Here is a 72089-nt window from a genome sequence, read left to right as displayed (position 1 = left end):
ACTCATGTATGGTCAAAAGAGAGAGAGGTTATTGAAGCCCTCGCCCCGTGGCAAATATCCACATACTTACATAATTGTGATGAATTTTATCCTTTTTAAGTTATCATTTTGCATTGTAAGATTACAGTTAACATCTTTAAATATTACATAAATGTATAATGTATTTTTATTAAACTTAGTGAGTGAGTGTATAAATGAGAAGCAAAAAAGAATTCTTGAAAAAATCTGCACAGTAACTTTATAAAGTGTAAACATGTTAATAAAAACAAATTACTATTAGTATATAGTATATTTATATAGCCTACACTACACATAAATAATATACAATTAAATTATGCTTATTTTAAATGTATTGTGTAGGCTAGGTATAAAAAATATAGGCTTTTAATAATCTTTCAGTGCACAAAACGATAATATGATAATATGAAACGCTTCAAAACAGCGGGTGCAGAATGATGTGCTCAAAGCAAAATGGGATCACAGTGCGCATTTAGAAGTTCACGGCACAAAGTGAAGTAATGTCGAGCGCACAAATCCTAGTGTATATCCGTCCAACACTTTATTGATCATTTGTTTCTTCACAGTTTTAAATTCCAGTTGTTGTGCGTTTGATGCCGATTCATAGTCCTTGTGATGTGTGTGATCTAACTTAGCAGGCACATGGTAGTGAGTCGTTAAAACAGCAACAAATATGAAATACAAATACACACAATAAAGTCATTTTATGCAAATCCACAGCCTTTTATCTACAGATCAAGCATTATAATGTGAATATATAATGTTAGACAGAGTTTTACCGTGTATCCTGCTGTAACCGGACGAGGCGTGCGCGCTGTTTGAATACTGAATGAATGTTCGTAAAAATCAAACAGTGTAATGTTTTCAGCGGGGTGGCAACAGGGGTGGCAAGGACTTCGTCTGGCCCTTTGGCTCCGCTACTGCCGAGGAATCGAACCCCCCAAACTTGCACTTGCTAATGCAATGTTCTACCACTGAGCTACAGGAACACTTCAAGATTTTGTGAAAAATAAGTGAAAATTTCGCTTACTTACTTTTTTATTTTGGAAAAGTAATTTGGAAAAATTTTTACACTAATAAAAAACCTGGAACAGAGATTCTAGAAATTTCTAAATGCACAGTAGAAGCAGTTCTTGTAAAAATAAGCTAATGACTGTGTCATAACCTGCAACTCTCTGTCGCACAGTAGAGAAATTACCGTATGGACAGGAGGAGACGCTGGCAGGCAATTTTTACTGTCTATGAGGCATTCGGGGGGACGTGGAGGCATAAAGTCAGGGGAGAAGCCCATAGAGAGTCCATAAAAGCAATTGGGCAAAATTATTCAATAACGTCTTCAAGATTTGGTGGGTAATTCAGATTTCTCTTGGCACTGCGAGGAGAGAAGGCTTGCCCACATGATATTTACGTCATCAAGCTCAGTTTGAGTCTGCGCAGTACGCTCGACCCCCAGGAAGTGTGTGCTTCTTATCAACTTCACTTGTCTCAGTTTAATCCAGTGGGGTTGCTGTGTCTATTTCTTTTACTGTCAAAAACACACTTCAGAAGTCTACGGGTGACATCACGGACACTACTTTCATGTTTTTATACAATCTATGGTAGGTATTAATAAAATGGTTGATTGAACACTTCCAGTGGCTTCACTGTTTGTTGGCAGTTTAGAACGCGATGAGTGATCCAGTCATATATAGATCAGTGGTTCAAACCCACCATGGAACTTCATGTGGTGAAGAATCATGTCTGCAACCACTTATCTTTGGCAAAGATAAGGTAAGTTGGCTTTTTTTTTTATTATTGTTAATATTATTTTATTGACATTAATGGTTGCTCAGTAGCCTAATTTGTTTAATGGAAGCCTCATAGTATTGTAAGACTTGAACAATACAATAACGTATTGTTGACCTCTTTTAGCATGCATCTTTCATTAGACTAATTACCAAGTCCTACACAGAATTATCTTATCAGCAATTGTCATAATCCAAATTATGCATTAATTGTTAATTTATTTAATCAGTCCTATCCAGTCTATGGTTCTATCATGCCTGCATTACCACAATTTATGCCAATGTGAAATGTCATCCCTTTTTTACTGTAAAATTAAAATATATATTTTTGCAACTTGCAGTGTAGAGAAAGGCACATTTTCACTTTTGTTATTGCCCAAACACGGTTAAAAGGAAAGTCCATTCATGAGCGCTGACTGAATTTAGTATTAAAGTGCCTGAGCCATAAAAGTTGAGAACCTGATTTGCAAAACATTGCTGTCTTTCCAAAGTTTAAACTTTCTTCGTTTTATTTCTGACACCATTTACTGTGTTAAAGGGAAGCCTCAAGGGGGACCAAGTGAACTACATGAACAGTTGTCTCAAGGACCATGGAATTCTTGTGGTATACTGTCTGAGTCACTAGCAATTGTACATTTTAGAAATTTTAACTCTCAGCCAGTGTTGGGTTACTCTAAATTACTGTACAAGTTACTCTCTCCAGAAAGTATTTAATTTCTTATTATGAATTACTTTCTAAATCCTGTATCAACCTTGACAAGTTAATGATACAAGGATAGACATGAAATGTTTCTTTTTAATTCTTTCAAGTAACTACATAAATTATTCTGTTCACACTTTAGATTATCACGTGATCCTAATTACTGCTTAGTAATACTTAGTAAAGTAGTTGTTAAGTTTAAGAATTGGTTAGGATTAAATATTTAGAATAAGGTTTTGAAGAATAAGACATTAATATGTGCTATATATGTTAAATAATAATAAACAGGCAATATCCCAGCAATATTCATGCTAATACACAACTAGTTTATTGTGAGAATTGGACAAAGTATTTAAAGTGAGAAGGGTACATAAAAAGCATGCATTTTAAGGTTAGACTTTAAATGCAGATGTTAAATCAACTATGTATTTGTGTATACACGTTGTACAGTCTATACACAGTGTTAGTTCAATTATATATGAAATAACTGATATTAAATAACAGTAACTATTTACTTTTACTATTTATAACTAGTTTTAACCAGCACTGCTCTCAGCATACTGGTCTTTCCCACTACAAACATTAATACCCAAAACAAAGACAGATACATTCAAAAACTGGGCACTGGGCCAATATCTTCATATTTCTTCATTTGTTTGCTTACATTTGTCAGTATCTGTTCTGGAGGACATTTTTATCTATGTTGTTCTCCACGAGGGTGATGAGGCAATTCTGACACTGGCCCTTGTGTGCATTTGCTTCAGAGACCTTGTGACGAGGGAAGCCTTCAGAAGACGATCCCAAGTCTTCCCCAGTAGTTTTTGTATAACTTTTTACGTATTTGTAAAAAATCTTAAGAAATTCTTGTTATTTGCTTGAACAATCAGTTAATTAATTCCACCCTTGTTGATTTTTGAATGTGTGTACGTTTACATGTCTACAGGTGTCACAAATTGGAGTGCTTTCTCCTCATACTACAAGGCAGAGTTTTACTAAATGTACAGATTGGAAACGTATATGCAGTGTGGAGACCTATTCAAAAATTGTATTCCAGGTATGTTGTGTTAGTTGCTGCCATGTGGTGTTTTGCTTTTAATGATGAATTAAAACATTACAAAAATAATGAACATTGGAATAATATTTTTTTTTTCTATCTTTTCTAACCTGTAAGATATGTAGGTCGAGGAAGAAGAGAGGAACTCGACACCAACCCAGGCTTCTGCAGCGAGTTCGGCCAAATCTGTTTTGACCTTCTTTGAGTGTTGTGTGCATGTAGTGCCATAGATGCAAACTCATCACCTTTCAGTGATAACTCACTTTTTTGAGGTTGAAATGGGTCACCTATGAGGTTTGCATGGATCCAATGAGAGTGGATCTTACGAGGGTAAATAAAGAATTGGTTGTTTCAATAAATTGTGCATAGTATTTTCTTATATTCTGTACTTCAAAAAATGTCTAATAAGGTAATACTTTATGTATTTGAGGTCTGAGATGTGGGAACAGTGAAGAGGTAGGGCAAACATTTAGCTTTTTAGCTCCACATTGCCGTCCAATCAAATAATATTGTCTTACTGCAGTTTTCTATTAATGATCACGATCAGTGGATGAAAGCACACTTCTTTTCTACTTGATTAGAAAATATGTAGTAGACACTTGATTTAATACCAATATAATAAAAACAGATGTGCCCACTTATTAATTTGAAGTATAAAATGGACTACTGAGAGGGGTAAAGAATTAGCCAATCAAAGAAAACACTTGTTTTTATTCTTACTTATAACTGTAAATATAAAAATATTTGGTTGTTGCCCATAATTAATATGTGCACCCATTCCCACATTGTACAAACTACAGTGATTGTAACTAAGCATTTAAAGCATTATTTAACCCTCTGGGGTTCTTCATTTAGGAGTCACACTCAGGACCTTCGTGGTCAAAAGTGACCAGACTCCTGAAATCAAATATTTTTCCCCCCAGTAAAATCTATGTAATATATTTTTATTCAATAATATTTATTCTTTTTAATTTTATGGTAATAATATTTATGCAATAATTATGATCTGTTTTCCCCCATGAAATAATATATATATATATATATATATATATATATATATATATATATATATATATATATATATATATATATATATAACAATACCATTGTTAACCACTAGATTGATGTCCAGCTCTCTAAGCAAAGCTTGTGAATTCCCTAGTTGTTTTTGCACATATTTTCTCAATTTTTTAGGTTGTTGATTTGAATATATATACGTTTTCTGTTTGTTTGTTTGGTTTAAATGGTAATTTGAAATGCCAATTTGACTTTATAACACAGTCAAAGCTGAGCATTGTGTTAGAAAGAGAACAAATGGAAAGCATTTTGTTACCCATTGTTTTCATTCTAATTTAATAAAAATGCAATTCATTCATTATAACATTTTTTTTATAAACCTGTTAAAATAAACATTTTAATTAAATCGTTTTTTTGTACTGTTCAATGAACAGTGACTCATATTCAAAAGGCAACAGCAATTATGAACAAAAAAATAAAATAACAGCAAAAGTATAATAATTATAAAATGGTAAATATAAAATCTAAAAATAAAAATAAATAACTAAGTGTTTTAAATATAATCCTAACTATATTTACTTATTATCTGCATACTAACTGTATGCAGATAAATACTAACTGTAATTAGTGTTTCTTGAACGTCACAGATCATAACTGCGTGTCTCTTGCAAATTGGATGATTGCACTTTGTGCAAATGATGCTTGTTTTCACATCTTGTGTGTGTGTGTGAGAGAGAGAGAGAGAGAGAGAGAGAGAGTGTGTGTGTTTACATGTTTTCAAGAGAGAGACAGTGTGTGGCGTTTGCATTTTGGACCCAGTGTCTTCCCTTTATTTGATCCATTGATTTCATTTCACATATTCTCAATTTTCTCTGTTACAGTGTCACATTACTCTATGTGTGTGTATGCACACACATGCCTGTGTGTTCAAGAGAGAAACACAGTGTGAGACTTTTGCATTTTGGATCCAATGTCTGCCCATTTTTTTAATCATTGATTTTATTCCACATATTCTCAATTGTCCCTGTTACAGTCTCATATTTCTCTGTGTGTGTGTGCTTACATGCTTTCATTGCTGTGTGCATTACTCATTGCTTTGTGGTTAAATAATTTATTTTATTTCACACATTTTCCAAAATTAGCTTTTACAGTGAAACGCGATCATTTGTGTATGTTTATGTGTGTATAAGTGTGTGTGTGTGTGTTTGCGTTTTGCACTCATGATATTTTAGATATTCACCCCTTCTCTGTTGTGTACTTTGTTTTAGGCATTGTGGCTGATTTGTAGATTGTACGCACAAAAAAAATCTCTGCATTTTCGTATTTTTGTCAAAGTCCCATTCATTTCCTATGGCAGTCACTTCTGACCGCAAAAACCCTGAGTGTGACTATTTTTTTTTCAACCACTAAACCTTGTCAAATCCTGTCCCCAATTTATTTGTGTGTTCATATACCAAGTACCATAAAAGTCACAAAGTTTCGTGCCATTCCGATGAAGCTACTATTTAAAATTTGTTTTATTTTAAAACTTTTCGGTCAGAAGAGACTGAAGAACCCCAGTAGGTAAGAAAAAAATGTTTTTAGCAAGTTTGTTTTTCCATTACAAGAATAACTTTATATACAACTTTATTACAAAATATTATGTTAATCTGCCATATGTCCAATCAAAATGCAGTCGGACGAGATCCAACTCCACCCCCTGGATCTTGTGTTCTGCAGTGAGGGGCTACTGTAATTTATGTACTCAAAGCTTGGAGAAACAAACTACCAGAGATGCATAAAGTACTAGAGAACCATACTTGAGTAAAAGTACAAGTGCTCTATCAAAAAAGTGACTTGAGTAGAAGTAGAAGTGCTCTTTAAGCACCACACTTAAGTAGAAGTACTAAAGTATTCAACATTTTTTGTACTTAAGTATTGCAAGTAGTCTATTTTAAAATTTATTACTCAAGTACTGAAAGTAAAAGTAGAAGTATTGTGTTATGTAGCTATTAAAGAAAGTAGTCAAAAGTTTGAACATTGTTTTTACTATTTCAAATGATTAACCTAAAGGACAATCACAATTCCTTTGACTGTAACTTCTTGTAAACAAAAAAGGGTTACTAGGGTTAGTTAGCCCAATTTGCAAAATGATGTCATTAATAACTTACCCTCATGTTGTTTCAAACCCAAGACATCAGAGGGTCATTTAGAATTTTTTGAAGCATCGAAAATACATTTTGGTCCAAAAATAGCAAAAACTAGACTTTATTCAGCATTGTGTTCTCTTCCGTGTCTGTTGTAAGACAGTTAAAAACAAAGCAGTTTGTGATATCTGGTTCGCGAACGAATCATTCGATGTAACCGGATCTTTTTGAAACAGTCCACCAAATCGAACTGAATCGTTTTAAACAGTTCGCGTCTCCAATACGCATTAATCCACAGATGAATTAAGCTGTTAACTTGTTTAATGTGTCTGACACTCCCTCTGAGTTAAAACAAACCAATACCCCGGAGTAATTCATTGACTCAAACAGTACACTGACTGAACTGATGTGAAGAGAGAACTGAAGATGAACACCGAGCCGAGCCAGATAATGACTCGTTCACGAGTCAAGAACCGTTTCTGTCAGACGCGTCCGATTCGTGAACCGAGGAGCTGATGATACTGCGCATGTGTGATTTAGCGTGAAGCAAACCGACACACAAGCTGTGTCCAAATTCAGGGTCTACATCCTTCGGAGTACTCATCTGAAGGATGTTACGTCATAGTGCGGCGACGAAGGCTGTCCAAATTCGTAGGATCCTTCAAATGCGGCCAACAAATGCGTCCTCCTTTTCCCCGAGGGTAGGAAGGATCCTAAGGAGGATGCAGACCCTGAATTTGGACACAGCTACAGAGAGTCTGAACTGAACTGATTCTTTTGGTGATTGATTCTGAACTGATGTTATGTGCCCAGGTGCAGTCAACGCCAATGACGCCATTGCATCGAGCGCAAAAGAATCGGTGAACTGTTTTCTTCAACTGGTTTATTGAATCGAACTGTCAGAAAGAACTAACGTTACTGGTCATCCGAAAACCGATGCAACCGGTTCTTGACTCGTGAACGAGTCATTATCTGGCTCGGCTCGGTGTTCATTTCTCTCTTCACAGCAGTTCAGTCAGCACGCCAGTCTTCTTAATCGCTTGATTCGCTCAATGATGTGCCAGCTTCATCAAACCTGCCATCTACAGTTCTGGCAGTGGTTTGTAATGGAATGATTCGTAACATTATTATAATTGTAACGAGTAACGATGCAGCACATAAAAAAAAATATCGGAGTAAAAGTATTAAACTCAGCGAAAATATGTACCGAAGTAAAAGTGGAAGTAGGAGAAAAAAATAATACTCTAGTAAAGTACAGATACCGCCTTTTAGTACTTAAGTACAGTAGTGAAGTAGTTCTACTTCGTAACTATACATCTCTGCAAACTACATGGTAGTGTTATCAAAAATATGTTTATTTTACTGAAATATCTGACACGGTTTCATTACTCATTTTCCACAGCATCTACCGAATATACACCAATACAATCTGCGTCTCTCTTTCTCTCCGACAGTGAGTTTGACATGCATGCGTCTCCTGTTAATTATAGAGTCTGAATGTCCGTGCGGGAAATTGCAGGTATTCCACATTATTGCGCATCATATAATTCCTGTGCAAATGTGGCGAACGCTTTATTGTAATATAAGAACACTGTCATGTAATTGCAGAAAACTGGATGCAAGCTTTCAAATAGGCCTAATAAATAAACGGTCCCACTTTATATTAAGTGTCCCTAATACCTGTGTACTTATGGGGTGCCATTTGTAAAGCAGCTCATGCTGAAAAGTAACATTTTGTCACATTTAGCTTCAAACAATGTTTAAAAAACTGGTATGTTGATGGTCACTTTTTAGCACATTTACAACATTTGTCAACTTAAGGATATTTTAAATATTTAAATCTAAATATTAAATGTTAAATCTAAATGTTAAATCTAAATCTAAATGTTAAATGCTAAATCTAAATGTTAAATCTAAATATAAATGTTAAATATAAATGTTAAATATAAATATAAATGTTGAATCTAAATGTTTCGGTTGAAACTAAATATTTAACTAATATGCAAATTAAAAATGCAGATAACTGGAAGTGCCAAAATAAAAGTTTGATGAGGTAAGTGTATGTTCATCGTGTCAAATGAGTAGCGAATAAAAACCATCTCATCTGACGATATTGACTCTTGGACATGGATAATCATGATAATAACTATCTAAAATAATAAACACATTTGGAGAAACTGTATTTGAAGAGTAGGCTAGTGTCACTTTTATTAAAATGTTCGCATGCTTAAACGTCAGCAAGAGCCTATGCTCTTGTTGGAGATTTTGAACAAAAGTAACGTTAACAGTTACCATACCGGTCAGGGGCGATGTTCTGAAATATTCGGTTTCTGAGATTTTCGTTGACGCTGGGCGGAGCATACATGAATAATCATGAGTTTTTTGTTTTGCGTTGAAACTGAAACATAAACGATTTCCAAAAAGGTATATTTTAGCATAGAATGACATTATGCTTAGTTTATTGTTGTTTTTATTACTATTGTTAATATGCAAAATAATTTATATATTTTGTCATGGTTAGTGATTGTCGTAATGATTTACCTGAGGTAGGCTATGCTCCAGCCCAGCTCGGGGCCCCAAGACAACGACTGGTTAAGAATAGAATGCAACAACACTGTGTGAGCGCCCCTTTGATCGTCAATGTAGTAACGTGTAATGACACTGTTATCGGGATCCCCCTCAAGGGTCCCCTCTCAGTAGTCGCTGACAGCAGCCAGCCAACCTGATCTCTGCAGCCGGTAAAGTACAAAACCTCCTCGGCAGTCATGAAGCGGAATTATGCTTTAGGAAGCCAGAATAGAAAGAATAGAAAGGAAGAGGAGGATAAAAAAACAAGATAGTGGTAAGTGATAAATTACACTGGATAAAATAGCTCTATTTTTCAGTCTTGTGCAAATGGTGTAATTTTGCAGCAGGTAACTTAGGCTAGCAAAAATATGTTTATGTTAGCTACCTGCCTGATGGCAAATGCTGCTTGTAACGAACAGTTATTGCAACTTTTTTTTTCGAACGGAAGGAATATGGTTACTATAAACATGTTTTTTTTTTACTGGATAAAGAAGACGCAGAACAGAAATCGCATACTGCAAGGAGTCAGCAGTGTTTTGAGTTGAAAGATCGGGCAAATGTCGTGGCGTTTGTCCATTGCAAGATAAAGCTGGTAACAACTAGGGCCATATGATTTCCGCGATGCAAAAAAAAAAAAAAAAAAACACGGATGGAATCGCAGAATCCAGTCATAAAAACAGAATTTACAGTTTAACGCAGAATGACACGTTATTTGCCCATTTTTGAATTAATTAATTAAAAATAGGCCATTGCACTAACATCAAATCAGGATATGGACTAATATCTGTAAATATTAAGCCGGAACCGTCTATTTAAATATGAATCTTGCATGTTCTGCGTGTCTCTGTATGGGAGCACAAGCACGTCTTCCTTTATTACAGACACTGAAGCGCACGTGACGCTTGCGGTAATTTCAGCATCTGCGGTCTCACTAAATAAGACGAGAACACATGAACATCATCTCCAGAACTGCTCTGACAGTCACTTCATGAGCATTTGACCGATACACAGAGCTGTAAAAGTACGTCAACCCGTCAAAATAAAAGTCCTGTTTTAGACAAGTATTTGCCAGAGATGTATTAATATTGTTCTGCAGAATGTACATAACCTAGCCTACTAGCTACTAAAAAAACATTATTTTTTTAAGGTTTAATCACACAAAATGTATTCCATGTTTTATTTTTAATATTAAATCCCCTTTGTTTACCAAAAAGTTTGCTTAATTTTCAATAATTAAAAGATAAATTAATGTTTGGTGTTTAATGCTTAATGTGCATCTCAGAAAATGCTTTATTTAAAACCCCAACCGAATGGGACTTAAATGCACTTAATTCATCTGTCAGCTTTATTGTCATTGTTCACAGTACAAGTACAGACAGAGAAACAATGGGTAATAATTCAATGCTTATTTTTGATGTATCCATTGCATTCTATGCATTTAAAAATAAAAATATTTTTTTTCTAAAAAGGAAACTAGTTGCTCATTTTAAGAGACCCAGAAGTCTTATTTTCTCTTGCAGAATTAACATTGCACTTTAACTGAGCAAAAACACATTTTATCCAATTACTCGATTAATCGATGGAATTTTTTTGTAGAATACTCGATTACAAAAATATTCGATAGCTACAGCCCCAGATGAAAGTGGCTATTCCGCAATAAATTCTGTGCATCAAACATTAGTTTGGGATGTTTTTAAGCATTGGTAGTGAAAGCAGCTGCCTGCATCCCTTCCCTTCTAATATCAAAATATGGAAATGCTAACATATCTTTAAGTTTTCAGTAAACTTTATAAGTAAAAATACTGTTTGCTAACAGTTAAATGACAATTAACTAAATGTTAATGAACTATCAGTTTACCAACTATTAATGATTGTTATTATAAAGTGTCTACCATCTAACTTAGTTAGCAGCTATGGTTTTGGGAAACACACCCCTAAACTGTTAATAGTGACCTCTTTCAATATGCTAACAGTGAAATGGTAAAACGTACTTAACCAATCGAAAAGTTGTGAGTTCGAGCCTCGGGCCGACAGGAATTGTAGGTGGGGGGAGTGCATTTACAGTTCTCTCTCCACCTGCAATACAATGACTTAGGTGCCCTTGAGCAAGGCACTGAACCCCCAACTGCTCCCCGGGCGCCGCAGCATAAATGGCTGCCCACCGCTCCAGGTGTGTCACGTCACTTCTTCACTTCACTTTTAAACAACAATACACTTCCATTTCCATCGGAATATCAGATATTTCATTCCATAGCTAACACATTTGTGAATATGGGCCTAATCTAGGCTATCCAGGGTTGTTGTTGTTTTTTTGTTTTGTTTTTTTCATTGCATGTGTAAATGACTTTGTGCAGCTCATTCACATGCGCGCTCTGGCGCAGATCCGCCTCTCGCAATGCTCAGCTGTGAACCGTTCGATTTGAAGCACAACCTCAGACGGGTATTATTCACTCTTTTGTTGTTCTGTTTTCTTTCAGGATCAAAAATACAACAAATGAAAGTGTTTATCTGTATTTCCGACTGATAAGAACTATGCATATACATTCATAAATCAGTCAATTTTGTATTTTATTATGAGATATTTTATTCTAATGTGATCAGTGACTCAAGAACTGATGGACCAAAGAGCACGTATTTCGACATTTGCAGTAAAAACGTGAAATACAAATTCTCAGAAAATGCATTTAATACCAATATATTAAAACGTCTGTTTATATACTCCATTAATAAAGGATTCCAGACAATGGAAAAATATCAGTCCACATGCGTTTTATTTAATATGAGGGAAATAGACATGCATGCGTGACACAAAAAATATGTAACTTTTAGGTAGCAAAATATTTTTTTGTAAATTCTGTCAATTACACTTAGGTTATTACATTGCCTGCTATATATTTGCTTCTTATTTATTAAATACGGGCAATTGATTGATAAGACATTGATCAAAATTAAGATAAAATGTATAAAAAAAAACAAATATCTTTTAAAAAGAGTTTTCCATAAATAACTTCTGTATGATCTGGCAATAAAATACGAAAAAAGTGTGTCTAATGTGATTGGCTTAACTGATTTGATTTCCGGTGCGGGTCGGGTGTCGGTTCTATTTTAAGCGGGTCGGGTGTGGATTTTAATTAGTGCTGCTGTCGGAAAACGGGTCGGATGCGGTTTTAAGCACTGCGGGTACGGGCGGGTGCGGATTTACAAAATCGGACCCGTGCAGCTCTCTGCCGACAACTGCTGCTGTGTCTGCTAGCGTTGGAGTCATGTGCAATTGCGCATAGACACCTCGCGTGCATTGACAATTATAAATGATAAGTCATGTCACAAAAAGGATGTATCCCTCTGGTGCCGAAAAGAGAAAGAAGAAAAGGACATAAAGTTGGCTTGACGTTGGACGTTCGAGAGTCTCAAATTTATGGACCGTCTCTAAAGTTACATGTGATATTGTTATACACTTTTCTAACGTCAGTAGCATTTGAGGAGAATGACTTACAGTCATAAAAACAACTGTAATTGTTCATCTAGGTGTCAGCTATAATGCACAATTGAATAGAATGTTTAATATTTATTAAAATACACTGTAAATCAAATGTAAATTATGCTACTTTTTCACATGGGTTTAAAGGCAAATTTGAAGCTTTTAGCATTTGAGGAAAAAGACTTGCAGTCATAAAACAATTGTAATGTGTTCATTCAGGTGTCAGCTACAATGCACTCCTTATACATTTTTTATATATATTAAAATAAATTATAAATAATTTAGGTAAAAATGTAAAAAAATCACTTTCAGGCACATTCCTGTTAAAGTTTATTTTTTTCTATCTTTTTTTTTTTTTCAGGTTCCCTTACGAACATTACCCATGGTTTTATCAATAACACCACAAATCATTGTTCTTGTAGCCATGGCAACTGCAAATTAACCATGGTTTTGTTACTTCAAATAATAATTTACAAAGAAGTGTTAATATACTGTAATCTTTTTGTTGTTGTTGTTGTTGCTATAAAAACAGACCTAAGCCATCAATATCCTTTAAGGTGAGTAAACATCAGAATTCCATCAAGTTATCTTTATTTTTACTAAGATGTTGAAATCCAGAGAAAAGATAACTTAATTCTTATGAGACTGATGTGAATTATTTCTTTAGAAAATTAATGTTCTTTTTGTGTAACTTTTGCAAACACGAATACATTAAACATACGATTGCAACAATATATGGTTTTTCAAGTAATCTCCAGTGATAAATAAAGGATGACCAACTTAGTACCAATTGACATAGCTTTTATTACAGAATAGAAAACTATTATTCCTTATTATGTGATAAAAAAAAATTGTTTGTAGTATATAAAAAAAAATATTATTATTATTTGTTATTATTTGTTATTTGTTATTGTCCAGCAGTTATAGATTTCTAAGCCAATAAAAATCTAGAAACTAGAGAAAAAGTAAAGATGCCTATAGTATCCACTATCAAACAGTTTTTGAACAGTAAGCTTGTTAATATTTTTTAAATAAGTCTCTTCTGTTCACCAAGCCTGCATTTATTTGATCCAAAGTAAATCAAAATAGAAAAATTGTGAAATATTTTTACTAACCTATTTAAATTAACTGTTTTCTATTTGGATATATTTAAAAATGTATTTATTGAGATTTCAAAACTGAATTTTTTTGTATCATTACTCCAGTCACACGATCCTTCAGAAATAATTATGATATTCTGATTTGCTTCTCAAAAAAAAAAAAAAACACATTATGATAATGTTGAAACCAGCAGAGTAGATTTTTTATAAACAGCATTTATTTTGAAATAGAAATCTTTTGAAACATTTTTACTTTATCATCACTTTTGATCAATTCAAAGTGAAGTGACATTCAGCCAAGTATGGTGACCCATATTCAGAATTCATGCTCTGCATTTAACCCATCCAAAGTGCACACACAGCCGTGAACCCACAACCGGAGCAGTGGGCATCATTTATGCTGTGGTGCCCAGGGAGCAGTGGTGTTGCTGGCCTGGACTCGAACCCACAAAAGAGTCCTTGCTAAATATAAGTGTTCATTTCTTTAATTTATTTTCCAAAAAACAAAAATTATATTGACTCTAAGCTTTTGAATGATATAGTGTATTATGTTGCAAAAGCTTTTTATTTCACATAAATGCTGATCTTTGGATCCTTATATTCATCAAAGAATTCTGAAAAAAAAAAAAAAAAACTCATGTTTTAAATATTGATAATCAGCAAATCAGCATATTAGAATGATTTCTGAAGGATGTGACACAATAAATTACATTTTAAAATATATTCAAATAAGGAAAAAAAGTTATTTTAAATATAAAAATATTTCACAATATTATTGTTTTTGCTGTACTTTGGATCAAATAAATGCAGGCTTGGTAAGAGACTTCTTTAAAAACAAAATATCTTACAGTTCAAAAACTGTTGATTGGAAGGCTTTATAGATTACAGAAATGTTCATGTTTATGTGTATATATATAATTTCTGTCCGTCTCACTTCTGAAAAGATGGCTACGCCCCTGCTACATTACCCAGAATTCCATTTGATGGTATAAAATAGGAAACAGGCTGCACTTCCTCTTAAACCCTCATGCCCAAACCATGCTGCAGTCATGAGTTCAGAGGGAAAAAGGTAAGGAAATCAAACAAACTTTGAATAAATAACTACAAAAATAACCCTTTTTGGCGTCTCTTTCTTGACCTAATGTGCACCTTAGACCAGAAAAATAAAGCCAAAAAGACACATTCATATCACTAATATAAACCAAACAAAAACACAGGTCATAGCCAACAGATTAAAGATGACTTATGACATCGTCACACACATGCTCCCATTCTTTCACACACACGTCTGTTAAATGTTATAATATCATTGTTAATGTTGTGGTTTATTTGTGTACTGGCATGCTAGAATAGTTGGTAAAGAACCTACCTAATTGTACATTTATTGTGTAAGTGTTTTCGAATGTTTTATATAAAATTGAAAAAAGTCCAGTTTGATCTTAAGTTATATTAAACAAATGTTCAATGCTTTATGAACTCTGTAGCTGTTAATGCCATCCTTTTCTGCATTTCTTCTTACATTATACTTTTTTACTTTTCTCTTGTTTTTAATAAATATTTTCTTTTTGATAATTATTATTTGTGTGTAAAAGTGATATTTAAATGAACAATATTTGTAGGTTTAATGCCTGGCACAATTTGGGTTCATTTTAACGTAACATGCATTGTTTCCCACATCCTCACACTTAATTGGTGGCTGTACTCCGAGAGTTCATTTTCTTCTAGCAGGAAGCGCTAAGCAGGAGAGGTAGGTTTCAACGGTAACGGCTGCAAATCGGCGCTGAGCTCACCAACACTGCCTTATCAAGCACATGCGAAATGAAATCGAACATTTTCTAAATACAGTAGTTTTCCTTGAAAAACACACGCTCTGGTTTTTGAAACCCTGCAATGTAGTCATTTTAAAACATAAAAAAGCAACCCAGCAGGCTGGGATAAACATGATAACTCAACTGGTCAGGTTAAAATAACCCAGCGTTGGGTTCGTCCCTTTTTGACACAGTGCTGGGTTGCCAAATTGGGTTGTTTTCAACCCAGCAGTTTTTAGTACCCAGCAATTATCGATTATTACTTTTGCTTAAAATGCACATCCCTAGTATAAAGTTGGCTAAATCAAGATCAGTCTAGTGCACTATGTTTAATGTCCTCGTTCCATATTCTATGTCTTATGTGGTTTATAATAGTTTACAATTGTTGTGCTGCCGTTTATGTTTGCAGTAACTTGTTTATTTATTTATTGATTGATTGCTAACGCAGATTTTCGATTGGTTAATATTAGCTGTCAATACCTCAGTCACTTCTTTCTGCTAACTACTGCTAGAAAAAGAAAGGGCTGAAGAAGGAAAAAAAATAAAAGAACACTGACAGATTTCTTTTGTAAACAACCTAAAGTTACGCTCTTCTTTGGCGAATGTTAGAATGGTGCATGCGGTATTCCATTTTATGCAACTAGGGAGGTTTGATATTGGCAAAAAATTATATATCGATAGTTTCTGGGATTTTATTGATAACAATAATTTTAGTTTTGAGTTTTACTGTGCTGATATCTGGAGTGCTATAAATGTACATTTATTTTTGCCTTGTATGGTCATCTTTACCATAAAGCCATTTTTTTCTAAAAGTGTGCATTATCATATGAGTCAAATTCTTCTATTTAATCAGTCAATTATAATAAGATATTTCAAGCAAATGAAAGTATCAATCAATAAAAGTCATCTTTGCAAATGCAGAGGAAGCACAGAAGCTGCATCTGAAATGGCATTTAGATGCATTTACACACTGTGAAATGTAGGACATGAATGCATTTTACCTACAGTTACACATGCATGCATAAATATTTTAATATTGTTAACATTAAACATTGAATACTGATATATGAAATATTTGATACTTAAAATGTGAAATTAAAACCGACAGATGGTGGCAGCAAGTCACTGTTATTAAGTGAGTTATAACTGAATAATTTAACAAATGATTAATTCAGGAGCAGAATACCCTCATGTTGCTCAGAGATGCAAAACAGTGCTGTGACTATGTTTGGAATTGTGTTTGTTGGCTAAATTGAGCGAAAACAGGCAATATAGAGAGGAACGTAAAAAATTAAAAAAACTAAGTATCTTAATATTAACTTTTTGTTTATTGAACAGTTGTATAAAATCAGTTATATTATAGTCATTTTGATTTTTGGTGGAAAAAACAGCACTCTTGTGATATTGATTTACTATTTGAAATTTATAAAAAGACCCCATATATTGAATTTTGTGATGGATTTTAATGGACTGAATCTTTGCACGTCATATATGTGTGCACTCTCTGTAGGTGAGTTTTGTTTGGATTTTGCAATACTCAATAATGTCAAACTGCAAAACATAAAACAAAAATAACTAAACATGTAGAGTCGTTGACGAATGCTGTTACCTGCAAACTCCTTTCCAGTGAATGCAGTACATAGAAACATTTTCGAAGACTTTCAGCCACTCTCTCCAAAAACTGTACGCCTTCCATTCCGCTGGTCGATCAACATTTTGCTATAACCAGCACCATTATTTGAAACTTTAAAGGTCCCATGATGTGGATGTGTACTTATATTGTTAGTATGATTTTTACATTTAAAATTTAGAAATGAAATGCATTTTTATATCTTGATTTCAGGCTTGAATGCTCTGTTTGTAGTGCTGTGAGACTCTGTTGTGATTGGCTGACATCTTTGCGTTTAAAAATGTGTATTACATGTGGAACCCCTCTCAAATACTTTTATATATATATATATATATATATATATATATATATATATATATATATATATATATATATATTGTATTATAATTTATGTCCCCTTCACCTCTGAAAAGATGGCTACGCCCCTGGCTTTCACCACAACTAACAGCAAACACAATATTGACATGAACACAGTAAGAGCCTCACTGTGCAGCATAACAGCGTCATTCATTATTACGGCAGTTTGGGCAAGTGTGCACATATACTTGCAATGTGAAACATTATGAAGTTTCAATTACAATATACACTATACCATTCAAAAACTTGATGGAAATATTATAAATTTAACAAATAAATGTAAATGTATCAAATGAAACAAATGTATGAAAAAAAAAATTAAAATAATTCTTAGCTGTTTTCAACATTAACAATAATAATGATAATGATAATAATAACAACACAAGTTTATTTTTATTTATTTATTTAATTATTTATTGTAGAAAATCAGAATTTTAAAAGGATTTCTGAAGGATTGTGTGACTGGAGTAATGATGATAAAAAGTCAGCTTTGATTGTTTCTAATTAACTTTTTAACTGCACTTGCAATTGAATATTCAATTATTTTGTGGGATAGTTAAATATATTCTAAATAAACTACAAAAATAAAAATATAAACATTTATTTTGTCCTCACATTCTTTCTTGTAACTCTTCCCTCTCCATCACAAACCTTCCTGAAAAGCTCATTATGCGGGCGTTTGTCTTCTCAGGTGTAAATCCTCACAATATAATGCATGATAGTTCATACCTTCTCGCATAGACCCTTTCTACACAAAAAGTGTCTTAGAAAATGTATACCAATATATAGTTTTCTTTGTGAGTAAACAAGATGATTTTCACATAATTTAGATTCTAGGCTACAAGATCCAGTTCTTACAAGTCCAGTGCACCAGTATTCTGTATGTGTTTTAATGCCTTATTCAAGTGATTTAAATATTTAGTTTTTAACTAACCACGCATAAACATTGTTTTCTCAAAAACACAATCATATATACATATGCTGCTCACATATCTGTATAGCCCACTTTGTGCTGATTACAGTGATATTAGACTTTAGCCATTTAGATGTTCATTGGATAAGACAGAGATATCACTTATTGGACCGAAACAGTATACAGACTCTAGTAGACTACAGTTTGCAACTAGACTGATGTACTGTTACTTCCTCTACAGTCAAAAATCTGGGTGTTATATTAGACAGCAACTGGTCTTTTGAAAACCATATTTCCCATGTTACACAAAAATCATTCTTCCATCTTAGAAACATTGCCAAGCTACGAAACATGTTACCAGTTTCTGATGCAGAAAAGCTAGTTCATGCATTTATGACCTCTAGACTTGACTATTGACAAGACTATAAACAAACTACAGGTCGTCCAAAATGCAGCAGCTAGAGTCCTTACCAGCTCAAGACAGTCTCTGCACTGGCTACCTAAAAAGTTCCGTATCAGTTACAAATTATCATTACTCACCTACAGTATAAGGCCCTTAACCTTCAACTCTGCAGACCCAGTACCCGGTCCTAAAATAGCATGCAAAATGTTTGTGTTTCATTTGCATAGCCTTCCTTATATGGTATCAGGCCATATATGGGTTCATTTGAAAGCTTAGAGTGTTTTCTTTACAAAGAATACCATTAATTTGGGTTTTATGATACATAAAGTAGTCAAATTAAGCTAAGAAATATATCCCCCCCCCCCCCCCATAAATTTTCGTCTAACGATTGCAAATAATTTTTCAGAAGAATGTGTATTTAAAATATTTTTCACAAAACAGTCAAGTCATATATCACAAGAAAGCTCTCATTCTCAGGAATCTGATGATGTCGATCATTTTATTGTGTGACAATAACAGATCGAATGATCTTCAACAGAATCGCGATGCAACATTTCTCACCTCATTGCAAATTATTGTTTATCCATCTTAGCACCGCTACACAGCCACACATACCTATATGCTCGATATAATCTTTTAGATTAGAATCTCTTCTTTCAAACAAGACCATTTTTACGTTTCTGCGTGCTTCCATTGCTGAGATATAAAGCATTTTGTACAAGTGCGCAAAAGAGGTCCAACGCGCTGTGAGATTGACCAGATCTCCAACTCATATTGATGTGTCTAAAAGCCTTTCTTCTGCTATAGACATCTGATCTCTTTTGTGAAGCGCTATTAGTCCTTATAGCTGCCATTCACAAGCCGTCCCCTCCAGTTAGAGGTGTGAATTCAGCACCAGCAGGAGGGGAGGGAGTGGACAGCGACTGCCCAGTCCTTTCCGCCGGTGTGACGCAAACGAAGCGCTGGCCGATGGGATATTGAGTTTTTGGCTGCTTCTGAACAAAGACCACGCGAGGGGAAACTACAAGCGGGCGATTCGCCGGATTAACAATGAATAATATTCATAATACAAGTTATGGATGACCACCGTCGCCGTGGAGAGGTCAGGACGCGCATCTGGTAAGCGTATACGCGTGCTACTTGCTTTTATACATTTGATTCTTTATTCTGAGGCCTGGAAGCTCCGCTAGCAATAAGCTAATCTGTTTATTTTCAATATTGTACAGTATTTGACGGCATCTCAGTGAAGGTACAGTAAACAGTACAGTATTGGGTGGATGAACATAAATTAGTTTGTTGACGCTCCGAAGTTCGCGTACAATCTTCGGGGAGCGGGGTTAGCGCTGAATCTGAATCAAAACAAACAGACACGCTGATAAAACATCAAAATATTATAAATGAATGAGACAGGCGAGGTCTCCCAATCTTTACACGATGCAGAATAGACATAAATGAAATGATATGAAGCTGGAGATTGTGGATTCTATTTTAGATTTTGATAGACCAGATATTTTTTATAATTTTATGCATGTTGCTATTGTGCAATTTGACTTATTCTCTTTCAAAGACTGTTCAGAAAACACACACACAAAAAAAGCACATTGTATTGAGATGGTTCATCATATGTGAAACAAGATAAATAATACTATTTGTCACAAACAGCAGCTTTTTATGTAACTTCTGAGTGTTTTCTGTAAAATAATATGCAGAGATCACATTATTCCATACTGGAAGTTTGCAAAAGATGACTTCATACTTATTTAGACTAAAATTTTATACAAAAATGGTATTATTCCTTCCTTCAGTTGGAATAGAATAACTTTTGCATAGATTAGGATAGAAAGAATTTTTTTTTCCTCTATTAGCTGACATGTGCTGGAAGCTCATGACATTGGTCTGAAGTTGCTAGGCCTTTCATTGCCTGAGCTATACCATTTCAAACTTCAGTTTACACAAATAAAATAAAAAAAGCGCCTTGTTTTTTTCCCTATTTATTATAACACAGACATCATATATTGTCATTTTTATCAATTTCAACAGTGTTTTATGTAATTGCAAAGGGTTTCCTTTAAAATTATACCAAACTTTCTGAGCTTACACTTTAGCATTAGTATAGGGAAGCATTCAAAATTAGGTAGGAAAATGGAAAAACGTAAATCCCCAAAATAGCATTTGTGCTTAAGAGGTTTTAATGGTTTAGCTCCTGACTTAGACTTTAATGTCATCAGAGAGGCAATTTGTTATGCAGTACAGACATATTGACACATAATCCACAACACAAACATCATCCACATGCACAATATCATAAAAAAAAAATAAAAAAAAAACGACTTCACATATGTTCTCCAGTCATACCCCTCTCCATACCTTATATGATATGTTTATTGCCATGGAAATGAATGAGTTTTGTGCTTGGTTGGTTCTAACCTCATTCTTTAGCTTGGGTTAAACTAACTAATTTAACTTTGTTGGAACAGCAGCTACGCTAATTATGTCTCTATTTGTTGCTCTGTTTTGCCACAGGATTTACATCTCGTGGTCACTAGGATTTTACACAAGCTCCAGTTTGGATCCAGAACACCTGAGAAGAGATGATGCCCACCCCTCAGAGGACCTCCGATGATGCCAACCCTGAAACAGAAATAGAGAACTAACAAATATTGCTACTTACTATGCAATCATATAATAATTGCTGTTAATAACGTTCATCATCTGGTTGACTACGTTGTGTATTATTTCTTCTGAAAATTCATGTCATATGCACATAAACTGACAGTCACCACTTAAGCTACGACTAAATATTGTAGAAACTTAATTTAGACATTTTAGCATTATTACAGCTTGAAAAAAAATCTCATGTTGAGATTTGCTGATGATTACAGTTTTTGAAGTTTTTTTTTTTTTTTTTTTTTTTTTTTTACAGTTTCACAGCATGAAGATGGAGGAGATTAATAAAATCATCTTTAAGATTTATGAGATTTATGGTGGAGCATGTACAGAGGACAAAGTCTGCCATGATTGATGCTTATCTTCGTATATCCCATGATTCTTTCTTGTAAACACAAATATATTGTTGTTTGCATGTCTCCTGATCTCTCACAGACATTGAATATGTGGAGATATGCTCTGATGTGGATGAGAACAACTCTGCTGGCCTGAAAAGAAAGACCTTTAACTATAAATTGATAATGGCCCAAGGAGACACTGCGTTGGACATGTGTGGACATTGCAGTGCTGGACAAAAGGTCAAAAAGTTGCTACATGCATCATGGGTTTCTCTAGAAAAATGCATAGTATATTTGTGCACTCTTACCTCTACATTGAAACATTCTTTTTTAAGGTCACTCTAAGAATTGCCCCTGGGTCCCCATTAAATGTAATGTACATAAAATATTTAATGAAAACATTATCAATGCAGTACACACACATTATCTGTTCACAAGTCTGTCGTTAGATTTTGGAGATAAGAAGAGGATGCTGACACTTCTTTCAGTCAAACAGCACCTGGCTCGTGGTTTTATTGGTTGATAGATCAAACTGTTAGATCAGAGATCAGAGTGTGTAACTGAAAAATGAAAGCAAAGTTGTTTATTTTTATTAATTCCAATAACATGTTTATAATCTTTGGTTTACTGTGTGTTTATCTGCAGGTTCTTGCCTCTCTCATAATACAGTTGGCTCTGGCTGAGACCTTTTGCCTGAACTGTGGGATTCTGGCACTGGATGAGCCCACCACCAACCTAGACAGAGAGAATATAGAGTCTTTTGCACACACACTGGTGGAGTAAGTTTTTATTAAAAAAAAATGATAAAAATAATAAGAAGAAGAAAATACAGCCATACAGACTGCTTACCTCAATACTAATAATTTGTTAGACAAGTATCAGTTGGGTCTTAGTCAAGTCAAGTCAAGTCACCTTTATTTGTATAGCGCTTTAAACAAAATACATTGCGTCAAAGCAACTGAACAACATTCATTAGGAAAACAGTGTGTCGATGCAAAATGATAGTTAAAGGCAGTTCATCATTGAATTCAGGGATGTCATCTCTGTTCAGTTTAAATAGTGTCTGTGCATTTATTTGCAATCAAGTCAACGATATCGCTGTAGATGAAGTGACCCCAACTAAGCAAGCCAGAGGCGACAGTGGCAAGGAACCGAAACTCCATCGGTGACCGAATGGAGAAAAAAACCTTGGGAGAAACCAGGCTCAGTTGGGGGGCCAGTTCTCTTCTGACCAGACGAAACCAGCAGTTCAATTCCAGGCTGCAGCAGAGTCAGATTGTGCAGAAGAATCATCTGTTTCCTGTGGTCTTGTCCTGGTAGTCCTCTGAGACAAAGTCTTTACAGGGGATCTGTATCTGGGGCTCTAGTTGTCCTGGTCTCCGCTGTCTTTCAGAGCTGTAGAGGTCCATTCTAGGTGCTGATCCACCATCTGTTCGTACTGGATATGGTGGCTACGGTTACCTCGGAATAAGAGAGAAACAGACAAATATAAGTGTAGATGCCATTCTTCTAATGATGTACGTAGCAAGTACATAGGGTGTTATGGGAAGTGTTTCCGGTTCCGGTTTACCTAATTAATGCAGCCTAAAAATCCTTTAACGGATTTGGATATTAAAAGCATATTAGTATGTTATGTGTAAGCCAGGTTAAAGAGATGGGTCTTTAATCTAGATTTAAACTACAAGAGTGTGTCTGCCTCCCAAGCAATGTTAGATAGGTTATTCCAGAGTTTAGGCGCCAAATAGGAAAAGGATCTGCCGCCCGCAGTTGATTTTGATATTCTAGGTATTATCAAATTGCCTGAGTTTTGAGAACGTAGCGTACGTAGAGGATTATAATTTAAAAGGAGCTCATTCAAATACTGAGGTGCAAAACCATTCAGGGCTTTATAAGTAATAAGCAATATTTTAAAATCTATACGATGTTTGATAGGGAGCCAGTGCAGTGTTGACAGGACCGGGCTAGTATGGTCATACTTCCTGGTTCTAGTAAGAACTCTTTCTGCTGCATTTTGGACTAGCTGTAGTTTGTTTACTAAACTTGCAGAACAACCACCCAATAAAGCATTACAATAATCTAACCTTGAGGTCATAAATGCATGGATTAACATTTCTGCGTTTGACATTGAGAGCATAGGCCGTAATTTAGATATATTTTTGAGATGGAAAAATGCAGTTTTACAAATGCTAGAAACGTGGCTTTCTATGGAAAGATTGCGATCAAATAGCACACCTAGGTTCCTAACTGATGACGAAGATTTGACAGAGCAACCATCAAGTCTTAGACAGTGTTCTAGGTTATTACAAGCTTTACGAGTTTTTAGGCCCTATAATTAACACCTCTGTTTTTTTCTGAATTTAGCAGTAAGAAATTACTTGTCATCCATTTTTTTATATCGACTATGCATTCCATTAGTTTTTCAAATTGGTGTGTTTCACCGGGCTGCGAGGAAATATAGAGCTGAGGATCATCAGCATTACAGTGAAAGCTAACACCATGTTTCCTGATGATATCTACCAAGGGTAACATATAAAGCGTGAAGAGTAGCGGCCCTAGTACTGAGCCTTGAGGTACTCCATACTGCACTTGTGATCGATATGATACATCTTCATTCATTGCTACGAACTGATGGCGATCATATAAGTACGATTTAAACCATGCTAATGCACTTCCACTGATGCCAACAAAGTGTTCAAGTCTATGCAAAAGAATGCTGTGGTCAATTGTGTCAAACGCAGCACTAAGATCCAATAAAACTAATAGAGAGATACACCCACGATCAGAAGATAAGAGCAGATCATTTGTAACTCTAAGGAGAGCAGTCTCAGTACTATGATACGGTCTAAATCCTGACTGGAAATCCTCACATATACCATTTTTCTCTAAGAAGGAATATAATTTGTGAGGATACCACCTTTTCTAGTATCTTGGACAGAAAAGGGAGATTCGAGATTGGTCTATAATTAACAAGTTCTTTGGGGTCAAGTTGTGTTTTTTTTTATGAGAGGCTTAATAACAGCCAGTTTGAAGGTTTTGGGAACATATCCTAATGACAATGAGGAATTAATAATAGTCAGAAGAGGATCTTTTAGGAGCTTAGATGGTATAGGGTCTAACATACATGTTGTTGGTTTAGATTATTTAGCAAGTTTATACAATTCTTCCTCTCCTATAGTAGAGAATGAGTGGAACTGTTCCTCAGGGGGTCTATAGTGCACTGTCTGATGTGATACTGTAGCTGACGGCTGAATGGTTGCAATTTTATCTCTAATAGTATCGATTTTAGAAGTAAAGTAGTTCATAAAGTCATTACTGCTGTGGTGTTGGGAAATGTCAATACTTGTTGAGGCTTTATTTTTCGTTAATTTAGCCACTGTATTGAATAAATACCTGGGGTTATGTTTGTTTTCTTCTAAAAGAGAAGAAAAGTAATCGAATCTAGCAGTTTTTAATGCTTTTCTGTAGGATAGGTTACTTTCCCGCCAAGCAATACGAAATACCTCTAGTTTTGTTTTCCTCCAGCTGCCCCTCCATTTTTCGGGCTGCTCACTTTAGGGTGCGAGTATGCTCATTATACCATGGTGTCATACTGTTTTCCTTAATCTTCCTTAAGCGTAAAGGAGCAAGTTTATTTAAAGTGCTAGAAAAGAGAGTCCATAGTTTCTGTTATATCATCAAGTTGTTCTGGGGTTTTGGATATGCTAAGGAATTTGGATACATCAGGAAGATAACTTAAAAAGCAGTCTTTTGTGGTAGAAGTGATGGTTCTTCCATACATGCATACAAGAAGTAGAATTTACAATTTTGGCTATATGAAGTTTGCACAGAACTAAATAATGATCTGAGATATCATCAATTTGGCTGAATAATTTCAACACTATCGACATCAATTCCATGTGACAGTATTAAATCTAGAGTATGATTTCAACAATGAGTAGGTCCTGAAACGTGTTGTCTAATACCAATAGAGTTCAGAATGTCTATAAATGCTGATCCCAATGCATCTTTTTCATTATCGACATGGATATTAAAATCACCAACTATTAAAACTTTATCTGCAGCCAGAACTAACTCGGTTGTAAAATCACCAAACTCTTTAATAAAGTCTGTATGGTGCCATGGTGGCCTGTATACAGTAGCCAGTACAAACATACCAGGGGATTTATCATTAACATTTGTTTCTCTGTATAATGTTATATGTAGCACCATTACTTCATACGAGTTATACTTGTAGCCTGCCCTTTGAGAAATCCTGAAAACGTTGTTATAAATTGAAGCAACTCCTCCCCCTTTGTCTTTTAGATGCGGCTCATGTTTATAACAGTAATCTTGGGGGGTGGACTCATTTAAAACAAAGTAATCATCAGGTTTTAGCCAGATTTCTGTCAAACAGAGTACATCTATATTATGATCAGTGATCATATTATTTACAAAAAGTGTTTTCGTAGAAAGGGATCTGATATTCAGTAAGCCAAGCTTTCTTAGTTGTTTATCCATATTGCATCTGTTTTTTATATGTTGAACCTCAATTAAATTGTTAATCTTAACTTGGTTTGGACATTTTCTAGTTCGGGGAACAGACACAGTCTCTATAGTGTGATATCTAGGTGAAAGAGTCTATGTGCTGAGAATTAACTGACCTCTAGTCTTAGGAGACATCATAGTACGAAGTCAGCCTTGTTAAAACTGTTAAATGACCTTTTCCACTCTAGTCCTTTTAGACCAAAGTGCGGTGTTTGACACTATTAAACATGCAATCCTATTTGAAAGATAAAATAATTGTGTAGGTATTCAAGGACCTGCACTAGAGTGGTTTAAATCGTACCTATTTGACAGATCATTTTCCGTTATACTGTGGTGCGCCACTAGGTTCTATTTTAGGCCCGTTGTTGATCTCATTATACCTGCTTCTTTTGGGTCATATTTTTCTAAAGTAAAATATTCCATAAAATTTTTAAGCTGACAATACCCAGGTTTACTTTATGTTAAACTAAAAGGATAACTATAACATACTCTCTCTGCTTAACTGTCTTTCTGAGGTTAGATCCTGGCCGGCTGCTAATTTTAAAACTGAATGAATCCAAATCTGAGATCATAGTTTTTGGCCCACTGACCTCTATTAATCTGATCAACAATCAATTAAGCTTGCTATCTGATAATTTTATGGACATGTAAAAAACCTAGGAGGGATTGTTGATGACGAACTAAAGTTTGATAAGCAAATCAGCGCAGTTGAAAAAAAACAACAGTTTAGATCCATTGCGAATTTGAAAACCTTTTTAATGGCAAAGGACTTGAGAAAGAGACTGTGATTTATGCTTTTGTCACTGCTAGGATTGATAACTGTAACTTGTACCTTGGTGTGTCTAAATCTTTATCTTGTCTGCAACTGGTTCAGAATGCCACTGCAACAGGTTCCTTACCGGAACAAAATAGAGGGACCATATTTCACTGATTCTTGCTTTATTACACTGGCTGCCAGTTGAATTTCACATCAAATTTAAGGTGTATCTGTTTGTTTATAAAGGATGACATGGTCAAGTTCCTGAATATCTTACAGATCTCCTTTTACCTCGAAATTGCTCTAGATCGTTATGATGTTCCAATATTATGATGCTCTGTTCCTCGATCTCTTCTTAAATTAAAATGAGAGTTCTTTTTTCGATTGCTGCCCCTAGGTTGTGGAGTGATGTACCAGCATATATTAGGCTGGCTCCTGATACTGGAAGTTTTAAATCTCATTTTAAGACTTAACTTTTTTCTTTAGCTTTTTAATTTGCAGCTATTTTATGTTTTATCTTATTGGATTATTGTGGATGGTTTTATAAAAAAAAAAAAAAAATCACATTTTATGCTGTCTGTATCTGTTTTGTGAAGTTATGCTTTAACTATACAGCACTTGCTGTTTTAAATGTGCTTTTGAAATAAATGTGCCTTGCCTTGCCTGGAGGAACATGACAAAACAATTATTACTTTTGTTTTTTTTTGTAGGATAATTGAGAGTCGTTCTCGCAAATGCAACTTCCAGCTCCTTGTCATCACCCACAACAAGGATTTTGTGGAGCTCCTGGGACGATCCAACTATGTTGAGCATTTCTACAGGATCAGAAAGAACCAGGACCAGTGCTCAGAGATCACAAAGTGTAACATTAACACTCTTAACCCTCTGGCCCTCTTCTGTCATTTTTGACCAAAAACTTTTATATTTTGAAATTAAAAAAATCGTAGCATTAAAGGAATGAGATGACACTTGGTGACTTTTGTCACATTAGCATTATGAACACACAAAAAAATCATGGACATGATTTGGATATGTTAAAGAGTCCAAATAATAAATAAATAGTCACATTTACCTTCTTCGTGGTCAAAAGTGACCGACATAGGAAATGAATGGGAAATACGAAAAAATGTGAAAACTCAGTGAATCTTTTGGTGGTGGTACAAACTACAAATCAGCCACTGGTCAGGAGAAAAGTGTGCAGCAATCAAGGGGCGACTCTCCATAATATCAGGAGTGCAAAATAGACACCAATCAATAAATAGAAAAAATACAAAAGGGGCTCTCTCTCTCTCTCACACACACACACACAAACAGAAATGAACCGGTAAGACTGCAAGAGAGCACATTGTGGAAATATGTAAAATCAATAAAAAAAAAAAAAAAAAAAAAGGCTTGCTTTCTCTCTCTCTCTCTCTCTCTCTCTCTCTCTCTCTTTTTCTCTCTCTCTCTCTCTCTCTCTCTCTCTCACACACACAAACACACACACACACACACTGGTAAGACTGCATCAGAGTAAAATGTTTTTTTTTTTCAAGTTATTGAAATGAAATCAATAAATCCAAAAATCCAAAAGAGATTCTCATTCTCTCTCTGTATCTCTGACATTTAAGTACATTGAATAAAATATGAATTAATTACAAAATGTTTGTATAGTGTTTTGAATTAACACTTTTCATTCCTTATTTTGTTAGATTTTTTAATTATCAAATACTGAGTAACAAAAATGCTTTCTATTTGTTCCCTTTCTAACAAGATTTTAATGTTTGAAAGCAATCATAATGTAAAACCTGATACTTATCTAACCAAAAATATCTAAACCTTGACAAAAAATAATATTTTAGAATGTCTAGATATAGATCTAAATGCAAAACCTAAAAAAAATGAAGAGATGAGGTCTAAAAAACTATGGGAATCCAAACAAGAGGTTATGCAACATTACACAAGTTTAATGCCTCGATTGCCAAATTCTCACATCAAAAAATGTATTTTAAATGCTTTCACTTGAATTTAAAGTGAAATATTGCTTTAAAAATAACTAAATAAAGAGATTATATATATATATATATATATATATATATATATATATATATATATATATATATATATATATATATATATATATATATATATATATATATATATATATTAGTTCTAATGGAGGAAATAGCTCATTAAAATTGTATAAATATTGCATAGTATCATAAAATTCCCTAAAAATCATATATAATAATCCAAAAATATTATTGAACAAAAATATATTACATTGGTTTTCCTGAAGAAAAAAAAAAGTAACATTTCAAGGCTTCAGTCACTTTTGACCGCGAAGAAGGTAAGTTTGACTCCTAAACGAAGAGGGCCAGAGGGTTAACTCCTACCTGCACTGACGCATCAGATCAGATGAGGGAAGAAAGACTGTTGGTGACGGAATCAGTTTAGTTCTTGGACGGTCGTTGAGCTTGATTTAAACAAGGTTTATCAGCCTCCCTGCATCTACTAAAAGTGTATGTTGGCCTTCTTGAACATTTAGTTGACTTCTTTCAGAAATATACAGTGCCGCCCACAAATATTGGCACCCTTGGCAAATATGATCAAATAAGGCTGTAAAAATTCATCTGCATTGTTAATCCTTTTGATTTTTTATTTAAAAAATTCACAAGAATGTATCCTGTCATTGGATAATAAGAATTTAAAACGGAGGGGAAATATCATTATGAAATTAATGTTTTTCTCAAATACTCGTTGGACACAATTATTGGCACCCCTAGAAATTCTTATGAGTAAAATATCTCTGAAGTATATTCCCATTCAGAGATGTATAAATTACTAGAGACCCATACTTGAGTAAAAGTACAAGTGCTCTATCTAAAAAGTGACTTGAGTAGAAGTTGAAGTGCTCTTTAAGCACCACACTTAAGTAGAAGTACTAAAGTATTCAACATTTTTTGTACTTAAGTATTGCAAGTAGTCTATTTTAAAATTTACTACTCAAGTACTGAAAGTAAAAGTAGAAGTATTGTGTTATGTAGCTATTAAAGAAAGTAGTCAAAAGTTTGAACATATTGTTTTTACTATCAATTCAAATGATATTCAAATGATTAACCCAACGGACAATCACAATTCCTTTGACTGTAACTTCTTGTAAACAAAAAAGGGTTACTAGGGTTAGTTAGCCCAATTTGCAAAATGATGTCATTAATAACTTACCCTCATGTTGTTTCAAACCAGTAGGACATCAGAGGGTCATTTAGAATTTTTAGAAGCATCGAAAATACATTTTGGTCCAAAAATAGCAAAACTACAACTTTATTCAGCATTGTCTTCTCTTCCGTGTCTGTTGTACGACAGTTAAAAACAAAGCAGTTTGTGATATCTGGTTCACGAACGAATCATTCGATGTAACCGGATCTTTTTGAAACAGTCCACCAAATCGAATTGAATCGTTTTAAACAGTTCGCGTCTCCAATACGCATTAATCCACAGATGAATTAAGCTGTTAACTTGTTTAATGTGTCTGACACTCCCTCTGAGTTAAAACAAACCAATATCCCGGAGTAATTCATTGACTCAAACAGTACACTGACTGAACTGCTGTGAAGAGAGAACTGAAGATGAACACCGAGCCGAGCCAGATAATGACTCGTTCACGAGTCAAGAACCGTTTCTGTCAGACGCGTCCGATTCGTGAACTGAGGAGCTGATGATACTGCGCATGTGTGATTTAGCGTGAAGCAAACCGACACACAGAGCTTCTGAACCGAACTGATTCTTTTGGTGATTGATTCTGAACTGATTCTGTGTTAATGTTATGAGCCCAGGTGCAGTAAATGCCAATGACGCCATTGCATCGAGCGCAAAAGAATCGGTGAACTGTTTTCTTCAACTGGTTTATTGAATCGAACTGTCAGAAAGAACTAACGTTACTGGTCATCCGAAAACCGATGCAACCGGTTCTTGACTCGTGAACAAGTCATTATCTGGCTCGGCTCGGTGTTCATTTCTCTCTTCACAGCAGTTCAGTCAGCACGCGCAGTCTTCTTAATCGCTGATTCGCTCAATGATGTGCCAGCTTCATCAAATCTGCAATCTACAGTTCTGGCAGTGGTTTGTAATGGAATGATTCATAACATTATTATAATTGTAACGAATAACGATGCAGCACATAAAAAAATATCGGAGTAAAAGTATTAAACTCAGCGAAAATATGTACCGAAGTAAAAGTGGAAGTAGGAGAAAAAAATAATACTCCAGTAGAGTACAGATACCGCCTTTTAGTACTTAAGTACAGTAGTGAAGTAGTTCTACTTCGTTACTATACATCTCTGTTCCCATTCATATTCACAATTTTGAGCACTCCAGCCTGATTATAAACATGAAATTATCCAGCCATTGCTTCCTGTTTCACAGAAATATAAAGTGGAGGGAAAAAACAAAGCCCAAATGCCCTTAATCATCCATCACAATCAGAAAAACCAAAGAATATATTTCTGATGTGCAGCAAAAGATGATTGAACTTCACAAATTGGTGAAGTGGCTTTAAGAAAAGAGTTAGAGCAGTGACAATTCCCATTTCCACCATCAGGACAATAATTAAGAATTTCCAATCAACAGAAAATGTTAGAAAACTGCCTGGAAGAGGTTGTGTGTCTATATCGTTCTAATGCACGGTGAGGAGGTCAGTTTGAGTGGCTAAAGACTCTCCAAGGATCACAGCTGGAGAATTGCAGAAAATAGTTGAGTTTCTGGTTCAGAAAACCTTTTAAAAAATTGTCAAACAGAACCTACATCAACACATGTTGTTTGGGAGGGTTTCAAGAAAAATTCTCCTAGCTCATTCAAAAACAAACTAAAGCATATTCAGTTATCAGACACGACTGGAACTTCAAATGGGACTGGCTTCTACGGTCAGATGAAAATAAAAATGAGCTTTTTAGCAACACTCAAGATGGGTTTGGTGAAACAGGGATAAAAAGTACCCCATGTGTACAATGAAATATACAGCTGTATTTTTGATGTTGTGGGCCTATATTTCTGCTGGAGGTCCTGGACATCTTGTTTAGACACATGGCATCATGGATTCTATTAAATACCAACAGATAAAAAATCAAAAAGTGACTGACTCTGTTAGAAATCTTATAATGGGCCATGTTTGGATCATTCAACCATACAATAATCCAAACACAAACCTCAAAAACAACACAGAAATGGGTCACTGAGCTCAAAACCAAGCTTCTGCTATAGCCATTCCAGTCCTCTGACCTGAACCCTACAGAACATGAGAGGAGTGAACTGAAGAGGAGAAGCTCGGAATCTGAAGGGTCTGGAGTGATTCTGGATGAAGGAATGGTCTCTGATCTCTTGTCAGGTGTTCTCTAACCTCATCAGGCATTATAGGAGACAGTTTTGAACTGTTAAACTGGCAAATGGAGGTTAAAAAATAATTAAATAAAAGGGTGCCATAAATTGTGGCCAATGTGTTTTAGAGAAAAACATTTATTTCATAACGATATTTCCCCCCATTTTAAATTCTTATTATCCAATGAAAGGATACATTTTTGTGAATTTTTTCAAATAAAACATCAAAAAGATTAACAATGCAGATGAATTTTCACAGCCTTATTTGATCATATTTGCCAAGGGTGCCAATATTTGTGGGCGTCACTGTATAAAAAAAAAAAAAAAAGTCTGATTCTAATTTATTTTATTTCATGTTCCGTTATGTTAGGTAGTATTTGGACTAGTGCTGCTGATCGATTTTAAATAATAATTCATCATAATTAAACAAATTAATCACATTCCATTTTAAATTAATGTAAAACAATATTCACCAAAATCTGCTCAGCCCTGGCACCAAACACATTATACAAAAAAAATATAGAATTTGGGGGAAACACACTTTACTTTACACACAAGCTACTTTAGGATGTGCAAAAATAGTTGTTAACTATTTAATGCATCTTTTTAAACAACAAATATTAATTTCCCAACCCTAAATTGGATACTTTAAATATATTATCTTCACATCATAATATATCAAAAGATCAAACCAAGTTACATTTATTTGAACAAAATAAAAAAATGAAAAAAATGTTTTGCAGTAGGTTTTGAATGATACAAATATACATATAATGTGAGGAATTATTTAACATTTGTCTTTTTTAGTTAATGTTTAGTGTCAGATGTTCATGGAACATGTCCATAGCTAAAGAGGTTAAATACATCTGTGGTTATTCTGCTAGGACATGAAGGGGGGAAAGTAGTTTAGGTAATAAAAATGACTGTGAAAATATGTTATGTAGTTTGATCATTATGAAATGAAATCCACACATACATTAAGGGCCCTATTTAAACGATCTGAAACGCAAGTGTCAAAGCGCGAAGCGCAAGTAAGTTTGTGGGCGGGTCTCGGCGCTTTTGCTATTTTCCCGGCGGGATAAATGGCTCTTGCGCCCGGCGCAAATCTAAAATGGGTTGGTCTGAAGTAGCTTCATTATTCATAGGTGTGGTTTGGGCGTAACGTGAAATAAACCAATCAGAGCGTCATCCAACATTCCCTTTAAAAGCAGGTGCGCAAGTTCCATTATGGATTGCTATTATTATGGCGTATTTACCAGGCCCACGCCAGGAGCGGTTCACAGCCGAGGAGACTGATGTTCTTGTAAGAGCAGTGAAAGACAGAGAAGTTGTGTTGTATGGGGATGGGAGAAACCCACCCAAAATAGCGTCGGTTAAACAGGCGTGGGAGGAAATAGCCACAACTGTTTCATCGATTTTTTTTCCTGGTTCTTGACGGACAAACCAATTTGTCAGATGTCCTTATATACATATACACTCAAAAAAATGACTCTTTGGCTGAACATGATTCTATCATGGACAGTGGTTCCACATGTTTGTACCATGTTATTTGGACATGAATAAATCAAGTTATAAGGACTTGTCTACCTTTAGTTGAGTTTACTCAGTTTGCTTTAGTTCATCCTACATGAAATATCTGAGTAGAGATAATATGTTTACATCATGTAGAACCACTGTCCATGCAAGTTTAGCCAAAGTGCTATAAAAACATTAGCAAGTAAGATATAACTTTTCTTTACACATGATGTTAATTGTTTGCAGTTTAAGGATGTTACTATGTGCACATCATACACTAGCACTCTCATTAAAGTTGCTTTTTTTTAAATTAAGTATTTTAGACGTTCTTTCAACCAGGTCCTCAACCCAACCACAAGCTCCACACTTCACCACAATGGTAACTCGCACAAAATACACCAATATAAAGTCTTTTAAAATGCCCACATAATAGAGCATTATACATGAAAAAGTCTCCTTATTATCACATTTTATTAAAAACTGCATAAAATAACACTTTATTTCAACATTTTCTCTCCCCATATCCAGTCCTGTGCAAAGCATGATGGGAAGTGTAAAACTTATTTTGAGGGACTTGATTGAAACATGTTCTTTCAAAATGAAAACTTTATGTTAAACCAACGAGAGACAGGTTTAAGTCAGTTTAACATGACACAATCATGTTGAAATGAAAAATAGCCAAAATGGCATTAATTCAACATGAATTGTTCAGGTAAAGTGAACAAAACTAAAAATTCATTTTTTTGAGTGTATGTCTTGCCACTATTGGGCAAACAGGTCTGATCCTTAATTACTACAATTAGCCTGAATAATTTGTAAGCAAGATTTATGCCTATTTTTTCACATCTTCGTGGCACACCACAATGATTTCCGTCATCTCATGTGTTAATATTTTTTAAGTGTAACAATTTATGAATCTTAATAAAAATCTGTGTAGATTATATGAGCAAAGTGTATGCGCGTTGTGCACGCTATATACATTAAGGTCAAGCATGCGCCCTTAAAATAGCATAATGAACAGCGCGCAACGCGCCACTGACTTTAGACTAGGTTTTTTCAGGTCAGTGGCGCAATTGCTTAATGGAACAGCAAAATAGCACCAGGGATTGTTTGCGCCGGAACACGCCTCCTTTTTTGCGCTGATCCGCCCAGGGAGCGCAAGTGCATTCACTAGTTTAGCGACGTGCTTCTGTGGAGGGAAAAGCGCGCTTTGCGCGGGTGCAAAATAGGAATGACACATGCGTCGGTGTACAAAGTCAATTGCGCTGGGTGCAAGATAGGGCCCTAAGTGTGAATTTATGAAACTCATCAATGTGTCATTAGAGGGATTGCTTGCAACACATATGCTTCTAAAATTAGCTTTAACTTTTAAGTTCAATCAACCAACATCTTGAACCAACATCCTCAAACATTGTTAATAAATGGACATTTGCTGCCGTCATCTGTATGACTAATGCATCTCCAGTGTATCGACGCTACTGCAAGTACAAACACATGCAGATTTGCTGCAAAAGCTATCATGAAGATTTAGCCTTCAGCACCCCATATAGTGGTCTGATACCCAAAAATCATTATGATCTTTCTTGGCAGTTTGTCAGTGTCATTTCCAGGAAATCAGGACAATATGACAAATTATCAACCTCATCTCAATCAAGATATTTTGTGAGTGCGCCGTTACCAGCCAATGAACGAAGATTAGCTTACGATGCAAAAAGGAAGCTTGGTTGCCAAGTCTTGTCTTTCTGAGAGTATATATACAGCATTCAGCAGTGGAGGAATCAGGTCCCTCTAGATTCAGACAAACAAAGCCTTGAGATACCCAAGCAGACAGACAAAATGAAGACTATACTACTGCTCGCTTTCACTGTCTTGGTCTCCAGCGTTCCTATGGGGGGAAATGGCGATAAGAAAATATTGGGAGAGCTTATTGATGAGCTGGACATAGAAGTGAAAATATTGTCAGAGAATAATGAGGTAAGGTTAAACAAAGTGTAGTAACTATAGTAACTGTAGTAATCCAAAACACTCTATACTTTAATATACAAAGTAGAACGTGATTATAAAATTTAATTAACCTGTAATTTCTAGGAAAATGAAATCTACCTGACAGAACTGCAAATGCATAACTGTAAGGTGAGATGATACATACATTTTCATTGTCTCATTGTTTTTTAAGTGCTTTATTAGGTTTTTCACTTTGTTGCTCTCATATGTGGTAACATTTGAGGCTGAAGAACAGAATATTTTTTGTAAAGCATTTTTTTTTAAATGCTAGCAATCAGAATAAAAGAAAAATCTGAGGATTTAAAGCTGCAGTAGGTAACTTTTGTAAAAATATATTTTTTACATATTTGTTAAACCTGTCATTATGTCCTGACAGTAGAATATGAGACAGATAATCTGTGAAAAAAAATCAAGCTCCTCTGGCTCCTCCCAGTGGTCCTATTGCCATTTGCAGAAATACATCGCTTCCGTTAAGTTGTTTGTTGGCAAATCGAATGTAAAAAACAATTTTAAAACCATAGACATGACAAGTAACCCCTCTAATGACACATTGGTGAGTCTCATACAGTGGCTTGAAAAAATTGGACAGTCAAGTCCTATAAAAAATTGTGTTATTGAAATTCATTGCATAAATATGATCAAACCAAATTACATATTTTCTCGAAACTAATGTATGAGGCAGTTTAATATTACCTAAATACATTTTTAAAATGAATTTAAAATTAACCAAACAACTAGGTTTGATTTTTTTGATGTATTATCTAAAGCCATCATATGTTTTAATATTCACATTGAGCTGGAAAAATAATGTAAATATCTCTGATTAACATTTTTTGATTAATGCCCTAAAATAGATAAATAGTTTAATAAATAAATAAAACTAACACATCATCTGTTTTTCACTTCCTGAGGTTAAACAACTGTAAAGTTGTAATGGTTTAAGGAGATGTGTGTGGATACTGCAGTGCTGGACAAAAGGTCAAGAAGCTACATCTCCAGTCCTAATTAAACACACTACTGAACCAACTAATCAAGCTCTTGAGGATTACTAGAAACTTCCAGACAGGTGTTTTGGAGCTACACTCTGCAGGACAGAAGTTTGACGTACGCTACATGCATCATGGGGTTCTTTCTAAAAATGCATAGTATATTTGAACACACTCACCGCTTCATTGAAAAGTTATTTTCGGTCACTTCACAGAAATACTGCAAATGTGGGCTGTAAAACATCAGACCATATTTAAGATTGAAAACATATTTTTATGCAAATTTATTTCAGGTACAAAATTATAAACTGCTACAGACAATGTAAAAAAAAAAAAAAAAAAAGACAACAAAAATTTATTTGATCCTTCATAAATTAATTTTACTTTGGTTGTTTATATGCAATCCTAGCACATGTCAAGAGATTTTTCAAGAAATCAAGCAGAGTTATTTCTTGGTCTTTAAGAGCAGGTTCGCAGGTTTCCTGAAATAAAGTAAATGTTATGGTTATTATACTCAAATAAGACAGTGGTATCATATAGAGAAAACATCAAGTTCCTGAGTTCATCTTACCCCATGGTGCTGGTTATACTTGTGTAAATTCTTCATTAGTTTCTTGACAGTACGGAAACGGTCAAATCTGGCACCAGACCGTCCAGAAACCTCCTTTAACAGTTCTTGTTCAGCCTGGCAGAAAAACACACCCTGCAAAGATAATGAAATCACATGTAAGACCAGGGCTTAAAGCTGCAGTTGGTAACTTTTGACGCTCTAGCGGTTAATAAACAGAACTGCTTGCGTCTTGTGGAAGAACATCGTAGCCAGAACTATTTCTCTGTGTTTATGTCTATGAAGAATCACAAAGGTACTGGGTTACTTCGCCGAGATACTCCCCAAAGCAAAAAAAGCTAAAAACACGGTTTGGAAAATGTATTCATGGCGTACTCGCTTATTATATACATTTTTCTACATTTTGAACACAAACAAAGTTACGGACCGTAGCTCTGATTGGTTGTTTCTTAAAATTAGATTTCAAACATTATTTATCATCAGAAATTTGCTGCTGTCATCTGTTTGACTAATGTATCTTCAGTGTATTCACGCAACTGCTGGTACAAACACATGCAGATTTGCTGCAAAAGTTATCAATATTGATCGTTTGATTTATAAATAATGATACTTATTTGCAAAAGCAAACATAGTGAAGATGTGGCCTTCAACACCCCATCTAGAGGCCTGTTACCTAAAATCATTATGATCTATTTTATGATCAGTTTGTTAGTGTCGTTTCCAGGAAGTCAGGACAATATGATTTCAAAATTTATTAACCATTTAATTAAGATATTCAGTGAGTGCACTGTTTTAAATGATGTAAAAAGGAAGCTTGGTAGCCAAGTCTTATCTTTCTGAGAGTACGTATATATACCAGCCTTTAGCAGTGGAGGAATCAGGTCCCTCTGGATTTAGACAACCAAAGTCTTGAGAAACCCAAGCAGACAGACAAAAATATGAAGTTTGATGCTCACTTTCACTGTATTCACCCCCAGGATTCCTGAAAATATCAGTGAAACGACTTCACCGGCAGAGCTCGATGATAAGCTGAACATGACCTTGAAAAATGTCACGAAGGAGCCCAAGGTCAGATTTAACTAAAGTGTAGTGAGCTAAAACTGTCTATACTTTAATAAGCAGAGCAGAATATTATTGTAATGTTCATTTTACCTGTTATTTCTAGAAGAAAAAAATCTTACCAGAATATGTCAAATGCAATATCACTTTACCGAAAGAACTTGATGAGCTGGACATGTCCATGAAAAATGTCTCAAAGAAACAAGAGGTCAGATTTAACTAAAGTGTAGTAACTAGTATAGTAACTATAGTAAGCCTAAACTGCCTACTTCAATGTGCAGAATATGATTACAATGTTTATTTTACCTGTTATATCTCGGAGGAAAAAATCTTACCAAAAGGTGCGATAAGCAACAAGAATTTCCTGGGAGAGCTTGAGCTGGACAAAGTAATGAAAAATGTCTCAAAGGAGTCTGAGGTAAGATTAACTAAAGTTTAACTAGTGGGCTGTAGTACTATAGTAAGTCAAAATCATCCACTTTAATATGCAGTATATGATTGAAATATTCATTTAACCTGTTATTTTCAGGAAAAGAAAATCTTACTGAAGGATGTGGTATTCGATAAGATTCCTCTAAAAAAAAGCAATAAAAAATTATTGGGAGAGCTTATTGATGAGCTGAACAGTGAAGTGAAACGTTTGTCAGAGAATAGAGAGGTAAGCATTATAAGTGTAGTAACTAGTTTAGTAACTGTAGAAATCCAAAACGGTCTATTCCTTAAGTAGAATGTGATTGCAATATTTAATTTACCTGTTATTTCTAGACAAATGAAATCTACCTGACAGAAGTGAAAATGTATAACTGTAAGGTGAGATGATACACAGCTTTTTATTGACTCATTAGAATAATTAGATAATAATATTTGAGTGTCTTTTAAGTGCTTTATTGGTTTTATTCACTTTCTTTGCTCTCATATGTGGTAACATTTAAGGGCTGAAGCACAAAATATTTTTCCTGCTGTGAATTAAAAATTTCTGTCAGCTTTTGTAAAGCGTTTTTGTTTTTTGATGCTAATAATCGAATTCAGAGGATTCAAGTCCTGGTCTTACGTGTGATTTCATTATCTTTGCAGGGTGTGTTTTTCTGCCAGGCTGAACAAGAACTGTTAAAGAAGGTTTCTGGACGGTCTGGTGCTGAATTTGAACATTTCCGTACTGACAAGAAACTAATGAGGAATTTACACACGTATAACCAGCGCCATGGGGTAAGATGAACTCAGGAACTTGATGTTTTCTCTATATGATGCCACTGTCTTATTTGAGTAGAATAACCATAACATTTACTTTATTTCAGGAAACCTGCAAACCTGCTCATGAAGACGAACCAATGACTCTGCTTGATTTCTTGAAAAATCTCTTGACATGTGCTAGGCATGTATATGGCCAAAAGTAAAATTAATTTATGAATGATCAAAATTATACTTGTGTCTTTTTGAGAGTGTTTTTTTTTTTTTGTACATTGTCTGTAGCAGTATGCAATTCTGTACCTGAAATAAATTTGCATAAATAAGTTAATATTAGAGATATTAACATTATTTATTTCATATTTTTCCAATAGTCATTTTTCTTCTTTAGATAATCTATCAAAAGATCGAACCTAGTTGTATTTATTAGTTAATTAAAAAAATTCGTTAGAGCCAACCAATGCTTCTGAGTGTTTTTTCTGAATGTATTATTTCATTTACTTTAGCCGTTGCAGTATACAATTTTGTACCTGGCAGAATTTTGCATAAATATATTTATTTCATTCTTTAATTGATTTGATTGATTTTAATTTTAATTTAATGACCACACAGCCAAGCTGGTGGAATTTGTTTTCAGTACAGCTCTTTGGTACAGGTTCCAGCATTACATTAAACAAACAATAAACATATAAAATAAAATAACATACATATACATACATACAGATAATGTATAAGGAGTCATGCTTAATCCACAGTCCTCAGCGTTCAGAGTTAAAAATGTTTATTGCTATTGGGATGAAACTGTTTTTGAAGCGAGTTGTTCTGGAGGCGATTGGGGCGAGAGGCGCGTGCGACATTTCACCTCTGGGTCTCTCTCAAATGGAACGGACAGGGCGGGGGTGGACGGGGACGGGGGATCCACACTAGTAATATAATTAATAATAGGCTAAAGTCAGTCACACACCTCGACTTTCTTCCAAATAACGCACATTTCATTCATAATGTTATAATACAGGCCTATAGTTCCTGCAAATGAAACTAGGTAATACAAAACGATGATGCGGTCATCAAGGTGAATTGGTTTAGTCTTGACTTCTGGTCCTGAGTGACAGTTGGGGGGATGGGAAATCTGTTGATTGTCGAGTGCCAAATAAACAGAGATGGAGAAGAAAAGGTCAAAGCCAGGTGCCCAATTTCGAAAAAAAAAGAAAAGAAGAAGAGGAGAAACGAGCAAAAGATAAAGGTATGCAACTGTTGTCTCTGTATCATTACAGTGTCCATTTCATGAATGAAGGGCTAATGTTAATTGGTGGTGGGTATAACTCTTTGTTAGCCTTTTTGCTATGATGCTTGCTATGCTTATACAACAATAATTTGGTTTCAACTAAATCACGAGATCTAATTTATAATATTGTGCTTTGCAATAAAACTGTTAAAAGTTCAGTTATCATTTCCATCAGTTGGTTTAACGTTAGGCCCTGTAAATAACCAACGGCATTTTATTTGCTACACATTATGCTAAGTATAGTTTCCTAAGTATAGTTTTACAAGTCATAACTAAAAGTGTGTCATGCGTATAATTTGAGGCAAGAACCTAATGGCTAATGTTACCTCCAAGAAGGTTAGATACAAATTTTGGTTGAAAAATATCCTGAAACCCAAAAAGTTTTTTTGTTTTTGCCTATACATATAATTTAAAGTCATTTTATTTTTTTAAACAACTGAGTCCCAGTGACCATAGCATAACGTGAATAAAATATAAATTTTCAATGTATTTTTTTTACTATTTGTTTCTATGCTCTAAACAAAGTGATGACATGGGGGAAAAAATGAAATAAATAAATGTTTTTTTCCGGGTCTAGGAGGATATAGCGTGTAATGACAGACATTTAGTGTGTAAGAGCATGTTTATGTAACCCTTCTATTATGTTTTGAGTCAATTTGACCCTAGGCTGTTTTAGCTTTATAAAACATTATCCTATGGTCTTTTGATTTCACATGCAGTTCAATTGCAATTTCAGGGGCACTTCTAAAATATTTTGGAGCATCCTCTGCCACTGGTCAGGATGAGCCAACCACCTCCTCCGCTACACATATGTCTCCACAAATATCTGATATTGAGGATGAAGACCTCTTTGCCTCTACTTCTACCCAGCATGATCTTTCAGGTGTGCATATCGTGTGTGTGTGTGTGGGGGGGGGGGGGGGGTAGGGGGCTAAAAGACAACTGCAATTTAATGTAATTTTAATATTTCTGATAATTTATGAGTAGGACTGTGTTTTTTCACTGCTATGTGTTTTGAGTAATATGCCAATATGCTGTCTGATAGAAATGCCTGGAGCTGAACCCCCACTGAGCCCCACTGGCCCTCACATCTGACTGACAGGATTCAGACTGAGCTGGTTCACAGAGGACCAAGTAAAGTGCCACCTGGCTTTGTTTTCCCTAGGAATGAGAGTAATGGGAGAAGTTGCCACCACTAATATTTTAAGAAGACATTAGTAAGTGGTGAAAAGATGGCAAGAATTGATTTATTCAATTAAGAACAACAGCCTCTTTTGCTTCTGCTGCAAATTGTTTTCCAAGAGGAACATCAATTTAACAAGTGCAGGAATGGCAAATTGGAAACATGCATGCAATGATCTCACATCACATGAAAACAGTTGTTATAATAAAATATAGCTGTTTGTGCAGAACTTTGTTTGCTATTTTTTTTGTGTGTGTGTGTGGGGGGGGGGGGGTGCTCGAAAGGGGTCTCGCCCAGGGTGTATTTCAATGTAGAACCACCACTGACCACAGTTATACTATATTATTACATTATTATGATCTATCATGTGTTCTGTAGTCCACAAGGACCCAGTTCAAGCCACACTGATTAATAGTCATGCATGACGCTATTAATCCTTCATTTGTTTAAACAATTTATGATTTATGCTTGTTTAATATTTAATGATGTTTTCACTGTTAATAGAGAGTAGTTAATTTTTTTCTTGAATTAGTTATGTCTGTTTCAGAGGCCATATACATTGTGTTGAGTGGAACACAGAGGCTTTTGATAAGACTTGACCAAATTCTAATAATGACAATAATAATAGCAATTGGAGATTGAAAACAACAAATTGCTTTCTCAATCATACTTAATTTCCCTATAGGCTTCAGGCAGCTCCTGTTTCACTAATTCACAGTTCATTCAGCTTAAACATCGAAAAGGAACTCACATTTTCTTTAGAGAAAAAAATTACAAATCTAGTGCAAACTGTCTTTCTTCTTCTATTTAATACATGCCTCCTGCTTTCTCTTCTGCTTTTAGCAGTGACATGTAGGGCCCCATAGGGGGAGCTCATGAGAAGATGTGGAGTAACATAACCACATCTGCATTGGTGCATGTATTATTCAAAGGCAATTCAAGAGCCACTAGCAATTTGTAGCAATAGCTAATTATACATTGGTCAAATGAATATTTTTTCATGCCAAAAATCATTAGGATATTAAGTAAAGATTATGTTCAATAAATAAATTTTATAATTTCCCTAGCATAAACATATCAAAACTAATTGTTTTATTAGTAAATATTCATTGCCATTTTCTCAGGAATATATATTTTTTAAATTTTATTATATATATATATATATATATATATATATATATATATATATATATATATATATATATATATATATATATATATTAGGGGTGTAACGGTTCACAAAATTCACGGTTCGGTTCGATACGATACACTGATGTCACGGTTCGGTTCGGTTCGGTTCGATACGTTTTAGATACAGCAAAATGTAAAAACATCTCAACTTTTCAGAATGCCGCAAGCGCACCGCGGGTCATGTGACAAGAACCAACCAATCAGCTTCATCCTTTCCCGTAACAACGTTGAGAGCTCAGCCAAGATGAAGGAACAGCTGATCATAGTTGTATATGGATTGCAATTTTGAAATAAATTCAGTAGCAGAGCTACTGCAAGCGATTTTTAGAGCTGCAAATCCATTTATCCTTCGCTGAAATTTCCGCGTCTCATGGAGAGAGCACGTCATTGTTGCTTAGCAAAGACAGACGCCTCATGAGCGCTTCTGCCCGAGCGCTTTGGAAAGGAGGAGAAAGACGCGCTTAGCGTTTTCCATGCGTTTTTAGGCACGATATGTGAACGGCCCCTATGCGCTCGCTCACTCAGCACGCGCTGAAGGCTCGTTGCAAAATGTCTAATGCATTTAACAGACCAGAAATATAAGATCCTAAAATAACCAACAGGTCTGGTGTTTGGGTTGGATTCCCTGTAAGCTATAGTGTCTAAATGCTGCAGGGATAGTTTGCTGCGTGCATGTTTCTCCTTTTTTTCGTCTTTTCCCAGATAGTACTGACGCATATATCCCAGATATTCCCGCTGGGTTTTTTTTTTTTTTTTTTTGTAATCCCGCTGGTGTACCCTGTCATGTTGCAGATGCGACATACCGTTGTTTTTTTATCCACCACTCTCTTGCCATCACCATTATAGCTTAAAGGGAATCCAAAGTGCACCCAAACACCAGACCTGTTGGTTATTGGAGGATCTTCTCATTTCTAGTCTGTTAAACGCATTGGCTATTTTGCAACGAGCCTTCAGCGTGTACTGAGTGAGCGAGCGCCTGACTGAGTAGCCTAACATAAACATATAAGATGGTGTTTTTTTCTTCTTCGGGAGTGTCAGGGGCGTTGCCTGTTACGTTGTTTGGGTTATTGGGCTACCTTGTTGAACGCATATCATTATATTTCTTTCTCTCTCTTTTTTTTTAAATATAATTTTTTCAAATATAATTAATTACTCCAACGAACCGTTCGGTATACATAATGCGTACCACGTACCGAACCGAAAGCGTCGTACCGAACGGTTCAATACGAATACGCGTATCGTTACACCCCTAATATATATATATATATATATATATATATAATTTTTTTATTTTATTTTATTTTTTTTTTCACCCTCAGATTCCAGATTTTCAAGTAGTTGTATCTCGGCCAAATAGCCTACTGGCCGATCCTAAAAAACCATACATCAATGGAAAGCTTTTTTATTCACAAATTTACATTTTTAAAAAAGTAAATAAATTACACTTATTGTGTTGTGGAGCAAGAAATTGTCTTCTCAAAGTTGTAAAATAAAGCTCCAGATGTCAAAATATAACTTTATTGAAGCCTAGATGGCAGCCGCTTCATCTGAGTTCTCTGTCTGTCCACGCACTTGTTTTATACCCTTATCTCTTACCAAAATTGGTAGTTACAGTTTTTAATTGCAATGCCTGCCAGGTTTGCCACACTTTATCATTAGTCCTCCTAGTGCATTTTAATGGTGGAATTTGGCCAAATCATCCATTTTTGATAAAACTTACATTTTGCCTCCTCCTACTGGTTGGCTGTGGATCTCATGAGACATTCATCATATTTGTTAACCACTGCTGTCAGCCTCTGGAAATCACCCAAAATTAACAGGGTTACTTTAGTTCACAGGCAGGGCCGGCCCTGACCAATTTGCTGCCCTAGGCAAGATTTTACCTGGCGCCCCATGCATCACAGCCCATTTCACCCTGTCATTGTGTTCATGATTTAGCATATATATATATATATATATATATATATATATATATATATATATACACACACATTCCAGCAGAACTGTTTCCAACACTCATAATAAATCTTTAATTAATAATTTCTAAAGGATCATGTGAAGAATGGAGAAATGATGCTGAAAATTCAGCTTTGCATCACAGAAATAAATGATAATTTAAAGTATAATAAATTGAAAACAAATTGTAATAATATATCACAATATTACATTTTTTCTGTATTTTTGATCAAATAAATGCAGGCTTGATGAGCAGAAGAAACTTCTTTCAAAAACATTAAAAACAGTAATGTTTCCAAACTTTTGGCCTGTACTGTATCCCCCCAAAACTGCACAACTGTAGAGTAAAACATTAATAAAAAAGTGATAATAAAAAATGCGTCTTAAAACTGACATGATTGTACAAAATCACAGTCTGGGGACTCAGAACTCAGAACAACTGCTAACATTAAGTTTAAGGTAAAAATAACTGCCATGAAATTATAGTATCTTACTCCTATGCAATAAATTGTTTTTTCACTACATCTCTTTACCTCTGTCTTTATCCTCTTCTCTTCTTTGTGGCACTGTATCTATCGCAGACTATGCTCATTTATAATGTGTAGTGTAAATTCGGCCTTCCATCACAATCAGGAAACTTTCACCGTGTCTAGAACTGGCGCGAGCTGCCAGGCCCGTTTCTACGAGCTGTGTGTTAACAAAAGCAGTTCTGTCTACATTGGATGCGGTGTTGGGCACACTACACTACAAATTACCAACAACTGATCGTGTGCGCGCTCTGTTTCTGACGCACTTCAAGCACTCGATGGGCGGGGGAAGATTGAAGAGCCGGCCTTTTTTTTTTATTATTTTATTTTTTTTTGCTTTATTTGGTAGTATTTCGAATGAATGTTTTTTAAATAGTAGCCTATTATAAAAAAAATATGTAAAAACAAACAAAAAAAAAATTCACTCGTTCACTCATTCTGGCGCCCCTATGGATGAGTGGCGCCCTTAGCATTTGCCTATACCGCGCGCCGGCCCTGCGTGTGTGATTTTATGGCAATATTTTCCTTTTTTATATTACACATTTTTTGTCTCCTTTAGTGTTGTAATTTTATTTTAATTTTACAGTGTAAGCATGATTTATTACAAACAGATGTCATATCACATGTCGTAACAAAAGCTGCGATCATTTGAAGGTCAAAAGGTCAAAGCCATGCTATTGGGGAGGGGTAAAGGTCCACAGGTTAAAGTCATCAATCAAATTATGACGTTTGGTGCAGTAAACTACTCACTTCACTTCATCTTCTGTAGAGAGAAAAAAAAAATCTAGTGCAAACTGTCTTTCTTTCTTCTATTTAATACACGCCTCCTGCTTTCTCTTCTGCTTTTAGCAGTGACATGTAGGGCCCCATAGGGGGAGCTCATGAGAAGATGTGGAGTAACATAACCACACAGCATTGGTGCATGAATTATTCAAAGGCAATTCAAGAGCCAAGTGTGCATATGTCCCACAATCCTGCACACTTTTAAAAGGGTGCTAATGATCAGATACCCATGCCTATCAGCCACTCTGTTACATATTTTTTAATTTTCAAAAGTCATGTTTTTATTATTATTATTATTATTATTATTATTATTATTATATAATGTTTTTATTGTTTTATTGTGTTAGTATTATGTGTGTGTGTGTCCGTGCGTGAAACAAACCGGTTGGCTAAATCAAGATCAGTCTAGTGTTTAATGTCCTATTTCCATATTTTATGACTTATGTGGTTTATAATAGTTATAAATTGTTGTGCTGGCTTTTATGCTTACTACCATATGTAAACTGCAGCAACTTCTTTATTTATTTATTGACCCGCTTGTCTAACTGACAATGTGGCAAAAGCAGACCGTAAAACACGACACATTTGCCACCAATAGAGCTTACGACAAATTGTAAAATAGTTAGTTAGGCATTGTCATAAGACGGTGTAAGAAATTAAAATATTCTACAAAGAAATAATAACACAACAGAGTCTGTATAAGACATGCCCAAAATTCACCTTTGAAGGACAGCCTCAAGTTTCCGGTAACAGTATCCCCTCGTTTGCTTTTATTGCCACTGTATTATTTTGAAAACATATAGACATAGGATAAACTACTTATATATGGAAAAATAATAGATTTTATTTATTATTATTATTATTATTATTTTTATTTTATTTTTTTGCCAGACATGAGTGGTTCATATGATCAGCTTTGCATTTTGTTGTTGTATTGCTTTATATTGTATGTATTACATATGAACTGAAATTTAAATTATAATGATATGAATAAGATTTTAATAAATATATTACTATACATAAATTAACATCAAGTATTAATATACATAAATATTAGTATATAGGTACACCACATCAAGATTAATAAATCTTATAAATGTATCTTTTAGTTCATAATGCTAAATGCATTAGACTAATATCTCAATTATTTCAAAATACAATTTTGTCTAAATAATAATCATTCGTATTAATAAATATTAATTATCAGGGATCGAAATTAACATTTTTACTTGGTAACACTGGTGATCCCAACATAAAATTAGAAGCACCAGCAAAAATTTAGCAGCATTACAACTACAAATCATATATTAACAGATTTTATCCTTACATTCTTAAATTTAATGCAGATTTTAGATATTAGCTTGGTTAATATTAGCTGTCAATCACTCAGTCACTGTTTTCTGCTAACTTCTGCTGGAAAAATAAAGGGCTGAAGAAGAAGAAGAAAAAATAGAACACTGACAGATTTCTTTTGTAAACAATTTAAAGTTACGCTCTTCTTTGGCGAGGGTTAGGATGGTGCATGCGGTGTTAAATTTTAGGGAGCTAGGGATGTGTGATATTGCCAAAAAAAAATATATCGATAGTTTCTTAAATTTTATCGATAACAATCATTTAAGTTTTGAGGTTTACTGTGGTGATATCTTGAGGACTATACATTTATTGTGACGCTGACGCGTGTCCTGATGCCTCATCAGCGTCGCCCTGGAAACGCAGAGGAGCACCTGGAAACCTCATTACCGGCCGATCGGTCACGGCTGCCGACAATCAAGCCCGCCGCCACTGATACACAAGTGAGTGATCACTCCAGAAGACTGGATGCTAACGCTGTTCTAGGTGTTCCCTTACAGAAAGCTCGTGACCGATCAGCACCCCCACACACGGACACGCCGCACATGGGATACCACCACGACCAGCTCACCAGCACTTCCCACTTCCGACCACTAAAAACTCACTTCCCATAATAAATCAACCCTCCGGGGCCTTACTTTGCACTTCTCGCTGTCATGTGATTCTTCACCCCGTGACACTATATTTGTTTTTACCTTGTATGGTCATCTTTACCGTAAAGCCATTTTTTCTAAAAGTGTGCATTATCATATATGTCAAATTCTTATATTTAATCAGTCAATTATAATAAGATATTTAGGCTGTTATAAAGCAAATGAAAGTATCAATCAACAAAATTCATCTTTGCAATGCAGAGGAAACAGAGAAACTGCATCTGAAATGGCATTTCGATGCATTTACACACTGTGTAATATAGGGCATTAATGCATTTTACCTACATACACATGCATGCATAAATAATATTTTAATATTGTTAACATAAAACATTGAATACTGATATATGAAAGGATTTGATACTTAAAATGTGAAATTAAAACCGACAGAGGGTGGCAGCAAGTCACTGTTAATAAGTGAGATATTGCGATTGAACTGAATATTTTAACAAATGATTATTTCAGGAACAAAACACCCTTATGTTCCTCAGAGATGCAAAACAGTGCTGTGACTGTATTTGGAATTGTTTTTGTTGGCAAAATAGAGCAAAAACAGGCAATATAGAGTGTAACGTAAAAAAAATGTAAAACGTAAGTATCTTAATATTAACTTTTTTCTTATTGAACAAATGTATAAAATCAGTATCACAATTGTAATCATGTTGATTTTTTGGAGGAAACCATCAGCACTCTTCTTGTGATATTGGTTAACTATTTGAAATTATAAAAAGGCCCCATATATTGTATTTTGTTGTGCATTTTAATAGACTGAATCAATGGACGTCATATATATGTGCACTCTCTGTAGGTGTATTTTGTTTGGATTTTGCAAAACTCGATAATGTCAAACTGCAAAACGTAAAACAATTACGAAACGTGTAGAGACGGTGACGAATACTGTTACCTGCAAATTACGTCCCGCAGGCTTTACAGTGAATGCATAGAACCATTTTCATAGAGGAGCTACTCAAAGACTTTCAGCCACTCTCTCCAAAAACTGTACGCCTTCTGTTCCGCTGGTCGATCAACATTGACCACATGATCACTATCACCAGCACCATTATTTGTAACTTTGAGTGGTTCACAAAAGAAATCTGTGTTTCTTTTTTTTTTTTTCTATCTTCTTTACCTTCCTAGGGGAGTGAAAGCTAAAATGAACCCATCTAAAATCTGCATTAAAGTTAACAATGTAAAGATGAAGTTTAATTGTAAAGGAAATGATCACAAATAATAGTTTTGATGTACTCTGCTTGACTGAAACCTGGCTTAAACCAAGTTTATAAAACTAATGACTATATTGGTTTAAATGAGTCTACTCCACCAATCTACTGTTACAAGAATGATCCCTTTCAGAGGTCGTGGGGGAGGTTTTGCAACAATATATAGTGATATTCTCAATGTTACCCAGAAAACAGGATACAGGTTTAACTCATTTGAAATACTTCTGCTTAATGTGACACTGTCAGATATGCAAAAGAAATCTGTTGTGTCTCTTGCTCTGGCTAATGAGTATAGACCACCAGGGCCATATTGTGCTTTCACAGTTCACATTATTCTACATTCACATCACACTGAAAAAAGTGAAACCACTGTCTCGTTTATTTAAAGTGCATTTTTATATTGGACTAAGTGAAAATCATGGTTTCTGGTTTAAACCTGTTTTGTTCAGTTTTCCTTAAAGCAAATAACAAACACCCTAGACAAAATTAAAAGCAACAATTTGACTTAAATAGTATTTTTTACTTCAAACCAGAGTTTTTCATGTCACGTGACCACGTAACGTCACATCAACTAGCTCCACTCGCGCCAGCCAGAGTTTTTCCATCCGCCATTGCTCACTTCGAATGTGAAGACGTCAAGATGGTCTGTGGCCCTGGAAATCACTTTTAGACACGGTAAGCATTCGAAAGTGTGTTATTTTTAACGTGAATAAGTGTTTTTCATTCACATTTATGTTTAGTGGCAGGATTTGACAACTAGGCTATTAAGTTACTAACGTTATTGTTTGTGCAGGTGTTAGCTAAAGCTATAGCCAAACCAGACTATCAATATGGCTCGTTTGTCTGTAACAAAGTTAACATTAGTCAAAGTGCTTGAATAAAATATAACTTAGCTCCTTTCTCACATGCACTGCAACCGTCAATTAATCTAACGTTAAGTTAGACATTGACCGCCGGAGCTGTAGTGTTGACATTATGAGAAGGCCAATGTCTAAATCAGTTAATGTTCTGAATGAGCCCATGTGTGAATAGAGTCGGTTATTGTTCAGAACAACACCGGAAAATAATCATTCTATTAGCTATTCTAAATTTAAATGAATTTTAAATTTAGAATAAAAACTCCAGCCCAGGCGCGCCCTGTAGCTAACGTTACCCACGGCACTCCTTTTTGAAATCCATCGCCTCAGGCAGTCTAACGTTAACGTTAGATGATAAAAAATAAAGCAAAATGAATGAGAAATAGTCATCAGATGCAATATCCATAATCTATACCAAAACATCTAGGATTTTTCCATCTCAAACAGATTTAATAAAATAAGTTACTTTTACTCCCACCACGTGCGTGATATCATTAACTAAAGTGGCTGAACGAACACTTTGTGGGAAACAATCGAGAGCAGCGAGTTTAGGTAACGTTAGTTTTATGGGAAACACATCCCATGTTAGCAAAAAAGGGTAGGATTGATAGTAGGTGATTGCCAGTATTGCATTAATGAAATGTAATGAATTAGAAAATGAGTTCTGATTGAAGAGGAAGAATTCATATTCCATTGTTTCACCTGTCAGCATAATGCAGTAACGTTATAGTTAGTACAATATCATCAGTGTGTCTGGCCCTAACTCTAATTAATAATTAGTCTGTAGTGATTATTATGGATAGTGCTTGCTAACTGCCCCAACAAAAAACTAAAATGTGAAATATCACCTTCTCCTTTGTGTTTTACAGGTTTGATTTTTTTTCCTGGAAATTTCGCAATTCTGGCCTTTATTGCTGAATCTGGTTAGTCCAAAAGTATACAACTGTGAACATTATTTTAATGTATTTTTAAAAAGGAATGACAAACACTAGAGAATAGTTTTGGAATTACCACAGAGAGGTATCCTTGCTAATATTGTAGACATTACATGATATTATTAAAATATAATGGAAGGTTCACTTCATGTCAGTATTTAATTTTATTTGATTTTTTTTTATTACATTTCGAGAATTACTTGAATAACTCCAAATCAAAACTAATCAAGCAGTTACCCACCCAATTTAATGTGGTTTATTTTACCAGTTAGTATAAATAAATTAATAAAATGCTAAGTTATTTCATGCAGCTTCAAATGTCCTTAAAATGTCTAAATAATTAGTTAAAAAAAAATAATTGCAGTTATCGTGCCAAAAAAAGAAAACTATATACTATGGATTTTGTGTATCACACAGTAAAAAACTATTCACTTAATTTAAATACTCTGTGAGCTAGTGATATGAAATTAATAACTTCTCGCTTTGTTAGGCATTGCTTTCCTTCTAAAGAAGTATTGACAACAAACAATTGATTCTATAAATTAAATGCAAATATACCATGCTTTTTTATTTCCTAGTCTTCGAATGAATGTGGAAATGCAAGGGCTGTGGTACTTCTGTTTCCCGAAGATCTGAGCTCCTTAAACATTATAAGCTTGAACACAGACATTACGGACGCCACCATTCTTCAGTGTTGTGGGTAACGCGTTACTTTGTTAGAGTACTCTAATTACTTTTTTCCTGAAATGTGTAACTTAACACGTTAGTTTCGTGCGTAAGTAATCAGTAACTTCGTTATTTTTAAAAAAAAGTAATCCGTTATTTTAAGGAAAGGAAAATCCCGACTGCAGCCTGCTTTTTTTCAGACAGTAGGCCTAGGTCTATTGTGCCACCTGCGGATGTATCAGCGGAGCCGAAGCTCTGTGATCGTAAAGTCAATGGCTGTGATGCGTCTGTGCCCTGCGCCTGACCCTGTGTGTGTGTGGGTTTTTTTTTTTCCGAACTCCCGGCAAGATAGCAGAGAGGACAGCGTTTGGTTTATGGAAGTACGCACATTATTTTCAATTTGTCAACGAAAAAGAAAAGAACATAACGGTAAAATGCACACTCTGCTTTGCTGAAAAGCTTCTGTCGACCGCCAAAAATTCTACCTCAAATTTAACGCTACGTTTTAGTCACTACTTTGAAGAGTAAATGTAAGAGGACTGTGTTAAAGCAAATTTAGGCTTGTGACTGTGAGTGACACTTTAATAATAATTAGTTCGGCTATTAAGCGATTTGTCATTTGCCTGTGTGGCAGTGAAGGATTTAATTCGGTTTGTTATCATTTTTGTTTGACAGGCAGCTGTTAATTTCTGTTAGATCATTGGCTGGCTGGTTGTTCATCATTTCTAAATGGATTTAAATCTGCAAGCATGTTTAAGGTTGTGTTTACAAGTAAGCATACTTGTACTTTGATAACTGCATTATGTAAAGTTAAAGAAAAATCAGGAGTTATATTGTGGTGCTCATAATATACAGTAGCCTAGGCTACCCGGGCTGGGTAACGTTAGGTGCGAATTTTGATTAATAATATGTTCTGTGATAATAAATAAATAAAACGCCATGTGGAATAGCCGATTGCTGACTGTCTTTCATGTTATTGTTATCCTGCAGTGTTAATTTAGTCGGATGACAAACGGCTTTTAATTTTTGGTAACGCATGAGTACTCTAACGCGTTACTTTTATGAATAGGTAACGCTGTATCATAACTGATTACTTTTAATTGATGGTAACGTTGTAACCTAACTAACTACTTTCCAAAGTAACTATACCCAACACTGCCATTCTTATGCATGCATCTATATCAACTGTCCTTGTACCTGCAAGACTTGGAAGGAACTTTTGTGCCACTTATCAAGAAGTCATCATCCCTCCTCACAAACTCAACTGACCACGTTTAAATGTCTCTTATGCAATTTTAATCAACATTCCACTTTGAAAGAATATTTTCAACATATAGCACAGCATGTGAAAAACAGTGAAACAGTTGATTGTGTGTTTCAGAGGTGTTCATACAAAACAAATATTTATGGTTCGTTTCGAACTCATAGAAGCAGAAATCATAAGGGTTGTTCAGTTAATGACTTAAAGCTTGGAATACTTGAGAAACAGGGGTCAAGCCCAGATTTTTCTTTTGAAAGTCATATTTCTGACAGTATCCAGATTGATAGTGTTGGTACTGAGCTCTCAGAGGATTTATGTACAGAAAACTTAACTGATTTTAGTTTGGATGATCAGGCTTTAAATGATTTGCCACGTAATGTTGAGCTCAAACTTGCCTCTCTCTTACTAAAGCTAGAACATATTTATCTAGTTTCTAGTGTGGCTGTTGATGAACTTTTGCAAGAGTTTGACTATTTAATAAACAATGCTTCTGTCCCTCTTATCAATCAAACCATATCTCAGCACCTACAGAATGTTAACTGTCAAGTAGATGAAACTGTTTTGCAAGAAATAGCATCTGCCCTTTGTAAGTCAAATCCTTTGTCAGCTTCATTTGGTGGTCATGGCCCACTTTCGACTGCTTGGAAGCGAAAGACGTTCTACAAAAAACATTTTGATATTGTAGAACCTATAGAATATGTGCCTGACTCCCAAAAAGAACTTATTTTCAATACATCTCTATTCTAAAATCTTTACAGCAGATCCTAAGTTGTCAAACGTTTTTGGAAAAAGCTATCAACTTGAAATCTCACCATCAAATTCAATCTGATGAAATTCAATATAAATCCTTTTATGATGGTAGTAATTACAAAGAAAATTTCCAATTGTCAAACGAGTGTGCTATTTCACTTATTTTGTATGTAGATGATTTTGAAATCTGTAATCCCCTTGGCACCTCCAGAAAAAAACATAAAATCTGTGGAGTATATTGGACATTGGGGAACTTACCTGCTAGTTGTCACTCATCGCTGTCTAATATATATTTATCTGCACTTATTCATAGTGAAGATGTTAAGTGCTATGGTTATGAGTGTGTACTGAAGCCTTTAGTAGATGATCTTATTACATTGGAAGTAGAAGGATTGTTTATTGCCAAATTGGGAAAAAGCATTAAAGGCTTTGTTCATTGTGTAGTAGCAGACAATCTCGGGGCCCACGGTATTGCAGGTTCTGTGGAAAGTTTTTCAGGTAAATATCCTTGCAGATTTTGTACAGCAGAAAATGTAGACATTCAAACAAAAGAAGTCAAGTCAGGAGTTTTTTGTGCAAGAAGCAAGGACATTCATACTTCTCATCTTAAAGCTATTGAAGAAAATTCATTGTTTAGTCATTTTGGTGTGAAAAAGAAGTGTGTGCTATCAGAAAATCTGTCATATTTCAGTGTGACAGAGAGTTTTCCCCCAGATATAGCTCATGATATTAGATCCCGACCGATATGGATTTTTGGGAGCCGATGCTGATATTAACTCGAAAAGAGCCGATATTTTGATTTTGAAAATAAACTGGATATTAGACCCATTTCCTATAAACTGCACTTACACAACATTCAATAGCAAAATATCTGCCTATTCTACGTATGTGGGCTAACACTTTTACTTTCTTCCAGTTGAAGCTGGTTTTAACAGTATGTGTGTGTACTGTAAATAAATTATAATACTAAAGTTAAAGTATTTGCAGAAGTAGTCCCACACTTTGCTGCTACAGAATTCACCTTTTTCAGCCATCTGTAGGGCAGAAAGAGAGACAGAGAAAGAATAAGCATGTGTATTAATATCACCATGTATCATTACTCATGTAATCATTAGAATTATAATAATAATAAACAGGGATCTCCTACATAGGCAAAAATGAGAAAAAATATATATATTTTTTATTTGTCAAGCAATAGGTATTACCTACTTATATTTAACTATATTATTTCAACATTTCCCTGTTATGTCTGTAAAGCTGCTTTGAAACAATATGTAAAAAAGAAAAAAACGCGTGTTCAGTTCACATTTATTTACATGTCCCCTCTGGATTAATCATTTCTGACGCTCTACTGTAGTTACTGTAACTACACTACATTTGCTCTCACAGACACATTCACAACGGACCCGTATATCTTCTCCTCTTCTCTTTGTGCAGTCTGAATCAAAACATCGTCATGCGCTGGCGAACGTAAAGTTAGCCTACTGTTACCGGAAGATTACGGAATCAATTCGAAGTTGAATGGTTAACGTTAGTGCCATGAACACACCGCTGTCAATTTTGAGAAGAACCACCTTCAAACAAGTTAATAGCAAGCATTTAAGGGGCCTGCTAAAAAGGAAGCTATATTAGCGTTAGAGTAACGTAACCTGCCTGAATTCACCAAATTGTGCTCTGGACCTGAGGGTAGCCTCTTCTTCCTTGCTTCTCTCTTAATTCTCATCAGCATGACTAGCGCTATCGCTCGCTTCTTACAACGGGACAGATACATGTTTGCTGCTGACCGAAAGGAGGAACAACAGACTATGAAAGAGCTCCCGCTAAAAGTTTTTAAGACTCCGCCAACGCCATAGCGCAGCGCAAATCGTGTTGTATCTGAAGGGCAACGCTAAACCCAGCGGGCAAGCGCCGTGCATACCGCGTCCTGTGTGAAAGGACCATTACGCGGTCATTATGTGGGAAACACACCGCAATAGAATAAGAATAAGTTAAATGCTAACGTTATAGTTTGACCTCTTATTAATGTTCGCGCTCTTCCACTGATAAACATGGTATTAGCTTTGTGGCTAATCTAATATAGCAATGCATTAGCGGCTGTAAATGATGTTGCCAAATATTTAGAAGTGATAATGATAGGACCGTTAGCTAGAACTACCACACCGTTTTTATATACAGTGTATGAACTAAATCTACAATCATTTCACATGACGAGCGACAGACTCACCTGGGTGGCTTGGCTGATCGCTTTCTTCTGTAGTGAATTTCTGGCACTGTTGTCAACTCTGGAGTTGCAGACCGCCCTCTGGTGGGCAAACTATGCAACACTCATAACATGAGTGAAGCATGAGACTCCGTTTCTCATGTTTCATCGGCCTTTATAAACGCCGATGCCGATTTAAATGCAATTAGCTCATATCGGCCGATATATCGGTCGGGCGATATATCGGTCGGGCTCTACATGATATCTTTGAAGGAATTGTCCCTGTTGAGATTGCTCTTTGTCTTACAGTGTTAATTTCTAAAAAATATTTTACATTAGCCAATTTGAACGAAGCAATAACAACATTTCCATTGAAGTGGACAGATAAGGCAAACCGTCCGCATGTTGTGCCCCTCTCATACACTACAAGGAAAACAATTGGAGGAAATGTACACGAGAATTGGAGCCTGTTGAGATTTCTTCCTCTTTTGATCGGAAGCAGAGTACCTTCAAATGAACCAGCATGGCAAGTGCTCTGTGAATTAAATGACATTGTAGAACTTGTAGTTGCACCTTTTCACACTGAGGACTCCATTTCTTATCTTGACTTCAAAATATCAGAACACAGGACAGTGTTCCAAGAAGTTTTCCCCCATGAAAAAATTCTGCCTAAACATCAATATTTGGAACATTATCCGGGGTTGATACGCCAGTTTGGACCCCTTGTTGCTCTATGGACAATACGATATGAAGCAAAACATAGCTTCTTTAAAAGAGTAATCCGTCATACAAACTGTTACAAAAATGTACTGTATTCGTTAGCTCAAAGGCACCAATTTCAGACTGCATATAATCTGCACATGTGTAGATTCTTTAAGCCATCTTTGGAGGTTGATGATGTATCAACAATTCCACTTGATTTTATCATTGAGGATATTGCACAGGCTGTGAAACAGAAGTACCCACATATGGACACTGTGGACCTTGCAAAACATGTATCCTACAACGGCTTCAACTATAGGATTGGAATGGTGGTAGGTAGCCCATGGGTCACTGGCTGGACTTCCTGAGTTTTGTGAAATTGTTCACATGATTGTTCTACAAGAGACACTAATTTTCATTGTCAAAACATTGGATGCCTGGTACCTGGAACATTATCGATCTTATCCCTTGGTTATGTCTAGTACTACTACACAACTAAGGCTTGTTGGGGCGCATGAGCTGACAGATCCCTACCCTCTGGTTCATTACGTGGTTGGTGGACGGCGCCTCATCTCTCTGAAGAGATACATATGTAAGGTTGTATATTTATGAAACTCTTCACTGATAAAATAGATAACATTTGAAATACAATAACAAATGTAGTTTCTACTGCATCCAATATACTTTAGCTTCATCCATCGCACTCAAAGATATAATGCAGTGCTTTACAACTATAGGACAGGAAGAGCTAAATAAACTTATCACTCTATCTAAACCAACAACATGTTTATTACAACCCGTACCCACTAAATTACTGAAAGAGTTGTTACCAGTAGCCGAAGAACAGATTCTCAATATTATTAACTCGTCATTATCTTTAGGTCACGTCCCAAAACCATTCAAGCTGGTGGTTATTAAGCCTCTTATTCAATATTTAAAATATTTGTATTTGTATTTGTCACATACACAATTATATAGAATATATATAACCAGCAGTGAAATGTGAGTCAGGTCCACTCCATAGACAGTGCAATTATTAAGAATACAACAAAAATGAAAATATACATAAATATAGTTATGAAAGAATGAAATAAAAGTAAACAATAAAACTATAAAAATAAAATATAAAAAGATGTATACTGTAGAATTAAATATACAGAAAATAATGTGCATGAAAGTAAACTGTAGTCTTAAATATTAAGATACACAAGGACGTACAGGAGGCAATGTGCATATGTGTATTATACTGTAGTCTTAAACATTTAGATACACAGGAATGTAAAGGAGGCAAATGTGCAAACAGGTAAGCACTGTCAGTATGTCAATGTGAGGTAGATAATGATGAATATCTTACTGATCAAGTGAATATTAAGTGGAAACATGAAGATTTTAAGAGGCTGGTTTTGAGTTTAGGAGCCTGATTGGCCTGGGGGAAGAAACTCCTCCTAAGCCTCTCGGTTTTTGCCCTCATGCTGCGGAAGCGCTTACCAGATGGCAGCAAAGTGAAAAGATGGTTGCTGGGGTGGATAGAGTCCTTAATGATTTTAACAGCTCTGCTTTTGCAGCGTTTGAGGTAGATCTCCTGCATTGAGGGGAGAGCAGACCCGGAGATGTGCTCAGGTAAGCGCACAACTCGCTGCAGGGCTTTGGAGTCTTGACTGGAGCTGTTCCCATACCACACTGAGATACAATGAGTCAATACACTTTCAATGGCCCCTCAATAGAAAGTTTTCAGGGTTGCTGGTGAGACCTTGAATTTCCTCAGCTGTCACAGATGGTAGTCTTTGCCTGGCTTTATTAACCTGTGTTTGAATGTGTGTAGTCCAAGTCAGGTCCTAGGAGACGTTTACACCAAGGTACTTGAAGCTGCTCACCCTTTCCACAGGGGTCCTGCTGATCATAAGAGGAGTAAAGGGCTGCTGCTGTCTCCTCCTGAAGTCCACATTTAGTTAATTAGTTTTAGAGAGAGACAGTTGTCCTGGCACCATGCTGGTAATTTCTCCATACCTCATCCAAGTATGAGGTCTCATTATTGTTATGAATGAGGTCCAGAACCACAGAATCAACAAAAAGTTTGATAATAGATGTGGAGCTGTGCGAAGACACGCAATCATGTGTCTAGAGAGTGTAGAGCAGGGGACTCAGGACACAGCCCTGTAGGGATCCTACATTCAGGGTTGATGGAGTTGGAGGTCTACTGGCCTACTTTCACAACTTGCCGGTGAGGAAATCAAGGATCCAGTTGCATAGTGAAGAATTCAGGCCGAGATCCAGTAGTTTGGAAGCTAGCTTTATGGGGACTATAGTATTGAAAGCTGAGCTATAGTCGATAAATAGCAGCCTTACATAGTTCCTGTTATTGCTGTCAATGTGTGTGAGAGAAGAGGGCAGGATGTGAGAGATGGCATCATCAGTAGATCTGTTTGGGCAAACTGAAGAGGGTCCAAAGTATCCGGGATGGAGGAGCAGATGACGTTTTTAACCAGTCCCTTGAAGACCTTCATGACTATTGATGTGAGGTAAAACTAGACAAGAGGGTTTATTGTTCTTAGGCACTGGGATTATAAGGTAATAAGTAAATAATAAGCCTTTTTTAATAAGGCACCGCTTATTAAAAAAACGACAACTAGATCTTAGTGAACAGGCAAATTATAGGCCCGTTTGAAATGTTCCATTTATATCAGCAATTTAAGAAAAAGTTGTGCCTGCTCAATTCCTGCAAAAAAAATAATAAAATAAAAAAAAAATAGATGAAGCATTTCAGTCAGAATTCAGGCCCCACCATAGCACAGAAACTGCACTTGTTAAAATTACAAATTACTTGCTTCTTGCGTCAGATCAAGGCTACATCTCATTGCTAGTTTTACTTGATCTTAGAGCTGCGTTAGACACCATAGATAATGACATACTCATAGATAGATTACAAAACTATACAGTTATTCAAGGGCAGTTATTCAACCTGTCTGATCGCTACCATTTTGTTTATTTAAATGGGGAAACATCTCATTTATCACCAATAAAATATGGAGTGCCACAAGGATCTGTCCTAGGTCCTCTTCTATTTTCAATATACATGTTGCCCCTTGGTAATTTTAGAAAATACTGGATTTATTTCCAATGTTATGCTGATGGTACTCAACGATACATCTCGACCAAATGAAACTTCTAAATGATCTAAGCTAACAGAGAGTGTTAAAAATCAATCAATCAATCACCTTTATTTATATAGTGCTTTAAACAAAATACATTGCGTCAAAGCACTGAACAACATTCATTTGGAAAACAGTGTCTCAATAATGCAAAATGATAGTTAAAGGCAGTTCATCATTGAATTCAGTTATGTCATCTCTGATCAGTTTAAATAGTGTCTGTGCATTTATTTGCAATCAAGTCAACGATATCGCTGTAGATGAAGTGACCCCAACTAAGCTAGCCAGAGGCGACAGCGGCAAGGAACCAAAACTCCATCGGTGACAGAATGGAGAAAAAAAACCTTGGGAGAAACCAGGCTCAGTTGGGGGGCCAGTTCTCCTCTGACCAGACGAAACCAGTAGTTCAATTCCAGGCTGCAGCAAAGTCAGACTGTGCAGAAGAATCATCTGTTTCCTGTGGTCTTGTCCTGGTGGTCATCTGAGACAAAGTCTTTACAGGGGATCTGTATCTGGGGCTCTAGTTGTCCTGGTCTCCGCTGTCTTTCAGGGCAGTAGAGGTCCTTTCTAGGTGCTGATCCACCATCTGGTCTGGATACGTACTGGATCCGGGCGACTGCAGTGACCCTCTGATCTGGATACAGACTGGATCTGGTGGCTACGGTGACCTCGGAATAAGACAGAAACAGACAAATATTAGCGTTGATGCCATTCTTCTAATGATGTAGAAAGTACGGTGTTATGTGAAGTGTTTCCGGTTCCAGTTTACCTAATTAATGCAGCCTAAAAATCCTTTAACGGATTTGGATATTAAAAGCATATTATTATGTTATGTGTATGCCAGGTTAAAGAGATGGGTCTTTAATCTAGATTTAAACTGCAAGAGTGTGTCTGCCTCCCGAACAATGTTAGGTAGGTTATTCCAGAGTTTAGGCGCCAAATAGGAAAAGGATCTGCCGCCCGCAGTTGATTTTGATATTCTAGGTATTATCAAATTGCCTGAGTTTTGAGAACGTAGCGGACGTAGAGGAGTATAATGTAAAAGGAGCTCATTCAAATACTGAGGTGCTAAACCATGTGAAAAAATCTAAAAAATCTAAAAAGATTGGATGACCAATCATTTTCTCCTATTAACTCTCTGGAGTCGATCCGCGGGTATACCCGTTATCAGGCATCTTCTCCTTATAACCCGAAAACAAATATTCTATGATAAAGTAATACATATGAAAACAACGCGATGTCAATCTTTCACCTCTTCCTTCATTATATCTGCGAATGCGCTATTGCGATTATAATGTTCCACTGGAAGCTCACGGCTTGTAAATGTCCATACAGTAATCTGGGCCCGGTTTCCTGATAACGCTCACTCTAAGCGTGCTAAGATGACCTCGAAAGATATATCTTACCAAAGTTGTTTATGTTCCTAAGTGTGTTCCCCGAAGTATCACTTAGGAAGCTTCTTAGCACGCTGCCTCTTACGTCCGACGTAACAAGAGCGCTGTCCAAAGTGAGGGTGCTGAATTAGTTGGGATAGATTGCTCATGAATCGATTTTCCACTTCACACGATGGTGCAATACAGCATTAAGAAAGACAACACGTTCTATGCAAATGAAATATTCCTCAAATTATTCCAGTAACATTTATTTTAACATATTTTAAGTTATCAGTAGTATATAGACTATAAATTTAATTATCAAATGGTCAGTAATATGTTCACACCATATGTTGTGACGGTTAGACTAACCGGGTATCCCACGCTAATCATCCACTCTCCTTATCCCGTTGTGCCACTTGTGTCGCTTCTTGACATGGGTTTAACGACTTATAAAAATTATATAATACACTTTTATATTAATGGTAAGGTACTTTACAATCAGAATGTTTCATGCGGTATTGATTGCAATTGGTTTATGTTTTTAATAAAAAGCAACCTATCTACAATGAACAGAGAGAGAGAGAGTTAGATACAAAATATGCTGGGGAAGCAACGTAAAAAAGGGCACCAAGCCTCTCGTCAGAGGAAGTTGAAGTTTTGCTGGACCTTGCCATGAGGTCAGATATCACACCCCTATGGTCCACTATAAACTGCACGTTTATGGCCGAGTATCCCTTTCGCGATATGTACGCCTGATCAATCACTGATGGATTGGCGATAGGGATATGTGCCATCCTCCAGGATGCAATACCCGGCATGGCGCAGAAGGGCGTTGGTGACAGTGTGGACCAGTGGTGGACGAAGTACACAAATCAAGTACTTGAGTAAAAGTACAGATACATATAATAAAATATTACTCCAGTAAGAGTAAAAGTACTGTTTTTTCAATTTTACTCAAGTGAAAGTACAAAAGTACTCGCTTTTTTATGTACTTAAGTAAAAAAGTACTGAAAGAAAGATGTTTGCAATTTTATATAGGCTACTTAATTTAATTTTATCTTAGCACATTTTTTTTATAATCCTACTGCTCAAAATACCTGGAATTTTTTCCAAAATAACCACTATGTATATAATTCCATATATAATTCCACATGTTTTAATTCATAGTTTTGATGCCTTCAGTGTGAATCTACAATTTTCATATTCATGAAAATAAAGAAAACTCTTTGAATGAGAAGGTGTGTTGTGGGGAAGTCGTGGCCTAATGGTTAGAGGGTTGGACTCCCAATCGAAGGGTTGTGAGTTCTAGTCTCGGGCCGGACAGAATTGTGGGTGGGGGGAGTGCATGAACAGCTCTCTCTCCACCTTCAATACCACGACTTAGGTGCCCTTGTTCAAGGCATCGAACCCCCAACAGCTCCCCGGGCGCCGCAGCATAAATGGCTGCCCACTGCTCCGGGTGTGTGCTCACAGTGTGTGTGTGTGTTCACTGCTCTGTGTGCATTTCGGATGGGTTAAATGCAGAGCACAAATTCTGAGTATGGGTCACCATACTTGGCTGAATGTCACTTCACTTTTCACTTTCACTTTCAAACTTTTGGTCTGTACTGTAGATATGACGTGATAATAAGGCCTGAAGTTAGGAAGAACATTTTAATCATAATGATTAAATCATAATGATTTTTTCCTTCTCAAACCTTGTCTGTGGTTTAAAAACACCCCTGGCAAAACGGGGTGCATCTCTTCCCACTTTGATAATTACTGTAGTTACCATGTTCTGAACATCACATACTTTCTTTTCTACCCAGATGTAATCTATCTATCTATCCATCTATCCATCTATATATATCTATATATATATATATATATATATATATATATATATATATATATATATATATATATATATATATATATATATATGTATATGTGTGTGGTTGAATAAAAATATTTGGACATAATTTATAAAAATATCCTAACTTAGCACCAACAAGTTTGTTGGCTAACAATATTTACTTAATTTCAGTACGGTTATGAATAAACATTCATGTCTGTCTACTCGTCTAGTTAATCCAAACAATATACATATGTAGAACGTTACTGTTGATAAACAATATAAAACCAGTCACATAGGACATTTTACTAAAACTGTTAACATTATGGCAGCGGGGGATTTGAACGTGCATGAGTTATTGTATTTAATCTGTGTTATTATAAGAGTTTTATTTATTTATTTTTTTTTATACCTAAAATTGATGTGCCTGCATCGTATGCACTCGAGCATTTCAGTGGACTTAAATAGATCACTCTTTACAACGGATTTAGTTCCCAAACAACGCACAATTTTAACCTAAATATGATTTTCAGTTACAATAATTAATCCAAAATTTCGACATTTAATAACTTACTTTTTGCAACATCAGACGCACGCACGCTCACAAGAGCTCTCTGGAGACTTGCACTAAACGGTTCATTTGAATCAGTGAGTGCCCAGCTAACACAGTGACGTCGTGACGACGTAACTGGACCAGACCATATTCGTTGCAGCGACGTCCCAAATAATGTTCCAGTTACGTAACTTTGTGATTCCCATATCCGTCGTGGTGACGTTATAGTGGAACATCGTTGGAACGTGATGAGTACGTCCCAGCGACCAAACTGGCACGTTATGAGAACGTTACTATAAAGTACCATATTGGTCGCAGCGACGTACCATATAACGTTCCAGTGATGTAACTTTGTGATTCCCATATCCGTCGTGGCGACGTTATAGTGGAACGTCGCTGGAATGTGATGAGTACGTCCCAACGACCAAACTGGCACGTTATGAGGACGTTCCTATAAAATACCATATTGGTCGCAGCGACGTACCAAATAACGTTCCAGTGACGTAACTTTGTGATTCCCATATCCGTTGTGGCGACGTTATAGTGGAACGTCGCTGGAACGTGATGAGTATGTCCTGACGACCAAACTGGCACGTTATGAGGACGTGACATTACAGGATCATATTGGTAATTCATATTTTCACCTCACCATTACCTTGAAACACATAAACTCAATCCATAAAATAAACCTTATGAAATCTAAATGTAATCTAATTATAGGGGATTCATAGTTAATACATTAATTACATACATGCAATGCAAACAAATACAAAAACATTACATTCTAATATAAAATAGACAAAAACACACTGCATTCATTCACAAATCAATATTTATTCAGCACTACTTTCTACAAATACGAAGCCAAAACATTTTGAACATTGCACCTGTTCTTTAACCATGCAAAAAGTTACTAAGTTATGAGCACAGAAAACTAAACACATCAATTCATATATTACACAATATAAACAATAGAAAATGTTTGTCTTAAGGATGGGGAGATGGTTAATGACGTTATCAGTTTAAATTATTAATAATTATCATTAAACTTATTGATACAACTCTACATAATTTAGCACAACAAAAAATACATGATAAATAGATATGAAACAATTCAGCAGATACTGCACAAAGTAAAATTGTTTTGTGAGCGTCGTATATGAGGCTCCTGTTATAAATGTCTAGTGGTGATGTGCTTTAATTACACAACATGCAGGAAAAATTATAGGCTAATTCATGCGCACGATTTTCGAATGAAATGTAAACGTAATCGTGCACGTTTTAGTACATCGAGGGAACAAATTAGGAAATCATGGACATGATTTCTTTCTTTTTCTTGCATGTCATGATCAGGACTCTGTGCTCACTACCAGAGGATAAACCTAAACAATATATCAATTACCAAAGAACCATATTTCTTGAGCTTCTCAGAAAAAAAAAACATTCATAAAACGTAAAGATATGAAAAATTAACAATATAGAGATTTCTAGCATCTCTCCTGTATTATTTGTTTTTAAGAAAATGAGCGTATTGACTTTCTCAGAAGAATCTGTGATCTCTGATTACTGACTGTGGAGAAGACTCTTTCAGACAGTGCTGAGGAGGCAGAGTTAGGTGCTGGACAGCTGATAGAGAAGAGGAAGAGTGTGTTTCTTACCCCAGCAGCAGAAGACAGGCTCTTCTGAGGGAAGGACAGGAGGCTTTGTTTTGCTGTAGAACAAGGCTCCTTCTCAGCACCTGATCTTCTTCAGAAAAGAGTTCCTCTAGTGTAGAGTCAGACACTCAAACTGTAACGGCGCTAATGGAGGACAGGAGACAAATGCAAGTACGAGTAAGTTTATTAGAAGTATGATGATGATGACAGGTCGGAGAGTAACGCAGGAACCACGGTGGCAGCACAGACTGGTGAGTTGAGACGTGGGGTGCGTTGAACGACGATGACAGCGGTGATAATCCAATAGTGGTGAGTGTATTCCAAGCGTGACGACAGGATCCGAACCGAACGGCGACAAGGCAAGGCAGGAACAACACGAACACGACATCAAACACCAGGATCTACAAACAACGATCAGACAAACAGAACAACGAAAGACAGGGTGTTAAATAGTCTGTGGGAACTAGCCGCACCTGCCGCTGATCAGTGATCAGCGACCACACCCACATGAAACAATCAACCTGACGTAACATGACTACAGCTGGAGACGGTGCATTCACGAACCGTGACAGTACCCCTCCTCCTAAGAACGCCTCCTGGCGTCCCCAGAATCTCTTACCTGTCGATTGTAATCATCGATAAGGGAATGATCCAGGATGTCCCTAGCAGGTACCCAACTTCTCTCCTCCGGACCGTAACCCTCCCAGTCCACCAAGTACTGAAATCCGCGTCCCCTCCTTCTAGAGTCCAGAATACGATTAACCAAATAAGTGGTCTCCCCATCTATGAGACGCGGTGGGGGAGGGACCGGGGTAGGCGGATTAATGGGAGAATAAAATACAGGCTTTATTTTGGATACATGAAAGGCGGGGTGAATTCTCCTGTACGTCGGAGGGAGTTTGAGGCGGACTGTCACCGGACTAATGATCTTGGTGACAGTAAACGGGCCGATAAATTTGGGAGCCAGTTTATTAGAAACGGAACGGAGAGGAATGTTCTTAGTAGAAAGCCACACCTTTTGACCCACGACGTATACGGGAGGCCTAGACCGGTGGCGATCGGCTTTGGCCTTGGTGCGCGCCCCCACTTGGAGTAGAGTCTCGCGGGCTCTGGTCCAAGTGCGGTGGCACCTCTGGACGAAGGCGTGAACGGAGGGGACCGCAACCTCGGATTCCATACTGGGAAAAATTGGTGGCTGGTACCCTACACTACACTCAAAAGGAGATAGGCCCGTAGCCGATACTGGTAAGGTATTGTGGGCGTACTCCACCATAGACAATTGTTGGCTCCAGGAGGAAGGATTCTTGGAGACCAAACATCGCAACACCCTTTCCAAATCTTGGTTGGCTCTCTCGGTCTGGCCATTGCTCTGGGGGTGAAACCCTGAGGACAGACTTACAGTCGCTCCTAGTAATTTACAGAATTCTCGCCAAAATTTAGACACAAATTGGGGTCCTCTGTCAGAAACCACGTCTATCGGGAGGCCATGTAAACGAAAGACGTGGTCTATGACGGTCAACGCTGTCTCCTTGGCTGAGGGCAACTTGGCCAAAGGAATAAAATGGGCGGCCTTCGAGAACCGGTCCACCACGGTTAAAACAACCGTGTTGCCCTGGGAGGGCGGGAGGGCGGTAATAAAATCTAGTGCGATATGGGACCAGGGTCTCGAAGGTACCGGCAGCGGTTGGAGTAACCCATCCGGGGACCGATTGGAAGCCTTACCAGTGGCACATACCGAGCAAGCCAAAACAAAATTGTGAATGTCGTGAGCCATAAGTGGCCACCAGAATCGTTGCTTGACTAAAAATCTAGTACGGTTAACCCCTGGATGGCAAGCCACATTAGAGCAATGTCCCCACTGGATAACGTTGGACCTTAATCCCTCCGGCACAAATAAGCGGTTCGGTGGGCACCCGGGCGGAGGCGTTACCCCTTCTAAGGCCGTTCTGACCTTCGATTCGATCTCCCATGTGAGAGTGGAGACCACTAATGTCTCAGGAAAAATACACTCGGGAGTGGACGGGCGTTCGGAATGGTCAAAAATACGAGACAAGGAATCGGGTTTGATATTTTTGGAACCCGGGCGGTACGAAATAGTAAAATCAAAACGTCCGAAAAAAAGTGCCCATCGAGCCTGCCTGGAGTTCAACCTTTTGGCGGTGCTAATGTACTCTAAGTTCTTGTGGTCAGTCCATACTATAAAAGGAACCCCCGATCCTTCTAACCAGTGTCGCCATTCCTCCAATGCCATCTTGACTGCCAACAATTCTCTGTTACCAATATCGTAATTACTCTCTGCAGGAGATAAACGATAAGAAAAATAAACGCAAGGGTGGACCTTGTCGTCTAAGGGAGAACGTTGGGATAACACCGCTCCTACCCCCACCTCTGACGCATCGACCTCCACCACGAACTGCCGTGTGGCGTCAGGGGTAATGAGAATTGGAGCTGAAATGAAACGGCTCTTCAGTTTCGCAAACGCAGCTTCCGCTGTGTTTGACCACCTGAAAGCAGTCCTGGCGGAGGTCAAGGCGGTCAGAGGCGCGGCTAGTTGGCTGAAATTGCGAATGAAACGCTGGTAGAAGTTAGCGAACCCCAGAAACCTCTGTAGGGCCTTACGGGAATCTGGACTTGGCCATTCTACCACAGCCCTAACCTTCTCGGGATCCATGCGTATTCCCTCAGTCGACACGATAAACCCCAAAAATGGAATAGACTGTGCATGAAACTCGCATTTCTCCGCCTTGACAAAAAGCCCATTCTCTAGCAACCTCTGAAGCACTCGCCGGACGTGCTGCACATGTTCCTGGAGAGAAGAAGAAAAAATCAATATGTCGTCCAGGTAGACATAAATGAACTGATCAATCATATCTCGCAGCACGTCGTTGACGAGTGCCTGGAAGACCCCTGGGGAGTTGGAGAGCCCGAAGGGCATGACCAAATATTCAAAGTGCCCTCTGGGGGTGTTAAACGCGGTCTTCCATTCATCCCCCTCCCTGATCCGAACCAAATGATACGCATTGCGTAAGTCCAGTTTTGTGAAAATAGACGCTCCCTGCAACCTCTCGAAGGCTGAAGACATCAACGGCAAAGGATAAGTATTCTTTACCGTGATGTTGTTCAGCTCTCGGTAATCAATACAAGGTCGCAGTGATCCGTCCTTCTTTCCCACAAAAAAGAACCCCGCCCCCGCAGGAGAAGAGGAAGGGCGGATGAATTTGGAAGCTAGAGAATCAGAAATATATTTCTCCATAGCCTCCCTCTCTGGCACAGAAAGTGAATAAAGTTTGCCTTTAGGCGGAGACTTACCTGACAATAACTCTATGGCACAGTCGTAAGGACGATGCGGAGGAAGAGAAGCAGCTTGAGACTTACTGAACACTTCCTTCAGGTGGAGGTACTCAGCGGGCACGTTAGATAAATCCACCGCCTCCTCCTGTAACACAGACACAGACACAGACGGACAAGCAGACACTAAACAAGACTCATGACACCTTCGAGACCAAGAAAAGATGGAATTAGAGGACCAGTCTACTTTGGGGTTATGGAGAAGGAGCCAAGGGTGCCCGAGGACAATGGGTGCCAGGGGAGTGTCAAGGATGTGAAATGAGATGGTTTCGGAGTGGTTGCCAGAGGTGATGAGTGTGATCTCCTCAGTGCTGTGAGAGATAGTGGGGAGTTGCTGTCCAGTGAGGGCATGGACCGTGATGTGGTGCGGCAGGGCTTTGAGGGGAATGTGGAGCTTGTGTGCAAGGTGACAATCCATAAAGTTACCCTCTGCCCCAGAGTCCAGTAGTGCCTGACAGTGGTGTGTCTGTGCTGACCACCGCAGTCTTACCGGAAGGAGCGTAGATGATGGTGGTGATGAGGTCTTCTCGGCAGAGATCCCACCCGATAGTAGCCTCATGCGTACTACCGGGCTTGGCCTTTTACTGGACAGGTATGGGCTTGATGTCCGGCTCCCCCGCAGTACATGCAAAGACCCAGGGATCTCCGCCTCTCCTTCTCCTCCCGGGAAAGCCGAGCTCGCCCTACCTGCATGGGCTTGTGATCGTAGGTGGGGCTGACCACGTCTCCGCCACTGAATCGCCCGTCCGCCGGGCCCCTGGATGGGGTGTTGAACAGCCCCCTCCTCTCCATCCGAGTGAGGCGGGCATCCACCCGTAACGCTAGATCAATGAGTCCATTAAGAGAGGGGGGCAGATCCAGGGTGTAGATCTCCCTCTGGACGCGGTCAGCCAGCCCATGCAGGAACATGTCCCACTGCGCCTCCTCGTTCCAATGGCACTCCGCCGCCAGGGTTCTGAATTCGATAGAGAAGTCTGAGACGGACCTCTCCCTCTGGCGTAACTCCGCCAGCCTCCTGGCCGCCTCCCGTCCTGCGACGGCCCGATCGAAGACCCGCCTCATCTCCTCGGAGAGCGCCAGGAACGAGTCGCAGCATGGGTCCTGGTTCTCCCACACCGCCGTCCCCCATAGTGCCGCCCTCCCAGAGAGTAAGGTGAGCACAAAGGCCACTTTCGCCCTCTCGTTGGCGAATGTCCTGGGTTGCAGGGCAAAATGCATATCACAGCGGGTTAGAAATGCTCTACAAAAGCTGGGCTCACCCGAGTATGCTTCCGGGATAGGAAGACGCGGTTCCGGCTGGGAGGTGGTCACTGGTGGTACCGGGAGAGCGGGCGGTGTGGGTGGCGCAGTGGGCGCTCGAAGAAGATGGAACTGCTGGGTGAGCTCGGACACCTGCGTCACCAAGGCTTGGACCGCGCGACCAGTGTCGTTAAGAGTCCTCTCCTGGGAGTCCATCCTCCGAACACTGGCGCTGAGAAATTCCTCCAGAGATGAAGCTTGAATACTCGCTGCCTCCATGATGGTCTGATCGTTCTGTAACGGCGCTAATGGAGGACAGGAGACAAATGCAAGTACGAGTAAGTTTATTAGAAGTATGATGATGATGACAGGTCGGAGAGTAACGCAGGAACCACGGTGGCAGCACAGACTGATGAGTTGAGACGTGGGGTGCGTTGAACGACGATGACAGCGGTGATAATCCAATAGTGGTGAGTGTATTCCAAGCGTGACGACAGGATCCGAACCGAACGGCGACAAGGCAAGGCAGGAACAACACGAACACGACATCAAACACCAGGATCTACAAACAACGATCAGACAAACAGGAAACGAAAGACAGGGTGTTAAATAGTCTGTGGGAACTAGCCGCACCTGTCGCTGATCAGTGATCAGCGACCACACCCACATGAAACAATCAACCTGACGTAACATGAACGTAACATGACTACAGCTGGAGACGGTGCATTCACGAACCGTGACACAAACTTCTTGCAAACTGGAATCTTTTAATAACATTTAGCATATTATTGTAGTCATGTTCATTGTTTTTATTATAACACATGGAAAGTTTATGAGAAAATTGTTAAATGTTTTCTTCCTCCTCTGGGCCTGCACTGTCAACATCCTCTGAGCTGAAAGGGAGGATCATCTTGTTAATGTTGCTCATGTATGTTCACAACCAGTCAAAATCTGGAATCTTTTCTTTATGGTTTTCAAGAGAAGTCTCTTATGCTCACCAAGGCTTAATTAATTTAATCAAAGTAAAAAAAAAAAAAGTAATATTGTAAAAAGAAATAAAAGTTGTCATACTCTTTTTCGAATATACTTTAAAATTTATTGAAATAATTATGAGGCAAAGCTGAATTTTTCAGTAACTTTACTCCAGTCTTCAGTGTCACATGATCTTTTTCATAATTCATATACTGATTTGTTACTCGGGAAACATTGCTGATTATCACAAATCAGTGCATTTAAATGCACCTAATCGCATTATTGCCGCTATGATCAAAGTGTACATCTGCTCATGACGTACATGATGTGAATCACATCTGCAGTTAGCTTACTACGGTTGTAAGTTCCACTGAACTCTATTGGTAATGAAGGAACTTGTGACCACAGCTGGTTGTAGTGAAACGCACCCCATATTAGAAATGATGGAGAAGAAAACTTAGCATTTCTGGAAAGTCGAATTTTTTCTTCATGATTATTTTATAAAACAAAGTTCAAAACATTGAAAAAAAGGT

General features: G+C 36.7%; 2 long non-coding RNA genes across 2 annotated transcripts; both read left to right on the top strand.

Moving 5' to 3' along the window:
- The first annotated feature begins 38641 nt into the window (after nt 1–38641).
- Nucleotides 38642–39477, top strand: LOC127986051 (uncharacterized). Its single transcript, XR_008160753.1, has 3 exons — nt 38642–38735; nt 38833–39144; nt 39256–39477. It is a non-coding gene; the product is annotated as an uncharacterized LOC127986051 (long non-coding RNA).
- Nucleotides 39478–40796: 1319 nt separating this feature from the next.
- LOC127986047 (uncharacterized) lies at nt 40797–42587 on the top strand. The gene is made up of 3 exons (XR_008160748.1): nt 40797–41154; nt 41933–42079; nt 42242–42587. It is a non-coding gene; the product is annotated as an uncharacterized LOC127986047 (long non-coding RNA).
- The last annotated feature ends 29502 nt before the right edge of the window (nt 42588–72089 follow it).

The sequence above is a fragment of the Carassius gibelio genome, chromosome B21 (genome assembly GCF_023724105.1).
Source record: "Carassius gibelio isolate Cgi1373 ecotype wild population from Czech Republic chromosome B21, carGib1.2-hapl.c, whole genome shotgun sequence".
In the NCBI taxonomy this organism is placed as follows: Eukaryota; Metazoa; Chordata; class Actinopteri; order Cypriniformes; family Cyprinidae; genus Carassius; species Carassius gibelio.
This window is presented reverse-complemented; position numbering and strand designations above follow the sequence as displayed.